This window comes from Taurulus bubalis, assembly GCF_910589615.1.
Source record: "Taurulus bubalis genome assembly, chromosome: 3".
NCBI lineage: Eukaryota > Metazoa > Chordata > Actinopteri > Perciformes > Cottidae > Taurulus > Taurulus bubalis.
In genome coordinates, this window is record NC_136591.1 from 4608309 (window position 1) to 4670509 (window position 62201).

The 62201-nt window shown below is 42.0% G+C and overlaps 1 protein-coding gene across 1 annotated transcript; it reads left to right on the plus strand.

Annotated features, from left to right (window-relative positions):
- Positions 1-13866: 13866 nt before the first annotated feature.
- Positions 13867-60448, plus strand: cep85l (centrosomal protein 85L; the record flags this gene model as incomplete). The annotated part of the gene is made up of 13 exons (XM_079215187.1): positions 13867-13981; positions 45662-45823; positions 47042-47907; positions 49317-49402; positions 50453-50570; positions 50662-50814; positions 51153-51305; positions 51482-51636; positions 53095-53212; positions 53304-53354; positions 55728-55835; positions 57598-57778; positions 59695-60448. 13 exons carry the CDS (start codon positions 13867-13869, stop codon positions 59856-59858), a joined length of 2430 nt encoding a protein of 809 aa, XP_079071313.1. The 3' UTR covers positions 59859-60448.
- Between the last annotated feature and the right edge of the window lie 1753 nt (positions 60449-62201).

Here is a 62201-nt window from a genome sequence, read left to right on the forward strand (position 1 = left end):
ACTGAAAAACAGCTAGTTAATGAAATGAAGACTATGGCGTCACCTTTTTCTTCTTCGTGTATGGACAAACAACAGACCCAGATCATAAAAAAGGCAAATAACTCCAAGTAGCGTCAACAGCCTCTCTTCCCCAGCTCTGCTGTCAACACCCTCAGGATCCGGGTGACACATCAGTTCACTGGAACCACAGACAGGCGCCAAGGGTGAGCCTAATCTGCTCACACATCTCTCTCTCTTTCTCTGCTTTGGTCTATCCCATTCTGTGTGTCTTTCTCCCTGCATCTTTCTGGATGCTCTCACTCACACCAGCTTACACTTGCACCTGCAATGAGGCAAGACTATCCAACCCGGGATCTTTAAAGGGGCAGGAAGATAGATGAGACCTGCTGGGAGAGAGAAGCTTCATCTGTTCCATCTGTAACCAGTTGCTGTGTGATGGTCATTGTTGGTTTCCGGTTCTGCTCTGTTTGGACATGTATGCGACCTGTGTTTGTTTACAATTGTGATTGTGTGTTTGATGTCAGTTGTGTTGGCATCGGGGCATACAAAACTGCACTGAACTGCTAACAACTTACCTCTTTGGCATTATACAGGTTGTATCTTTGGGAAGATGAAGTCACTCTTAGGTCAGGATGTCCTTCTCACATAATGTCCATATGAGAGGCGACAAAAGGAGCAAAGCAAATGAAGTCAAGAATGTTTCTGTCAGGTACCGCTGTATGAAAGTGTTCTCTCTTTATATGTCTGTCTTTCAGCAACCCAGTCTCACTCACAACTTGTTCAATACAGATGCAGGGGCCCCTCAGGGTCTGATATCGTCTGCTATCGACAGGACGGGCGGAGGGGTCAAACACAGGACTTTCTTCCAAAAAGTTTATTTTGAAAAAAATACTACGCATGTAGCCAGTGTACATTGTCTCTGACACGTCCAAAACTGAAGCTGAAGGAGAAGAGTGATAATTTGAAACTTAAGCCCACTGACCAAGTGTTGGTATTTGACGACTTGGAAGCTAGAAACGCGTTGGCTTCAGACACAGAAGCTGCAGTCAGCTGCCTCATGTGAGCGCTCCACATTCCCACGACCAACGCTGCTGGGAAGGACACGGTATTCGGACGCCAATGTAGCATGAGCTCCTCCCCCTTTAAGATCATACTGCTGACACTCGCACATGCATATGTGTGTGTATGTGCGTGTGTGTTCAGGATATCCCCTCCCAGTGCTGCTATTACCCACACCTTTCCATCTGGTTTAGACACATGACCAAATAAACACTACTCACACCCCATCTCAGTCCACACACACACGCACACACGCACACACACACACACACACGCACACACACACACACACACACACACACACACACACACACACACACACACACACACACACACACACACACATACACGCACACACACAAGGCCTTGTGTCTATAATTGAAATAAAATGGGCAGAGGCTACGACCTGGTGTTTCTGGTGATGCTCTATTAACCAGGAGAGTTACGGTGTCTCACTCTCTCATACATTCCCACCATCTTTCATAAATCGTTCCACATGGTTTTACATCTCTGACGTTTCATAAATGTATATTTAGCATCTAATGAAAATATGTCTCTTTCTTTTTGGGGATTGTATCCTGGATTTCTTTTGAACCCTAAAATTCACTCTTTTTCTCTTGCGGTGTTGCACTACAGGGTGCAGTATGATATCAGTGTGTAGGGTTGAAAATAATGAAAACACAATGGGAAAGACTTGCATTTATCTTGCTGCTGTACATAGGAGATGTTAATCTTAATGTTTTGGGCACAATGCAAGATTTAAAGCAATTTTCCTTTGCACAAACATAAAATCACTAAATAAAGATCACTTCAACTAACACAAAGCATCCACTGCTCAGTTCCAGTCCTTGTTGGAGAGTTCCTCGATGATAGTTTCTGAAACAGAACTGATGTTAGCAGGTTGCCCTAAACTCCCACTTGCTCTCCTCTCATGTGTTTTCTCTCAGTGCTAATCTAAATTCCTCGTAAATACCTTCCATCACACACTTGATCTGTGCACATCCCCCTCCCTGAGCGTTTCATCTGTCCACCAACACGCACTATACACACTGTAGTGTGTTCCTGACCTTGACCTTTGACTTCATCTCCCATAATTTCAATGTGTTTGGATCCCACACGCACTGCCCTCTGAGAGCTAACAGATAAAATCCACGACTATGTGTGCTGGTCAACAGTACAATGTATAATTTATGCATTTTTCTGATGAGGTCAGTGCATGTTACCATTAGCGTTCTCCCTTTGAGAGTTGTATTTAATTTAGGAGCTTGGCTATGACTCTCTTGACCGCTGTAGACGTCTCACTCTGTTATACTGCAGGGGCCCACAGAGTAAAAGAAAGGGGAGTAAGTAGATGCTGGTATAGCAACAGGCCAATGAAATGAATAAATTGACATTTCCAGAAATGTCCAGGTCCCACTCTTCTCTAAGGTTGAGGTCCCATTGCAGGTTGGCAAAATACCCAAATGTGCAACTGCTCCCAACTCACTCTCTTCAACAGGGATATGGAGTGGTACAAAGGTGTACAGCAGCTTTCTTGGCCATGGCACATGCAAAGGCATCCACCCCCAGGGTTGGGTTTCCCCGCTGTGCCAGGGAGGACCTGGGAGAACTCTGCCCTACTTGTTGATGTGGGCCACCATGGTGCGGTTGTCGGTCCTCACCAATACATGCCTTCCCCATACCAGGGGCCTGAAGAGTTGGAGAACGAAGAACACCGCCTGTAGTTCAAAGAGATGGATTTGTCAGTCCGCCATCAGGGCCACACATCACCTAGCACTCTACCAGGCAGGTCCCTCCTCACTCCGTCAATGAGGAGTGAATAGTAACTGAGCACCACTTCTGCTACCGAGCATTCAAAAGAAGGCTCGCAGACGAGCCCCAGTGGTATCACCAGATGGGTGATAGTCAATGCCCCACCCGACAACACTTCCCGCAATGTGACCTTTAGCCAAATAAGCAGCCCAGCTGCAACGATAAACTGATGCACAAACAATTTATCCACCATTTATTGCCAGCTTTATGGCCAGTATGCCAGAATGCAAAATAAAAAACAGGCAGTATGTCTTCACCACATCAACTAGTTTAGCTGTGAGATTGTCAGCTGTGTGTCTGCCTGGCAATCTTTCCATCAGAGTATTGCAAAGCGAGGACGAGTGGTCACAATCAGCAGTAACGTCACAGCTGTGAATTTAGCAATGTAGTGTGTGTTCCGTTTTTCTGTCGGGTAATAAATGTGACAGGTCGTCAAGAGCCGTGAGGAGACCAAAGTTGCAGTGTATTGCTTGTCAGATAGCTGATGATTCAAATAAAGGGGGTTTGCCCCGAAGTTAGCAACCGCTCCGGCTCAGGTGGGAGAGCGCTATTCTCCTTTTGAATGAAAAGCTTCTGTCTCCCTCTCACACAGCAGCGGGGGAAGAGCTATCTGACATGCTGGCTAACTGCAGAAGCAGGTGGGCCTTCCGCCGGTATGTCCATCTGGCTAGCTACACTTGGGCAAATGTTCAGTGGTGAAGCATGCTGGTGGTTGGAGGAAAGTATTACCAATAGAGTCCAGTAGAGGGCGGAGCCTTTGTCAGTTAGAACAATGGTGCCCAACCTCTTTTGCGCCAATGACTGGTTTCATCTAAGACAATATGTTCACGGACCGGCCTCGGTGTGGCCGATAAATATGACGTATTAAATATGACGTAATAAATATGACCGGCATAAAGAAAATTATAAAGTGCTTGTTTCTCTGCGAGCCGGACAACGACACCCAGCGTGTGTTCTCTATGTCTAGTCTACTCCGTAGCTTAAACCTTTATGTCCAGTCTACTCCACTTCACAAAGACAGGATGTTGGAAATGCTTTTTTGGCAATTTCAGGATATTCTGCCTTGATTTGATTCCAAAACACCGGCAGAGTTAAAACTTATTTTTAAGTTGCACTTTTTGGGGAAACGTATCACGTAGCCTATTGACATGTGTCAAGAATCCATGATCTCCTAACGCTACAATAGCAAATAAACTCAAAGGACAAGCCACTTTTTTCTCCGCTGACGAGCAGTAGATGATCATGAACGCATATGAGGAAGTCAAGAGCATAATCATGGCAAAGTCTAAAGCTGCGTTCACACCAAAAGTGTTGTGAATATTATTTTATATATATGCTTTTGCAACGCTTTTGGTGTGAAGGCAAAATATGGCAAAATATCAGACAAGTTAAATGCGTTGGGAAAATGTATCGGCTAATTTGTCAGTGCATCATCACCACAATCAATCAGATTTATATGTATTTAAATGTGCCTGCTTTCAGAATAAGTAGATGAAAACAAGCCCAAAAAACACACAACAAAAAACTGAAATATAACCACAATAACTAAAATATTATATATACAGACAGAATAACTATTTTAACTATTATTGCACAGTGTATTTATATTGCACAGGTTTTAAGTGCTTTGTGGTCTACTGGGAGAAGATGTGGTTGTGCAGCCTGACAGCAGCAGGAAGGAAGGTACTTCGGAGTGCTCCCTGCACTCCAAAAAACCTGAGTCTCTTTTTCAGGTGAGAAAGACATCTTTGTAGCAGGTAGATGACAGATGCCAGATTGGTACGTGAACTGAAAATGAGCTGTAGGTTGTTGGAGTGGGGGTGGGGTGCTGGTTATGGAGTGCAGTGTATGAGGAGTGTGGAGGGGAGCCGAGTGTTGTGGAAAAGGGGGTGGAGGAAGAGGGGCAATCAACAGGGGGTGCAGATGATGGGGGTTGCAGCAGGAGTGAGGTCTGGATGGGGGGAGGGGTGGATGGCTGATCAAATCTGTTAAAGAATAAGTTCAGATCATTCACCCACTTTTGGTCTCCCACAGGCTGTTGGTTGTTCTGTTTGAAAAGCAGAAAACTCTACGGTGTTCTCCACTCAGAAGTTTATGTAGTCCGTAATGCAGTCAGGGAGACTTTCAATGTCCTCCCCATGGGCATCAGTGAATACTTCCCACACAGTTGACTAAAAACAGTCCTTCAGAGCCTCCTTCCTTATACTGCTCTCCGTTGTCCTGTTCGCCCGTATGATGTGGAACCCGTCCAGTGTAGCATGCGTGTCCGGGGTTAGCTCCGTTAGCCAAGTCTCCGTAAACACGATGAGGCTACACTCCCGGCATTCCCTCTGATGGCGAGTCAGCGCCGATAGCTTGTCCATCTTGTTGCGGAGAGACCTCACGTTCCCCAAGATGACGGAGGGGAGGACAGGTTTAAAAATAACACAATATAAAAGAAAAAGCTCATTGGTGAGCAGAAGGTGCTGTAAAAGGCTGCCACTCATGCGGCGCCGGAAGTAATTTAAATGTAACAGATACACAATATATCAACGTCTAATTTTTAAGGTCGGTATAAGGTTATTAAAGATTCCACATGAATGTTAGAGTTTTGAACAGGTAATTAATGAAATTAGTTACACACAAATATTGAACACTGAACTTAAGTTGAGCCATAAGAGATTTTCCGATTCGATTACCTTATTCAATGGCGGAATCGGATTAAATGAAATGTTATTCAACCTCAACTTACTCTTCCTTCACATGTTCCAACCTTTTGTCTCTCGCGTCTCCTTGCATGAACTGAGGAGAAGAAGACGAGACAAACAAAACAAACTATGTCTCATCGCGATGACACGGCATCTTGTCAAGATCCAATTATCCTCTTTGTACTGCTTGAACACACATTATTCAAGCTTGTGCCTTTTATGGTCAGAAACCTCAAGTTAGTCTCCAATGTATTCCTAACAGTAAGCGGCCCGCCACAGATGTCTGTGTAAACCTCATGATTCTAAGGACATGCACTCTTTTACCTAAAATCCAATTACAACAACAGAGAAGAGTTGACGTTTACTGTGTGTTGCGTGAATGTGGACTGCACAGATAGATATCTACACAAAAATATGTCTATGCGTGTGTGTATGTGTGTGTGTGAGTGTGCGTGCGTGTGTTTGTGTATGTGTGTATGCACGTGTATATGTGTGCATGCGTGTGCATGCATATGTATGCTTGTACATGTGTGTGTGTATGCATGCATGTGTGTACATGTTTGTGAATGTGTGTGCATGTGTGTGTATGCATGTGCGCTTGTGCATGTGTGTGCATGAGTGTACATGCGTGTGCATGTGTGTGTTGCCATCTGTTGTCGCTCTTCCTATATGAGCATAGCACATCTAAACATAGTTGGCGGTGACCAGCACGTTGCCATGCTGCTAGTGATTAGCAGGTTACGGCAGTCATCAGAGAGTGCCAGGCGAGTGGAAACCAGACAGTGTGTTTTATGTGTACCTTATTTTAGCACATATTTCCAGAATTAGCTCCACTGTGGCAGGACTAATTTCAGATGCAGGGTTGTAAATGCTGAATATAACTTAGCAAACATCCGACAGATGCAAAGAAACTAATAAAATGCCAACGCTTCTTTGCCAAGCAAGCACACAAATAGGCATTGCTGTGGAGCACATACATTTTCACCCAAAAGGCACACACACTGAGCAGATGCTGTGTGGCTAGCATAGCTGTGCTAAATGAGGTCCCTATAAAAGTAAGTTCTAAAAAGATTAACATCACAGGCAATGTGCCTGAAATGCAATCATGTGTGGAAAATGTGGACAGTTCTATTTGTGTTTGTATAACAGCGCAGGTTAAAAATGCATTTAGACCAAAGGTCTAAAGGGTCTCATTATCAAGTTCAGAGAGCAGATGTCTTTATACATAACACTTCCTTGAATACAGAGGTGCTAACTGAGGTGGCGTGGCGGGATCAAAAGGGGTCTAGTCTGAGCAGCCCATTACCGCCATAAACAACCACAGACACACACACGCTCAAGTCCCCTCTTACCCCCAAGTCAGCCCTCTTTGTTGCCCTGATGTCCATGTCTGTCAGCAGCTTCCCCTACACACATACACCAGCACCACCGGCAAAGGGCACATAAGCAGTCAAAATAGAGTTATCTTGAAGTAAACATCTACATAGCATTATCGCAAAGACAGAGGCTGAGGAACGAGGGGTTGAAAGAGAAAGAAGAAGAAATGAGACAGAGGGAGGTGCTATCAGCTAGAGAGAGTGTTGAAAGGAGAAAGCAGTAGACATATGTATCTGAAAGAACAGGAAATGCACATTGACACAGGTGAAAACTAACACTCCGTGACCAACGGGCCACCATCTGTGTATTAGGACTCAAAAACATCACAAGTTGGGGCAGATGCGATGTGCTCAGGACTCAGTGAGGCGGAGAGATGACGCTGAACCATCTTCATCACTCTTCTAAACACTTAACATGCAGTCCTGCACCCTAAGGACAATCAGATGTTACTAAGACTTGTTAATAAGGAACTGTGTGTGTGTGTGCGTGTGCGTGTGCGCGTGCGCGTGTGTGAGTGTGTGTGATGCCTTGTATAAACCATCACAGGTTGTGGCAGGAAAGGCCAAATCACTTACATATTTCAAAGACAGCGAGTGAAAGAAAAAGAGGAAATGAGAGGAAGGGTCCATCAAAAGATCTGTGTCGGTCTCTAAGGGTGTAGCAGGGGTGACGGCATGTTGGCAACACCTCCAGAATTAACACCTTATTATTCACACGTACATTACTGCATCATGTGTGCACGTGTGCACAGGCCTGTGTCTGCTTTCGAGGCAGATTATGAGACCAACAGAAAGGGAAGTGTGGATGTGTGTGAGACAGGTTGGGTTAATGTTATTTAAGCCAAATCTTTGTATGAATCACAACTCATATCTGGCCGATACTATGGTAGCAGTCTTTCTACTTTCAATTTGCCAACCATTTGGAGGGCATACCAATACCAACAGTACTTCAGTGTGAAAACGGACCGCCCTAAATCTTAATACTGCGTATGAATCAAGCATGTATACTTGCGTGAGCTGTATAGATTACTTTCAGACCTTAAGATGGTGTAACAATAATGAGACCTTACCAGCAGTGTCATATTTATCACTGGAACACACACCTGCTATCTACTATTGAGCTTCTGTAAAGGTTTTATTAAATACAAAATATCTCATGTTTTTTTCCTCAAAAAATAACATGTTGTCTTTGTATTTCAGTGTTTTTCGTTTGTATGTAAAACTTTGTTTGTTTCATACCAAACACCTTAAAAATGCAAAACATTCCACATGACAGCCAGCTTTTGATGCCAGATAATAAAAACACAGGATCATCCATAATATAATAAAACCTTTCCTTCATGGTCAATGCATTGTTTCTGGGGCGCCACGACTCACTGCATGGCTAATGACCACACAGGAAACAAGAGATGGACCGTGGGCTCACCTTCCACCCCAAAAACTAGCTCTCGTAGTCAACCTCATCATTACCCTGTCCTTTTTTTTAGATCTTTAACCCACACAGCAAAATACACACACCCACCTGTGTGTGCAGTATATGGCCAACAAACACAACAGGATAGTTTGGTCTGGAAAAGATTTGCTGGACAGATCTGGGTTGATCATTTCATGATTCAACACACTGATGTCAGTGGAGTCTGCTAGTTGGGATCACAGGTTATGATATTGACCTCCTGCCACTTCCTCTTACCCTGTTTGTCATTCGTCAAAAGCCACTCAACAGTTACCTCACTCTAACTCCCAGACTCCCCCTCCCCTCCGCTTCCCTTCCGCCCTCCCTCTATCTATCTCTCCCCTCCTACAAGAATTGTGTGTATCGCTTCAACCTTCCTACACACAGAAGATAAGGGATAAGTATGCACTTGTGTGTCTGTGTTTTTGTGTGTAATTAATGAGCTTGCGGGGTGAGACTTTTCGTCAGACGACTGTCTCCATGCACAATCAATCTCTCCATAGAAACACAGAGAAAAGCAGACAAGCTGGCACTCTCCTTATTCATAAATGTATCCTTTTTCTAATCTTTGAATGATTACTGAGCCAATTACTGAGCCAATTACACACATGTATCTCCTTCATGGCTCTCTTCTGTGTGACGTCAGAAAGCGAGTCCTATCTACACACGTATTGCTTGTGTTACTTCACTCTCTCTTTGTAGTTAGTTGGCTCTGCCCAGTCGCTGTCCGGTTGGTGAGGCCGTGGTTATTTATCACCTGGCGATAATATGGAGGAGGCTTGCCGGGCGCCGGGGCCTTATTAGTGAGATTTACAGTGTGCAGGAAAGGCTCCTAAGGGGGGAACTTTCCCATAAGCATCATCAGCTGTTCACTAGATAACACCCACATGAGTACATGGTCAGTGCATGAGAACTCAAACACAGACACACACAAAGGGAGAGCGGAAGCATTTTCACAATTTCCCATTGGGTTTAAAACATGGACCAGATTGACCTTAAGCTGTTTAAAGTGTGATTTGGTTATTTGGGCCTTTTTCCTACCATTACACTGAAAATGTGATTAAATCTTAGCTGAGGAAGAGCAAACATTCTATTTTAGTTTTTTTTTTTAGACATAGACATACAGAGTGAAAGTCTCCTTGTCGTATTCTTACTCTCTTACACTAACATCACCTCCAGCAACACAAATAGCCCTCATAGTCCCACGCAATGTGCTGGTGTAGCAAAGTTGGCACCATCACACCTGACGTAGCCCTTCTCACTAACCTTACACCGTGTGAGTGTGAATATGTGATTCATGTTGCAAAGTGGGAGGCCTGCACGCTTTTATCGTTGCTCTAAGTGCTGGACTGGCTGAGAAAGGACGAGCGGGGAATCTGTCATGTGTCTCTGTCACAGCCCAGGGTTCAGGATCTGCTCTGATAGAAGCCGACAGCATCATTTGTCACCTACGACATGTGCATGTGTTGTTTGACACACAGATGCAGAGAGTCACACATTTATGAGCTGGAGTTCACAGTTTACCCACACACACTAAAATGTCTCCGCCACTGCCATTTCCTCAAACATTACACTAGCTCCAAAACAGTGTGATCTTAGTTCTTAAACTAAGATCACACTGTGGTTCAGTGGTAGAGCAGGGTCGTCTTTCAATCAAAAGAACGATGGTCCGATCCCCTGATCCTCTGTCCATGTGAATGTGTCATTGGGCAACCCCAAATTGCTCCCGTAGCTGTGCCTACCAACGTGAATGTTGTATGAATGTTAGTTCATCCTGATGGGCAGGTGGCACCTTGCATGGTAGCTCCTCCAGTGAATGCGTTAATTATGACATGTAGTGTTGAAGCGCTTTGAGTGGTCAGAAGACTAGAAAAGAGAAATACAAGTACAGTCATTTACCATTCAAACTGCATGCAGACACACTCTCTAAAATCTTACAGGCAAGAATGCCATGGCCCTGCTGATGCCCCTCCTCTCTACCTCCTTCTGCTTAATGGATTGTGGCTATCTGGATCATGGACCATGCCTACTACTCATTATATGAATAATTTCTGTCACATTCATTGAATGTGCTGTAACTCCGTTACGTTATTCATTCTGGCCAAATGACATCTATTGCTTCTGTCCATCTCGGGAGAGGGATCCTCCTCTGTTGCTCTCCCTCAGGTTTCTTCCCCTTTTTTTCCCTGTGAAAGGGTTTTTACTATCTTTATTGGGGGAGTTTTTCCTGATCCGATGTGAGGTCCCGGGACAGGGATGTCATGTGTACAGATTGTAAAGCCCTCCGAGGCAAACTTGTATTTGTGATGTTGGGCTATATAAAATAAACTGAATTTAATTGAATTGAATGACCCCAACCTGTGCAGATCTGCTCAAGCAGATAACATGTGAAAAAGCAATGTTTTGATTGCTTTTTAATGTTACCCAAAGTCTTGCAATCTCTTTGACAAAATAAGTTTATTGAAAAACTGAAAAATTCTGCAGCAGCAATTGTGGTTTTACTGGCATCGGCCCGACAGCCCGACCAGGCCCAAAGCCTCCCGGCCCGCGGAAAAGATCTTCTGGAGCACTTCCATAAACATATGTAGAACCTTCTTCCTTCCTCCCAGCCAGGGGTGGATGTGGGCTGGACGCTCTTGACGATGAACGCCCTTCCACAGAAGCCAAAGACATTGGAGGGATTTATTACGTTTTTTTCTTAGGCTCTGCAAAATCATACGACAGAAGTGTTTCTGTCAGTTTCTGAGTCAGTGGGTGTTTATGTGTCTTGCTTTGTATTTGCATTTATATGTGGTAATATTATAATGATGAGGATAGTTTTTTTTAGAATCAGTTCCTCTGCTCCTCTGAGACTGTCAAGGAGAGGCACGATATTTTACCATATTTATATGGTAAAATTACATTTCTGCTCTTTGAAGTGGGGAGTATCAGTGTCTTAAGAAAACACACTGAGGAAAGGGCAGTTGACAGTGTGTGTGTGTGTGTGTGTGTGTGTGTGTGTGTGTGTGTGTGTGTGTGTGTGTGTGTGTGTGTGTGTGTGTGTGCGTTTGTGGGAGAGAAAAACCGAGCAAGGGAAAGAGATGAAACCATTAATAATTTCTTTATCACAGAGGTCCCTTTTTGCCTTCATCTCCTTCTCAACCTCCCTTCATCCTTCTTCTGCCTCTCTCAATCTTTCCCACCCGGCTTTCTTTCACTACTTGTCTCATAGCAGCAGAATGATGGGGCTTGGTGGCTCCAGCCCACATAAGTTTGATAAAAAGTCTATTCATTAACATGATACTAACTCCTCCCACCTCCTTGTGTTTCCCTGTCCTCACTCTTATCTCCTTCACAAACAAAAAGGGAAAGTCTCCTCAGAACGGAAAAGATTACATACACAGAAAACGGTAATAGGGGGGAAAAAATGGAAAATAAATGGAAAATTAATAAAACAGAAGTAGATATTAGCTGGAGTAAGAAAGGGAATTCTCCACATTCTAAATAAGACAAGCAAGTATGGAAATGCTTAATAATATTCTCGAGAACAGGGTTCCCAAAGGATTAATCCTACTGACTTTTGTGTTCGCCTATATTTTGTACTTGATATTTGACAGATTCTTTCAATTGGCAGGCTAATAATAAGCAAAAAGGCTAGCACTAAGTTAAGCAGATATCTTCAATAATATTCACAAAGTTCACATTTTAGTGTCCCCTGGAAACCGTTTCTGTTGTCTTCATGTTTATGTATTTTGGTTGGGTTTTTATCTAATTGCTATGTTTCATCAAATTGGTGAAGAGTTTTTCTTAATTTGCAGTATGTTGAGCTCTCAGGGCCACCGTACAAGTCAAATAGTCTGTCACATCCCAAATCCTCCACCCCATGACCTTCACGTCATCCAAAAAGAATGCCTATAAACCTTTTGACAAGCAGCATGTGAGCCCTCATGATGATACCATAAGATCACATTTTATACACAGACTCCTGTGCAACTACACACACAAAATGTGCACACAGGTTTTAATAACTTTAAGATGTCTCATAATATTTTTTACTGAGGTGAGAGAGGGGTAGAGAGTGAGATGGAGTCGGAGCGAGACAGACATATGGAGACAGAGACGTGGAGAGCTCGCTCCATCGCCATCGTGTCTAAAGGAGCTGGTATCTTCAGATAAAATAATCTGGTTATTCTCAACAACACCGGGAGGAGACATGCCTTTTACATGGCGTGGCCCTGTGTGTGTGTGTGTGTGTGTGTGTGTGTGTGTGTGTGTGTGTGTGTGTGTGTGTGTGTGTGTGTGTGTGTGTGTTAATTACATCCACAGGGAAAAGATACAGATGATTATGATACATTAACATTACTACTCTGACTGGAAGCCTTGATGAAAGAAAACAGGAGATTGAGCAAGAGAAGTTTCACCCCAAATGTGTGTTGAACTCCAAAGAGATGCTGCCAAGTGTCGGATGTGTTCTGATTTGAAAGGACTGCAGTGTCTTACTGTCTACTGGAACAGTATTATTTGGTGAACTAACTACCACTTGGATTAACACTTTCTTGGATTGCTGGTTTAAACTCACCAAAAGGGGTTTTGGATAAACATGATTTATGATCTCATCAAATGGAATATATCTGATGCCTTCTAATGTCCTCAGTAATTTATAATCTAGAGCAGCGGTCACCAACCTTTTTAAGCCCAAGATCCCTGACCTCTGCCTCGGTGATAGGCAAGATCTACCTATTGAGGCTTAGAGAGAAAAACTGTCCTGTATTTACAAAGTGAGGCTTTTTATTTGGCTTAATTGTAATTGAATGGAATCAAACACTTTGGTCCAGCTTTCAATTTGATGTGACCGAGAACACACTGAATTACTTAATTTCAGTGCAACCTAAAAAGGAAATTATTTGTTAACCGCACACGATATAAAGAAAAAACACATATGCAATGAGCTAGGGCTGCAACAACAAATCGATAAAGTTTGATTATCAAAAGAGTTGGCAACGAATTTCATTATCGATTTGTTGTGTCGGGCGATTATTACGCCCCTCAATAAATTGCGGAGAAAAAAACAACAACTTGTTTTTAAGATAAAATAAGATAATCCTTTATTAGTCCCGCAGTGGGGAAATTACAGGATTACAGCAGCATTGCTCACAAGTAAATAGAAGATTAATCAAGTAATATAAATAAACAGTAAACCAGTAATACAACAAAATAAAACAGTAAAGAAGAATATTAAATATACAGACTGAATACAAAATAAAATAAAAAAGTATATAAAAAAGTACTTAAACGTATTGTACGTATTGGATATTGCAACAGTTGAATGAATTGGTCAGAAGTGTCCAAGTTCAGAAAGTGTTTGTGGTCTACTGGGAGCCCAGCGTATTGTGCAGCCTGACAGCAGCGGGAAGAAAGGACTTGCGTTCTCTCCCTCAGACACCGGGGATGAATCAGCCGGTGACTGAAGGAGCTGTGCAGCGCTGCCAGAGTGTCCTGCATGGGGTCGGAGGTGTGGTTCACCATGAATGAGAGCTTAGCCATCATCCTCCTGTCTCCCACCACCTCCACAGTATCCAGAGGACACCCCAGCATGCTGCTGGCCTTCCTTACCAGTGTGTCCAGTCTCCTCCTGTCAGCTGCCGTGATGCTGCTGCACCAGAAGACCACTCCATAGTAGATGGCTGATGCCACCACAGAGTCAAAGAAGGTCTTCAGGAGCTCCCTGCACCCCCAAAAGACCTCAGTCTCCTTAGCAGAAAGAGTCTGCTCTGTCCCCTTTTATAAAGTGTGTGTGTGCGGTCAGACCAGTCCAGTTTGTTGTTCAAGTGAACATCCAGGTACTTGTAAGACTTCACAATCTCAATGTCCAGGAAGCTAATGGAAGCTAGTCAGCTTGCTATCACGTTAGCTAACGTGTTTGGGTTGTGTATTGTCATTAAAGTTACTTTATGTTCCATTACAGTTCAGTCTTGCTCGGAAAAAGCATAACGTGATGAAACATGCCGCAAATATTTTCATTTGGATGTGGTCAGAAATGTCCTGAATGCATAATTATCAGTTAGATATAATTACATTAATTATCTTTCCATCAACCCTCAAATCAAATAATGAACACACTTCACGCACACTTGAGTCGCATTTTCTCTTTAACTCACTAGAAGATCACATGTTTTACTTAATGAGAATATAATGAATTGAATTATTAGTATATGATTTGTCGATATCTTATTTTGAAAACCGGATGTTGTTTCAGTGGATCTTTCCACTAACCGCTAACTTCGTAAAAACATTCGCTCGCTGCCGATCTGGCTCGTTTGAATGTGCTTACAGTGAATGTCAGTATATAGGTGCAATGAAATTTCAGTGTCTGCTGATTTAACTACGGAAATCCGCAGTTCGCTTTCCTCTTTTTTTTTACCTCATTGATTCATACTCTTTTTGTACTGTGGTGCAAATCTGCTGAACCTCCTATAGGGCTGACCAGGGACCATCCATCACCTGTAACTTCTTATCCCATTCAGGCTCACATTGGGCCAAGGCAGGGTTCACCTGGGCAGGTCGCCAGACTGCAGAGCTGACACATAAAAACAGACATCCATCTACTGGCAATTTAGAGTCATCACTTAACTCGTTTAGCCCCAGTTGAGCCCCAGTCATTTTTCTCCAAAATTGCAAATGGTTTGCATACCCATACTAAATACCGAATATCTTCTCAACCACAAGAGCTATTTGAATAATTTCATGTGCAATATACAGAAAACACTCATGAGACTAGTTAAAGAGATTAATACAGCAGTATATGTGTTACTGGTTTATTGGTTGATGATAGAACACAGGAAAGAAAAAAAGTTCAGAAAGAAAAAAAGGTTCCAGGATGTATTTCCTCTTTTTAATTATGCGCATCATTGCTTTTTTTTTTACTATAAAATAGCACTATATGTTAACAGTATCTCTGCAAAGTTTGACTTTGATTAAGTGAAGTTAAATATTTTTAGTAATTAATTTAGTGCAGATTTCGTGAACCGTATAGGTTTAGGTCCGCTGAAAGCAAAAAATAAAGTATTGTTGAATCCATAAGTAAGTCATATTTCAGTTTTTTTGGCTGGAAAAAAAATGCAATGTGGTTGATATCTTGCTGAGAGTTTGTCTGACAGTGGTTTTGGCGGAGTTGGCGGATTCCGTAGGTCGTAAGTGCGCCAATTATGTGTGGCATCAAGCTAGGGGTATAACAATTGATATTTTCATAACTTGAGGAGCTCTCTCAAGTCACTTTCAAGTCCTTTGAGTCATATTTATGGTTTATGTTAATATTTATGGTTGAATTATGTAAAATGGATGTATATGCTCTTGTAAGGCCAGGCTGTGCAGTTTTTCCCATCAGTGGCTTTGGTATCGATTCATGGGAGTACAAGGACTTGGAGAGTGAGGAAGAGCTCCTGATGAAGAATTCTGCCCCCATTTTTTGGGGCACCTGGGGTTCATATTGAACTAAGATGAATGTCTTTGGACTGTGAGATTGAGTTCCGTTAAAACCCCCGGTGACCACCACACCACACATACCACCGTGCCACCGTCCTGGGGAGAGACCCCTGTAACTCAAATGTTTATGAAGATAAACAACCCTAACTGGAAAAGATTGATACTGAATAGATTATCCTTATTTCATAAAGTATTTGTCCTGAGTAGTACGAACTTTCCCAAACCTATTGATTTGGGAACAAATAGCTACTTCTGTCTACTCCATGTATACTCAAAGGTGCACGATAAGGGGTGGGAGCATTTAGATTGTTTCTCAATGGCTCTCAACATGGTGACAGCAAGCCTGCGGCCATCAGCTAACTGTGATAACAGCACTAGCAGTGCCAACAACGGCCAAAGACAGGGCTAACAGTGTTTACCTGAGGTTGAACCGCTTCTATTCACTTCTATTGTTTAAGTTTAATTTAATTCCTAAATTAAGACTCTGTTTTTTTGCTGTACATATATTTCATCCCAGCTATTTTTATTATTATTATTATTATTATTATTATTATTATTATTATTATTATTATTGTATATATCTTTCATCACTGTTGTTTTTATATTTTATTTCTTGGCTCTAAATTGCTGCTACTTCGACACCAAATTTCCCCTAATAAAATATGTATTCATTCATTTATTTTACAGAATAGGTTCCTTCGAGTGGACTCGTGTTGACTCTTGACTGCTCACAGAGGGGATTTAAGCAGATGTTTTTGTTTTTTATGGGGATGGACGTCATTGTGTAGCTGTGTGCATGTGGTATTGGGATAATGTATGTTATCTTATTATGGGTTGAGTTGTTCAGTTACTCACTGTTTGTTTAATTTGTGTTTATGTATATTTTTGGTTTGCCATGTAGCATGGTGCCACTTTTGTAAATACAACACCCTTTTGTTATTCCAGACAAAGTATTCATGTCTTCCTCCTAAACATCCGAGCCACTGTGGTCAGACCACCTCACTCTGACAAACTCAATATTTTGCAGGATGTTTCAAAAAATGAGACCCCACCATCTGCAGGCTTTCTATTATCTGTAACCTTTCTTTTGCTCCAAAAAAACGTTTACATTTCTTGGATTGCTGTGCAGTTGAATTCAACTTCAGTTACTCAGATAAAGTTACAATGTGTACTTAAATATTACATTTCTCTACTTTCAGACTCTTCCTTCCTTGAACATTCCAGCTGTGCACGAGCAACATCATCTGCTGGAGAGCAGATCCTCAAACTGCAGTTCCCAATGCCCCCAAAGTCAGAATGCAGAGCTATTCTGACTTTCTGGACAATTTAGGTACATTTGCAATACATTCAGTAAAAACAAACATAAACTTGAGAAAATATAAATATTATAAAGTAGATCATGTAGAATATATACAAAAGAAATACACTTGTAAAACAGTTTTCAGATGTTGTTTTGTCCCATGCATATACAAACGTAAAACAAATGTTTGTATTTGTTACATACTGCACGAGGTATGCTGGCTAGTTGATAAACTTGGCAAAGTCATAATGGACCCGGCACTATACACGGATGAGGTATTGAAGAACCGCATCCCAGAGGACTGTATGCACAGTATGAGTGGCCGGATGAAGAGGAGGCCATAGCCAGCTTTGCATCAATCCAGAGGCAGTCTGAACCCTATGTGTCACCTTCAGGGTCAGGGAACTCCCCTGGAATCCGAAGTACCACACAGGAATGACAACTCTGATCCCCCGACAACACCTACAAGCTAAAATACCTGTAATGATTGAAATAACTGGACAATATATTTTGTCGACAGCTCATGTCATGAAGACATCTATGTGTGTCTTTGCAAAAGTTCACTGAATCCTTTGCTTGTTTCTTGCCATTTAGGATTGATGCGCAAGTTATTATATGTTGGTACAACAGCACAATATTGTGTCGTGCAACACAACAACATTGAATGTGACGACAACAAAGGCTTTACCCTATCGGAAAAATGTGAATTCATGTTTTATATGTATACAGCAAATTAGCTATATACCAAAAAGCAATCATGTTTTTATTATTGTCATCAATATTATGGGTGTATTATTCCTAAATCTCAGGTAAGGTGTTTAAAAACATGATGATTACAAAGGCAGAGGCCTCAGAAAGACAGCAATAACTATATTATTATTTGTATTTTCTGCTCTTTTATTCCTTTAACTTCAATGACTGACAGCATAGTATATCTGTTTATGTTCCAGGTGGTGATGCATGTGGAGGAATGAACCAGAGATTGTTTAATTCTTGGGAAACAAAGTCCACAAAATAAACAGATTTGAAGTTGACACAACTACAAAGTGGAAATCATCACATTGGCTAAACCACATGAAACAATAACTATTATGTCATTCTCCTGCTCTCTTAAAAGCCATAATATGTTGAGTCTGTTTATCATTTCCTCACTGGGTAGGAACACGTTGAAATGTGCTGACAATCAAAATAGTATTTGGTTTATTCTCTCTCCTCATGGTTACATGAATATAAAACTGAAGTGCAACTCATAGCACTCTGCCAAGCAATGGTTGTCTGTGTGTGTGTGTGTGTGTGTGTGTGTGTGTGTGTGTGTGTGTGTGTGTGTGTGTGTGCGTGTGTGTGTGTGTGTGTGTGCCTTTAGCCTGTTGGGTTTCAGATTTATCTTGATTGTTTCCTTCCATGTCTCTTCAAAAATGTTTCTCGAAGGGTGAAACTTTATGTCGATTGTGGTCTCTGGGTTTGGTTATTTTTGAAAGCAAATGCAGAGGAAATATCCCAAACATTTTAACAGCCTTTCTTCAAAGGACCTCGGCTCTGTTGATTCTAATTAACAGACAGAATTGAGATTGGCCTTAAATAGCACGGCTTTTTACTGTGTTTTTCAAAACTAAAACATAAACCACATTTAGCCGTCATCAAGTCTACGAATCACCACCCCAGTACATTTAAGTACAAAATTAGGCTAAAATGGGAGACAGCTTTATAAACTTAGTGGGACATTTCTGGGACAAGCTTGACTTAACTGCAGGCATTCACACCTATGATGCTGCCTGTCGTTTTTAACGGCTTACATTATAAAACACCTTAATATGGAATTCAGACAATTACATACATTTGTCAAATGTAATGTTCTTTAAAGCAAAGTATAAAGTGTTTCAGGGACCCGGCTGGACTCAAACTGGATTTGCAATTCAGCGTCTTAGTCGACCTTAAACGCCCCACAAGCCTAAGCAAGCTAAATAATTAGACAGTTGATCCAGTTGATGACAGCTGAAACACAGCTTACATTGTATACGGTATAAATGTGTGTATGTATGCATCAACATTTATGAAAAACAGCCCCATTTTTAGCTTTGTGACAATACATTGTTCTGATTATCTAGTAAAGGTGAATTGTTATTGAGCTTTTAAGTAAGATCATTCTCTCTAATCAACAAGGGAATTCTATTAGAACAATTCAAAGCACCGCATTTGGATTTGGCTTTTCAGTTAAAACATGTACATCCAAAAGATTAATTCCATAGTTATATTTCATCCATGATAGCCCAAATAGTATATACAAAACTAAGGCCAAGCTTGTGCTGCTGATCACCTCGCCTCAGCTCAACAAGAGGACGAGACCCCCTCCTTAGGCCGGTCTCAGTACTGCATAAATGGACGTGTACTTGTATCTCTCTTTTCTAGTCTTCCGACCACTCAAAGCGCTTTCACATACTTGTCATCATTCACCCATTCACACACTGATGGGAGGGGCTAAGGTGTGTTGTGTGCCCCAAAGAGAAGGGGTGCAAGGGCAAGTAAAGGGACAACACTTGCACATGTGTGTGATGTCTTCATTGGTCCACTGCAGCAAAGCCCAAGCTGGCGTGTGCGCGTGATGTCTTCATGCTGGTCCCAGTGCGTGGTTGATTTTAACAGAGCATGGATCACAATTACTGTTCCTCAGAGGGAGAACAGCAGAAAGAGAACTGAGAGATATGCCCACACACATACATCTGCTTTGTTCCTTAAGTCCAGCAGCTGAAATTCCCATCAGAACTTTAAATCGTAAAGCCCCATCATCATCATCATCATCACTGCTGCCTCTCTTTGGTTTTCTCCTTTGTTCCTCTGTCTTGCTCTCCATTCTTTCATCCATGGGTCACACACTATTCTCTTTCAATATGTATAGAACAGAATAGGAACAAGCCTCAGCAATGAAACCATCAACTAGTTTGAATGTTTCCCCTTCAGTCTGTCCATGAACAATCTTCAACACACACTGAAAAGACTGTGTATGAGTGTAGGTTATTGAGATATACACTTTATGTCTCACAAACTTTTCATGAGGTCAAAAATGTGTTGCACATACTGTTCAGGGTGCAACCGTGTCACATAGCATCAGTCACATCAGTTGGCTACACAGACACACGCTCACTTGAAAGGAGCCACCTCTGAGGCAACATCTTGCCATTCATTTAATACCCAGTACCACCTAGTCAGCTGAAATCATGGGTTCAATCATTTATCATTTGTTTCATGGTACTTGACCTTTTCTAAATATAGTTTGGAACCTCAACCTCAACTTGAAGGACTGCTTATTGCCTCCAACTAAAAAAAGATGAAACTATCTGCATTTGAAGGTCTTGTGTACAACATGGTTATCCCTATAACATACCATTATCCTAAGTCAAAAGGTCAATGGTCAGGGTTAGGGTCAACTGACCTGCTGCTGACTGCTCCTTCAGCCAATCATTAATCAGTTGCTATTGGCAGGCTGCGTAACTGCAGCTATCAACTCTGTCAGCAGCTGGTTGAAGGGCAAAAGGGAGCAGTGTGTGTGTGTGTGTGTGTGTGTGTGTGTGTGTGTGTGTGTGTGTGTGTGTGTGTGTGTGTATGTGTATGTGTGTGCGTGTGTGTGTGTGTGTGTGTGTGTGCACATTCCTAGTACTGACGGTCAGAGGTGAGCCGAATGCAGCCCCTCATCAGCTCTGTCAAGCTGCGGTGGTAAAGGACAGAACATTTTACTGTGGTCTCTGTCACCATCACACTAATCAGCTCCCTAAAGAGTACACTTCATTCAGTGTACAATGTCATGTTGCTCAAAACATGTTTAAAGAAAAATATGTATTTGATATGCTTTGCCGCTGTGAATTTCATTGGTATATAACAGCAAACTTAATTGCAAAATCTGGGACACTAAAATATATTTCAAATATTTTGGGGAATCATTTAACTGTTATAATAAGATAAAACAGAAACATACCAATTTGAATTGGTAATGAAATATAGACCAACATCTTTAATCAATTTAAAGTAAGGCATTCATGCATCTTCATGTAACATACTTGACCAAAAATGTTTTAAATCCTATACATTTCAAAATGAAGTAAATAAACATTTACAATTTCAATATATATTTTCCCAAATAAATATTATATTTGTATAGTGCATTTCAATTAAACATTTATGAAATAATAAACTACAATATTCTAAAACGTGTAAATCCTATTTTGTATTTATATACAACATTTAATAGAAAAATACACTGTGCCCCTAGAAGTAGGGCAACAGCAGTATTTACTGCATGTAATACTCTGCAAACAGGCTCAGGTAAGTATCATATAGACCTATGCTCTTTTTGGTTTCATAATTTAACCTTAAACGCTTACAAAACAAGTACATCCAACTGTGCATGTAAAAAATATTAAATACAAGATGTGCCTTGTGCCTGTAAAGAGAAGGCAGGTAACTTACCCCTACCCCCTAGTGATGCTGTAACTGGCTGTCAGTGTGCGTTGTGTTTCCACAGAAGCTGTGAAGTGGAATTCCCAGCCATGCTTTTTTCACTCTTCTCTTTTATTCAACAGACTTTTACTGACTTTTTCACCTTTCATCGTGTCTGTCTGTCTGTCTGTCTGTCTGTCTGTCTCTCTCTCTCTCTCTCTCTCTCTCTCTCTCTCTCTCTCTCTCTCTCTCTCTCTCTCACACACACACATACACACACACACTCCCTCACAGCACGGCCACATGGAGCTGGCTCCCCTATGCTCTGCTTTAAAGCGTTGCCTATCCAAACAGGAAAGTGGCCTCTGCCCCGGCAGCAGTTGAGGGCACAGCAGTGGAGATTTCATTAGTCACAGCTAACAGGCAATTATCCGCTTCAGCGCACCTGTAAAACTTAACTGTGTGTCAATCTCGCACAATCAATGACACTGCATATATGTGGGTGGGATCGTGGGTCTGTGGCTGTGTGGGCAGGTGTGAAGTGGTGTGTATAAGAAACTTGTCCGTGTGTGTCAATCTGTAAACATGTTGCCTTTTACATGCAACTTGTGCAGTGCTTGAACACATGCCTTAATTTCATTAACCGGTCAGTTTTTGTGAACTTGGACGACATACTTATCTCCTTATGCAACATTAAGGAACACGTTCTGCATGTCGGCCAGGTCCTGCAGAGGTTCCTGGAGAACAAACTGTTTGTTAGAGTTGTGAAATGTGAATTCCATGTCAGCTCTGTGAGCTTTTTGGGGTTCGTCATCAAAGGTGGGCAGGTGAAGACGAATCCTGAGTAGATTCTGTTGGTGACAGAGTGACCGAGAAAGTCCACTGTGAAAAGCTCCAGTGCTTTGTGGGTTGGTCCACGTTTTTCCAGTAGTTCATTCATGATTGTAGTGTTCTAATAGCTCCATTGACCCCTTCTCTTGGACATCTGAGGTGGAGCAGGCTGAAGAGACTCCGCCTCTTTCCTGGTTCATCTTGACCCCTCTCGTCAGTCGTGGAGGTGGATGCTGACTACAATGCAGTTAGAGCTGTGCTCTCTCAACGCTCTCTCTCGGACCAGAAGCTTCATCCATTTGCCTTCTTCTCCCGTCCCTTGCTGAACATAAGTATGACATGTAAAATCCTGAGAGTCCCTGGAGGATTGGAGAGTTGTACATCCATGTATTGTTGGACTGACCATAAAGATCTAACCTACATCCCGAAAAGCAAAACGTCTTAAATCCCGCCAAGCCCGCTGGGCGTTGTTATTTGTGCGCTTACTGTCCTGTTTCCCGTAATATTAAACCTGACTCCAGCACACCTCCTAAGAATCCCCCTCCAGTCCCGACACCATCCTGCCTGCCGCCAGTGTTTTGGCAGCTGTTACCTGGAAGATTGAATCTTTGCCGAAGGAGGCTCAACAGCCTGGGTCCAACTGGCAGTCTCTGTCAGTCCTTTGTGTCCATCTTTGTTTATTGCAATAGCAATACTGCATGAATCTGCCATCTTGATTTTATTTGTATCTAATCAAAACACTCATGGCATCTGTTATTTGATTTTCCTCTGAACTTGAAATGCTTTGCCCAATGCATCACGTGTCTACACTACATGTGGATTAAACACAAAGTAATTACAGCAAGAGAGAGAGAGAGAGAGAGAGAGAGAGAGAGAGAGAGAGAGAGAGAGAGAGAGAGAGAGAAGAGAGAGCAATACAAGTGTCCATGTTTAAAATAGCCTAAAATAGACAGATGAAGGAGAGCGGGGCTACTGATGTGTCTTTGAGGTCGAGGACATTTCTCATCACCTTACTGCAAGCTCCTAAAACCTGCATCCTGCCCTGTGAATAGAGCTGGAGATACACACACACACACACTTAATTTAAACTCAGACACCGGTACCTCCTGCCTAGCAGCCTCTTTGTAGCAATGTTGTGATTGTATCAGATGTGGCGCAAAAGAGGCTAGGAGTATGGGGGATGTGTGAATTTGTAATGTGCTTTTGCTGGAACCGCAAAGACAGGAGATAGGGACACCAAAGCTGTGTTATACTTCCACACACACACACAGACACACACACACACACACACACACACACATACACACACACACACACACACACACACACACACACACACACACACACACACACACACACACACACACTGTAGGGAGTGGAACTCTAGCTCCCTGAACTCCTTTCATCCTTCTGAAGGCGGAAGTGAGTGCAGGGTTTCCTGGAGTCACAGTGAGATTCAGAACTCTGTATCCTCTGCAAACTACTGCCCGCTGACAGCATGTGTGTGTGTTCGTGTGTGTGTGTGTGTGTGTGTGTGTGTGTGTGTGTGTGTGTGTCTTAACATGGTTCAAAGGCTCAGAGTGTAGAGGTGTGCTATAAATGTATATTTTGAGGCTACGTATATGTTTAACTCATCACATTTTGAATTATTGCATTAGCCCAAATATATCCTTTATTAAGGTGGCTCTGCAGAAGTGAGGGAGGAGAACAGTCAGGCAGAGATTTTTAGGATTTACTTTTCTATACTTTTTATCCGTTGCTGATTTTGAGTCTCGATTTGACTAATTCTTGATGTTATTGTTCCTATAAGACTACAACTGCATGGCCTTATAAGATCACATCTAGCCTCTATGTGTGGCGGTGGTTGAGGTCATAGAAGGTCACCAAGACGAGCAGCAATGGTGTCACTTCCCTTATCGCCAAGTAAGAGGGAAGCCACAGCAGAGTGTTGGACTGGACTGAGCCACTACATAAAAGACATGCTCATTTTATTAGGAGATAAATATACCAATTTCATGAGATGGTAAATGGACTTGTATAGCATGTTCCTAGTACTATGCACACTCAAAGTGCTTATACACTACATGTAACATGCACTTTATTATTATTATCTGTAATAATATTTTTTTGTATTATTATCTGTATTCACTTTATGTTGGACAGGAGAGAAACGTTTTTTCAAATCTTCTGTATGTTTGAGCATGTGGAAGAAATTGACAAATAAAGCCGACTTTGACTTTGATGTAGTACCCATTCCCACCCATTACACTGATGGCTACCATGCAAGGTGCCACCTGCACCACCAGCTAGTTGGGGTTGAGTGTCTCGCCCACTAACCAAAGTAGATAGTAGTAGAGCTTTCTGAGACCACTACCTTGGTCTACCTTAGACCAACACAGCCTTAGTTCAGGTCGGTCACTGGCCTCAGTCAAGTTCAATCAAATCCATGCATTACTCATTCAAGTCAAATGAATAACTTCTTTCAGCTATCACAACAGCTCCTCAAAGATGTTCCGCAAATGGTTCTTACGGCTCTTTAGGGAAGTGAATGTGCAAACACATTTTAAACAAAAGCTTGTGACATGCTTGTGACGTCTTTCAGAATGCAGGTAACTTGTGGTTCCTAGTCAAAAGTAGAATGAGAACCAGAGCCTTCAGCTATCAAGCTCCTCTCCTGTAGAACCAGCTAGTGTTCATCTGGGCGGCAGACACCCAAACACCATGTAAGAGTAGGCCGAAGACCTTCCTATTACATAACGCTCATAGTTGGGACTGGCTCAGGCTTGCCCTGGCATTAAGCACCGTTTTTTAAATGGTCTCCGTCCACACGGCAACCTTCTGAAGCTGAAGATCACATGAACGTACACTGGGCATGCGTGTGACAGAATGTAATGGCAGCTGCTAGTACAGACAACAAAGAAAGCTTGAAATGTGTCATCCATGTTGAAATAAATCACATTGTTTGTTTTCTTCCGGAAAAGGGTCACGTGATAGGAGCGTGACGAGGGAAGGCACGTCGTGACTGCTAAGACCCAATCAAGTAGCGAGCGCGGTGTCTACGTCATTGTTTCCAAACTTCTCCATTAACGCCCGTCCACACTAGGACGTAACCCGGAGTATTTCAACTTATCCGTCCTCGGGATTCCAAATGTGCTCAATCTCCGGCGTAGTGTGGACGCTCAGTGTAAACGGAGCCAAAGATGTGCGTTTTAAAATGGAAAGGTAGGAGTGTGGACATGGCCTTAGGGTGGTGTGATGTGGTTCTTGTTTATATGCGTACGTGTGTAAATACAGTCAATGTGCTCTTCAAAGGAGTTCGCTATAAACCTTTAAAGCAACCTTTCAAGTCTGCACTGCGTGAGTGTTCAATACTTGCACGCATGCTTTCTTCTGTCCATACCTGCTGTCTAGACACACACATGGCAACTGCTTGAAACAATATCTATATCAATAAATACATATACATAAGCACAAATATATAGATATAGACAGATACATAGATACAGATAGATTTATAGATATATAGATAGATGTTTAAATATGATATCCGTTGATTGGTGTCACATAATGTCACATGGTTAATTCAATTAATATGATGTTGACAGGCAGACACGCACCAAGATCAGATCATTTCCTGCCACTCACTGGGGTTGTGGTGATGAGCCTTAGCTGGACAGCACTGTGGGGAAGAGGAGTATTTACACACTTGCACCACACACACACACACACACACACACACACACACACACACACACACACACACACACACACACACACACACACACACACACACACCTGTTCCCCTCTGCTTCTCCAGCTAATAAATCAAAGCATCTTCAAAGTTCTCACAAAGTAAAGTCCAGTCATAATGAAGCAGTGGGTTTGTAGATTGTTGTCACAGAAAATTATTTGTTTTTACAAGCTTACATTGACCTTACTTTCACTTGTTTCTGAACATGACTGCTGTGTCTGCCAAATGGCAACCATGAAGCTTTAGAGCGCGAGACTGAGTTGGAGGAAACAAACATTTAAAAAAAAAATTTAAACTAGGGTATAGCAAACAAGAGACATGAGAGAGAAATAGTACATATACTAAATGTACATATACTAAATCTCTTGGTTCGTAAGGACGCCTCTCTATGATGATACACTCTCTCTGGTCACTACGGTCAGGAGGATGAAGAAGAGGACCTGGAGGAATAAAAAGATAAAGAAAACAGGAGAGCCATTCATTCATAGAGCATGTTCCTGAGGGAATGTGGTGCTTTGGAGAGAGTGGACCAGTGTGTGTGTGCGTATGCGTGTGCGTGTGCGTGTGCGTGTGTGTGTGTGTGTGTGTGTGTGTGTGTGTGTGTGTGTGTGTGCGTGTGCGTGCGTGTGCGTGTGTGTGCTTTTGAGTGTGTTCGTGTGCATGTGTGTTTGTGTGTGTGTGTGTGTGTGCATGTGCGTGCGTGTGTGTGTGCTTTTGAGTGTGTTTGTGTGCGTGTGTGTTCGTATGTGTGCGTGTGTGTGTGTGTACATGTGCGTGTGCGTGTTTTTCAGAAAGAAGTAAAAGGATTTTTAGATTCAACCAAAAGTCATAGAACAGGCACAAGAATAAAAACTTTGATCTACACACACACTGCAGTACAGAGTTTGTCATGCGTGTGGTCTCGTTTTCTCATCCTGTTTAGGAAGGAGATAGAGAGACCCTGTTTCCTTTGGCTCTAAACCCTCTGTTTTGACTACATTACAGCCCCACACCCCCAGCTCCATATGGCTCCTCTCCACAGGTCCATATGAAGAAAACGGTCTGACATTTTGGGAAACCTTTTCTCTGAAACCTCGGCTTTCAGGCAAGTCTGTTTAATTAAACTCATAAAGTTTGGGAGAGCAGTGACTTCCTGTAGTCACAGTGCAGTTGCCAGGGAACCAGCGGTATTTGAGAGACTTAGGTACGTTGTCAAACTTCCCCAAAAACTGTACACTTTGTGTACAAAATATAAGAAACAATACATAACATGTTAATTAGCAAGATTTACAAATGCTTAAATCATTTTTTTATTCTGGACAGACCCAGAAAAGCTGTTTCCCTTTGCTTCCCTCTTCATGCCATGCTCAGCTAATCAAGCTAGCTCTGTACGTTATGCACACACGAGTGGTATTGAGCTCCTCGTGGAACGCTTAGAAAGAAAGTGAATGAGGTTATTTCACAAAACAAACACACAAACAACCTATTAATACCAACACAGACATGCTTGCTCCTCACACAACTTGTCCCAGACTCTTCAGATAATCCTGTACACCCAAGTAGACATGTCTCCACTGTCGCACACTGTCCCAGTGAGTGGGACCGGCTCTCGTGCCGTCAGCTGTCAGCACCTGTCACGCTGCATGTCTGGAAGCATGCGCAGGTTCAGCCCCATAACGTCACACCTGATGAGACACGGCACAACGCATGGAGGCTCGTCTAATTGTTTCCATGCGTGCTTGTTAACATGCAGGGTTTTCTTTGCGGCCACCATAAAGCAGAAAGTGCAGGTAACACAATCTCATGAAACTTTGCTCTGTCTGGCAGCTGCTACAGGGATTAGACTTGTAATGTGGTAATGTAAACCCCCAAAATAAGTTTAGAATACATTGCAGTAAAAAGGACAATTTCATCTGTCTTCCTTCCTCTTCCTGTGTGGCCCCGAGGAGACGCCTGGCCGGTAGTGGAGGGTGAGAGGTTGGTGGAAGCAGAGAGTGAATGGAACACTTAATAATCACTCCATCAGTATAAACTAATCATCAGATGGTCTTCAGGTAGACAGCAGTGTTTGGATGAACATGACTAGGTGTGTTTATGAGCCATGTCCTAGAAATGGAACCAGGAGGGAGCAGAGATGAGCAGCCAGAACCCGAACTCAGGACAAATTACACTTAAGAGTAAGGGGCGGGAATATAAGTGAGTCTGCTCCAGTAAGAGAGTTCTGCTATTATTAAACAATGAAGCTGATGCTCACGCAACAAGATTCCACACAATCTGTATGTGTCTGTTCTAGTTTAGCTCAATTAAACTGAAATATCATGGTTTACTCAATCAAACACAACAGAAAGCACATCTGGACTATCTGGTTTCTGCACTTCTATTAACATCATTTGTTTTACACATCATCAGGAGTATACGTAATTTTGGAGAAATAGAGGTGTGCAACTGCTTCACTCTTTTACTCAGCATTTGGTCTTTTTCAGTCAAAAGTTTATGGTTGCAAGCTGAAACATGCTTAAGTGACCTTTTGCTCCTGGCAAAATTATTTCTGAAAGCAGATCTGTTTTGGGATTTCATTTACTATTCTAAGTGAAATTGCATTACTTGAAATTGCTTTTATAGTCTGGAGACTTTCCATGCTGACCATGGTTTACCAAAAGCCTCCAATCACCTCTATTTAAGTAACCTTGCTCATAAAAAGTGGATAAAATAAGTTATTTTCATTGTTTATTTGGGTGTTCCAAAGAGATGCTATAGCTATTTTTTTTGCCCTGAAATGAAACAGAAATCTATAGTTTTGTCTTCTTCTTCTTCTTCTTCTTCTTCTTCTTCTTCTTCTTCTTCTTCTTCTTCTTCTTCTTCTTCTTCTTCTTCTTCTTCTTCTTCTTCTTCTTCTTCTTCTTTGTTGTCCTCACTGGAATTCTACTCTCTCTATATTCTAATAAATCTGAAAGGGCCTTTTCCACTTTTATAGGAACAGCAACTCATTAAATGGTTGATTTCAGATGGCCGAGTGTGAATGTTTTGAGTTAACTTTATTGATCTGTGAGTGGGTCTGCAGGCAAGAGAGAAACTGATGTCCCCTCCTGCACATGGGCAGTAGATTTACACCTCCGCCATTTAAAGACACCTCTAAACCCAGATGGCCATTAGGCAGAGACATGGGGGTTGTCTCTCCTGCGCACATGTTCACATAAACACAGCAAAAATGCCTCGGTAAAAGTTATTTTATTCACTTACCAGCATGAATACACCTCACTTCTCCGAGGACTGTAGTGATGCGTAACGGCCTGCTAGCTCATGCCTGGTTTGCTTCAGCATCCTTGGAGCCTCAACTATGGCTGTCTGTAACACATAAAGAGGTTGTGGGGTGGCCACACAGAAAAAATAAAGAAATACAAAAATTATTAAATCTTTTAATGATTATTTGACAGGGTGTCTGCTTTATTAGACACCATATTTTAGGAAAGACGGAAGTTGCAGAGTCCGGGTTAGCTGTTTGATGACCCTCATCTCACTGAACAAATGTTTCAGTCTTCTATTACTTGTTTTTGAAATAGGGCAGCGCCTTTTCTGAGATCTTTAAGCATGGACTAATGATATAAGCTCAGGATCTGAAAGACGGCACATTAAGGAGTCTCTGGTGTTTCAGATACTGTAACTAGTATTTGCCCTTATTTATCTGTATCAGCCAGGAAGAGCCTGGCCGAGTCTGTCTCCTCGGTATGACATCATTTCCTGGTTGCGGTTGAAAAGTCTTTTTGTCTTTGGAAGGTTCCTCGCTGAGTGAAATGAACCGAAAGTATGTAAATGTCCGCCATGATAGGAGCTGTTTGAATTCTTTAAGGTGCTTCGATGCTTCCTTTCTACTTCCTTTAGTAGTGTGAATTAATCACAAAGTAGATGCACACTTTTTTTTGCCAAAGATTTGCTCACCTCCTCAGTCATTGAGAACCAGAGCTTTCACGCTTTGGAACCAAGATGCCAGAGAGAGTGACAATCAGGGTTGACAATTATTTTCCTACTCATATTGATGAAAGGGAAGAGACAATGACAAACATTACGTTTTATTGTTTACATATTTATTTACTTGACATTACATTTACATGTAACAAAAAAGTAAAAATGACAGTATAGAAAACTGTCAATAAACAAATTCTCACTGTCAAAAACCAGAAGGATCAATCTTTCTTTTTTTTAAAACAGACTAGGCCTATAGAAATGACCAAACTGTTGAATAGCCACATAACCGAAGACTGAATTGACATTATTCACAAAGGTAAGTTGAACAGTTTCATTGATATTGCACATGAATTGTCAGTTTCTGCTGAAGCAGCGTTGAGGAAGAGGAGGTTTCTCTCCTCCACACGACAGAAGCAGCCTGTCACAGAAGGAGCTCTTACGAAGCTGCATTCCAACACTAATCACATTACATAGGGCCATATTTTAGTTGCACTTTTTGTGGTCTTACAACTTCTTTGTAGTTTCACCATGACAGACGTCAGTGGCATCCTCCGTCGCATCATAATTACATAGTTTGGTGAAAGTGGAGTCGGAGTCTCTGAGCACCACAGTTGTCTTTTCACCTGTGTTTATTTCCCATAAACCTCCATGGTCCCATGTTTCTAACCAACAAGATCAGGGAGTAGGCAGGGTGCAAATGAAGAAGCAAGACATATTTTTATCAAGAGTACATTAAATCATCATCTGATTAACCAACTAATAGTTCCCTGTGAAAGTCAAACATGGACGTCATTCATTATTAAATGGTGTAAGTGGTGCTCATTTATTAATTCAAAAGCCATCTTTGTGTAATCTATGAATCTGTTTAGTTTATCTCTTCATTCTCTCTGATCTGTCTCTCTCTCCCCTCAGGGCTGGAAGCTGTGGGGATGTAAGGTCCATCTCTTCCCACAACTGCTCTCAATCGCCCTTGTGACTTCTTGGCTGTCAATCATTTTAACATCAGACCCACACTGAGCAGATCAAGCACACACACACATAAACACAAAACACAGGTTTTGTATTGGGGAGATGAAGGGGTTACTGTGAGCACCTGCTGGGCCTCACTAGGAAATCTAGGGAGACACAGATATACCCAGACACAAATACACACCGCAGGGCATTAGTTGTAAAGGTACCACTTTAATTTTGGTTGTATTTACTCAGCCTCCCCCAAGTTGCCTCCAACCATGCTGTCCCACAGTGTCAGCATGAGCCGCTCTGCCCTTTAACCAAAGAAAGCAATGGGCAGCTACAACCACCATTCAAAACACACATGTACAGAAATGGCAAAGAGACACACACAGGCATGCATGTACAACGTGTCGAGGAAAGTCAGGGATCATACAGTTTATCCCACACCAGGCACACTAACAAATGAACACACACCTAAAGCCACTACTTTCTATAAGCAATGGAATTTTACAGAATAATATAAACTCAATTCTCAAGATATGAACGCAAAACCTCTCAATTAATTTAATCTGTTTCTGTCTAAAACCACATACTCCCTCTCTCGCTTTCTCTCAAATACACACACACACACACACACACACACACACACAGATGTAACACATGCAGACACAACGCCTGCACACAAACATGCACACAGAATCCATTAGGCTCATGTGTTGGACCCAAACCACGGCCCAGAGTGCTCTTTCATGGCTCCATCATTACATCAATAAGTCTTCACATTAATCTCCGCACACAGAGCACACAGCTATTACCAGACCATGCCCTGCACCACAGAGGCTCGCTCTGGAGCAGACATGGGCAAAATACTATTCTGGATACTTGATAACCACACGAGGCATGCTCCCTTCGTCTCGTTTTGTAAAGGATGTGTCCAGTTTTGAGGCTGGTTAAACGGCAGAGGATAAATTACATTTCCTTCAAATAGTTCAAATGCATGAAACCATATCTAGATATTTTTGGCAACGTGTCCACTGAATTTCCCGATTTTTTTTTTTTTTTAAAGAGGTACATTTTCTATGCAGACTATTGAAACCAGCTCCTCAAAAGTAATTTTTGGCTCTGTATTAAATCAGCAGTGACTAACGAGAATCTTTAGCCAAAGTATTTGCAAATATCTGTAACATAACATCATTCCCTCTAATGAAGCTCTGGAGAGTAGTCTGAAGAAAACATCTGAACATTCAGAGATTGGTTTACTCAATCATGTATTATGAAATCATCCTTTGGTCAGCAGTCAAGAGCTCCTGTGAGAAAAAGGCTGCTTTGGTTAACAATCATTAGGATGAGCTCAGACTACTAGCGGAGGCCGCCATCACAAGCACAGCATCAATCATTCAAAACACACACACAGCATATATTGTTGTGCAGTCCAATGAATATTACGCTCAGATAGAGAGAGAAAGCAGCAGAGAAAGGGGGAGAAAGGGAAAACCAGAGAGAGAGAACTTGAGTGGAAGTAGAGGAGGGGTGTTTAGCCCTCGTCTGTCTGGACAGGAAATGGGGTTCTTTAACCCTTGACCCAGGTCCACTATGCATCTGTGAATGCCGATGTGTGTTTATCCTCTTGCGTATGCCTTAGAACAGGTTCTATCAGACACTAGTTTGATGGACAGATGGCCCTTGTTGTCATGGCAGCCATTGCAGGTGCTATGTGTTGGCTTTCCTGCTCTAAGGTGCACAGGGGTGGGGGTGTTTATTATCTACAGTGCCAGCGGGCAGCAGAGAACTGCTGCTCCCAAGAGGTAAGAGGAATGATGGAGTAGGAAAAGAGGGGGAGAATAAGGGAAGGTAGCATGAATGGAGCAAGGGAGAGTGGCAAGCTGTAAAACTTTGGTAGGAGGTTCCACTTTTATCACTCGGGACTGTTCTTGGATGAAAAGAGCTGTGAAGTAGGTTTTTCACTTTTCTCTCATTCTCTGCCATAATAGTAGAATAAAAGAATATTGCCTCAGAAACTTCCCCTGTTCCTGTGACGGCAGCTTCACATCCGATGACCTCAGATATCGTCCCGTTGTATTCTTTTATTCTCCTTTCAGCATTTTGGACTACAAATTTGAAGCGGGAGCAGGAAAGAGGGGGTTTGGCGTGAAGGGGAGTGAGCGGTGGGGCCCAGGGTTAAAGCTGGAAAGTCCACTGCAAACGAGGTCATAATAATTTGATCATTTGGCATTTGGAATTTCTGGACTCCACCACCGCCCCTTGTTCCTGAGTACACCATCTACAGCTCCTGTATCAAACATACTTAAAGAATGTCAAAACTGATCATTCAGATACAATTATGAGAAAATGGCGGAAAGAAGCGGAAATTGAATTAAATCAAAAGTCAGTTATGAAATAACAATTTAAAAAAAACATCAGAACTTTTCTAAAAGCTATCACATCAAATGTCTAACTTACTAATAATTGAAAAAGAAGAAACACTAAATAAACCACTAGATGTCTCTGCACGCATAAACATTTAGCACAGTGAAAGTATGTCTAAACTGCCCATCTAATCCCAGGCGGTTTGGGTTGTTTGTTTTTGTGTTTACTCGGAAATATCCGACATCCAAGGACAGAGCGCAGAGGAAAGTAACAACAGCAGAGCTCTGTCCAAAGACTCAACAAACATGTATAAAATTCAAATTTTTGATAAAAGATTTGTGGAAAGCAGTTTTGTGGAGCCATTACAGATGTATCCATTTTCATGCCCTTAGAGTTCCGTAGGAGCTTGTTCACTGAACATGTAAAGTACACTATGAGATGCAAAGAAGGTCTGCATATAATGCTGGATTTCAAGCAGATCTTGCAAAGTCATTTAATTACAGGAATAGATACAATGCAATACAAAGTTGAAGATGAAACTAAGAAGTATAGGCTGGCTGAGGAAGTGAGGGGCTTAAAGTATATGATGAGTTTTAGTAATACAGCGATCCAATGACAGAATGTGACGGATCCTAAGAAAGAAAAGCAATGCATCATGGAACACATTTAATAATAAGAAGAAACTGAAGCCCTAAAACACTTTTGTCATTTTCTTTTGCATGACTTGCTCACTAATTTCTCAAAGCAAAACGATCATAAATACTCTTTGCCAAGATGTATTGGATTGAGGAGAGAGTGGATGAAGAAACGCAGAGATCTTATAAAATGCACTTTACAGTTCACCAGTCTGAAAAACAGCCTGATCCCTTGTTTGGAAGAGAAGAGTGGGAAAGGAGAAAAGAGCGAACAAACAGCGACAGACGGGTGCTGAAAGGGTTGTTAAGTCTGTAATATTTCTCTGGCTCTCAAAAAGACACAATTCCTGTCGTAACAACAAACTTTGCGGTCAATATTGCTGCAGCCTCCATGAGGGAAACATGTGCGACCTAGTGCTTTCTGTTAGTGTGTTTGTGTGTGTGTGTGTGTGTGTGTGTGTGTGTGTGTGTGTGTGTGTGTGTGCGTGTGTGTGTGTGTGTGTGTGTGTGTGTGTGTGTGTGTGTGTGTGTGTGTGTGTGCTGTGCACTCATTAGGGAAAAGCCTCGGTGCAGACTAGCTCCAGTTACAGTAGTAAACGCTGCCTTTGAACTTTTAATAGAGCCCTGAAACCCAACCAGGCCTTAAAAAACACAGATCTGCAGGAAAAGAAAAAAGAAGAAATATTAAATGGTCAAGAATAAACCACACAGAATGTTTGAACTGAAAAGGTGAGATGAATTAAAAATGCTTGGCTTTTAATCGTGCCATAAGACTGCCACTGTCATACTCTGCCGTATGGATTAATACCAAAGAAGGACAACATATATGAGCACACAGCCATGGAACTGGCTAACAGACACAAAGTGTAGCTCTGAAGTGAGACGTGATCAAACATACTGACCTTACTGTCTGTGTGCTTAAGTGGGTATTTATCTGGGTGGGTGTCTGTGGTTGCAGAATATTTTTGGCATGCATTGCAATAAACAGATGTTGAGTCTTTATGAGGTCTTTACAACAGGTTCAGCGGTGCCCAAGTGTTTCTGTGTGCTCGGTTTGTGCGCTTGTGTGTGTGTAGCTGTAGGCAGACCTCTGATCATTGAAATATAAAACCTATTGAAATTGAAATGAAGATGAAAAGGTTCAGCATTCTTCCTATGTGATAGAATTGTAATTATTTCAATAATGCTGTCATAATGTTGTGAGCTGCCACAGTTATGAACAAGCTTTTCCAATTTGCATATGCAGGAACAACGTTTGCAATCACAGGAAATACATAAAGATCTCGGTTTAATTTAACTGTCCAATTATTTGATGCCAGTGAGCCAGCATGCACAATAGTAGCACTCATCAACGCAACAAGTTCGCTTTATTAATGTAATTAATTACATCTGTGCATTCCCTGTTCAAAATATGTTCTGATAAAAAGGTATATTCAGTTTTGGGAGTGGAGAAGGACTGTGGACAGGACCCATTATCTGACGATATAAACTGTTTACAGCAATGCATGTTGTGGAGCCGGGCGGCAGCATGAGGAAATACCTCTGATAATATGCTGACATGCCTTTAACACGCCTCCTTGGTTGTCTCTCAGGTCCTGCGGCCATCACTCCAGAGCTAGTGAAATATTCCTCTAACTCTAACTCCCGAATCTTTAAACAATTTTATGAAATCCTATCCAAAATATCTAATCTTTTATTTCAGTTATTGTGTTAAATGCCATACTATCCAAGTTTAGGTTATTATCTCTAAAAACCTACTTTAAAAAGTACGCCCTCTTAGTGTGATATTATGTGATTCTCTTGACAAAATATCTGAGAATATATGTTCAGGGTTATGCATGTTCTTTTTTCTTACACAACCCATCTAGGTGCAGTTCATAGTGTAGAAAGACTAACTCATGCAAAAATAACCGACAGTTGAAACTTTCTCCCAGCTCCACAACGTGCATCTTAAAACTTTTAAGTTTGAACTACAAACTGCAAAAAGCGTAATGAGAATGTGTTCATCTTGTACATCTAATGATGAATCATTCACAGATAAAGTTGTGAGTTGACTATTAGTTCAGAGCACCTCCTGCTAGGAAACAATGATTCCCACCTTAACCATTGTTAAACGGTGTTGGACACTGGTTGGTGTTATAACCAATAAAGCTGTTCATCAGAAAAGTCTGGAGATGTAAACAATGAAAACCTCCAGTTATTGTGTTTTCTTATTCCATCAGCATCTGTTTTTTACGGGGAAGGAGCTTTGTCCAGGGAAATAAAAAAAAATGTAACTTTACATTCTTTTCCTTTCACAATAAAGTCCTAGACAGATGACAGCTGTGGACGCACAGAGTGCACGCTGCATGTTTTATCGCCTTCACCCATAAATGAAAAACGCAGAGTGGAAGAAATACAATCAAAATATGTGATTTATGGCAACGGGCACAGGAGGGAGTCTTGAGATTTCTTGGACAATATGAAAATAAAACTGCAATAAAACTGCACGGGCCTTGATTGTGGTCTGTAGAGAGACATGGAGGGCCTCCAACACAGCTAACTTTAATATTTTATCGGAGAGAGTGAGAGAAATTCAGAGACTATTACGGTCAAATCTTTTCCCTAAGTGGCCACAGTCTCCATCTAAAGACCCCCAGACTCGTTTCACCCAAAAACCAGGGACACAGTAGAGGGGAAAAAACTCTTTATCCAGTTTACCCAGTTTTTATTTATGCTTTTATACTTTCTTTTTAATTTACATACATTTTTACAACATAATTTACAAGACAAGGACTGTCAATACAATTCAATGGGTGGTAGTTTTATAAACATTGGAGGAGACAAATAATGAATGGTTGTAAGAGTAAAATCCTGGTTTATGGAAGTAGTTAGTGACTTTGCAACTGAACAAATACTTTACAACCATTTTAATCTACCACAACATCACAGTGCTCAACTATTCTGCTCTAATGCATCTACAATAACTGTGAGAGCAATATCTTTCGAGTCAGAGGACGGGGAGAACGAGAGACAACAGAAAGAAAGTTTCACAGAGCATACCGGGGGAACCGGAGACAATAACAACAAATATGTCCTTGTATTTTTAGGTTGTGATTGTAAAGCCTGTTTCATAATGTAATACTCCAGGGAAACCAAACAAACTTTGTTGTTTAAAAAAGAATTGGCTCAAATCTCTTCTGTTCCCAAATATACTTGAAAAAGAAGAGGGAAAAAGGTAGAATAATAAATCGGTTATAATAATAATAATAGGTTTACTATACATGGAGAAACTGCAGTTTACATGTTAAATTAATAAGATACATTATTGTTTTTCTTTATGCAAAGAAATATTTATTTTGACACAATCCTTTCCTTCTGTATTATGATTCTAGCTATTTCCTTTAATATATTTTACTGTTATCACTATTACTTCATTGCTTAGGCCCCCACTGCTTTAACATATTTAAAGTAAATAATGTTGTATTAATAAACCAATGAATTTACCCATTTACGTATCTGTTAGTATAACTGATTATCTCAATAAAGCAGAGTAAGCCAAATACAATCAGAATTTTTAGTCTCCTCTTCCAACTACCAGAAGACCTTAAATATGCGTTAGTTTGAATCATTCTCAAAAATGGTAGAAAGCCTAAAATGTAAGTTATAAAACAAGTAACTTCAAAAGAGTCACTTTTAGATTGTGAAATGTACTGCAGGTCTGGAGTATCCTACCGCTTCATATGTGCTGTCACATGTTGTACTTTGTTGCCATCTACTGACCAAACACAGATACTGACACACCCTCGTCATACTGCAATGCATTGTGTGCTTCATTTCACGCCACTTGGACTGCTAAAGATAGACAAAAACATAACAAGTCATTTGAGTTTTTTTGAGAAAATTGAGCCTCACTCAAAAAAAAAAACGACTTCAGGTTGGACAGAGTCCAATCAGGTATTCATGAAAATATCATGAAACGTCTAAGTCTGGTGTTCTGAGACACTTTATTAAAAAAATCTAGAAACTACCTACGCGCACAAGTCTCCCTATATGGGAGCCTGTACATGGACAGGAAGGTCTGTCTTTTGACTCAAGAGGCGTCATCTCCGTCTGCTGCGGCTGCTTCTTCTTCTGCTTCTTCTTCTTCTGAAGACGATGGATCGTGCACTGAGCCGTATTCCTCCCCATCGTCTACTTCTTCTTCCTCATCTACATCTCCTCCTGCTTCTTATTTTTCTTGTTCTCCTGACGATGATGCATCGCACACTGGGTTGTTGTCATCATCGCCTTCTTCTTGTTCTTCATCTGATACGTTTTCCACGTCCTCTTCCGAGTCATAGGTTTGTTGCTGAGCATCTGGGGAGAACAGCAGATCAAGAACCTTCTGGTTAAACGACGCGCAGTCCTGATGACTTTAGCAGAGTAGGGGCGAGGACCACCACCAGCACCACAACCAGCAACACAACCAGCAACACAACCAGCATCATCATCAGCAACACAACCAGCACCGCCAACAGCACCACGACCACCACCAGCAACACAACCAGCACCACGACCACCACCAGCCATACAACCAGCACCACGACCACCACCAGCAACACAACCAGCACCACGACCACCACCAGCCGAGTGTGAAGCGGCACGTCGGGCACGTCCAACTGGTAGGAGACCTTGGGGAAGACCCAGGACACGTTGGAGGGATTATATCTCCCAGCTCGCGTCGGGATCCCGCAGAATGAGCTGGAAAATGTTGCGGGTGAGAGGGAGGCCTGGGTCAGCCTGCTGCCAACGCGACCCGACCCTGGATAAGCGGCTGATAATGGATGGATGGATGGAGATATAAAGTCACAATTGGCTATTCGACTCAGGCATGCAATTATTTTAAATGGACAGTCAGACATCTAATCTCATTCACATTGTAAACCTCAACGCAATGTAATCTCCGGTATTTTGTGAGGTGTTTTGAAGCACTGCTCCATTGTCCTGCAACTGAAACGGTCAGTCTTCTCACCCCTGGCTGCCACATTGCTAGCCAGCACGAGCCCACCTGTTTACCCTGCCAAGATCGTTCTGTCCCAGACCTAGGTTGGTCTCCGCTAGCCACCACCGCACCAGGTTGACCTCCATTCTCCGAGCAGGATTGTCGGGCTGATGGGCTAACCACTCTCTCCTCGCCGGACTGCTAGCGTCTTCCCTCTGTTGGGCTGTGGATCATCCCGCTGATACCAACAGTTGGTCACACGCTAACGCTATTCACGCTCCCCAACCGGACCATGCCGCCGCCATATCCATGTCAGATCTTTACAACTTCAACCGCCTGCGTCCGGACTGCATGGACATTCTCAAACAACATGGAATACTTCATCCTATCCCTATGGTCCTAGCACAACCAAACTCCCTTGTTGCGTCGCCACATCTAACACGTGCATCTGTCCAATCTCCGTCCCCATACCCAGTCCTCACAGCCTATCACAAAGCAACGTCTCCTGAAACTGGCTCCCACAGATCTTGTCCTGGGGGGTGGATAGGTGGTGTTACTGCTGTTTACAGGGAGGACATTACTCCAACCACCAATCCCATTCCTGCCATTCATTCTTTTGAACATCTTGCCTTAAAACTCTCTGGTCCCACTCCTCTGTTATTTACCCTTGGTCTACTCCACTGGTCTCACAGTACCTCAGCTCTCCAGCCTCAACTTCAATATCTCTGACCACTGGGTATCACCATAGACATTGACATGCCCATCTCCATCCCAAAAGCCAAGTGCAATATATATCCTTCAGAAATCTCAAAACTATCTCCCCACAAGTCTTTACAGCAACCTGAACACCTCCCTTTCATCTCTTTTTTTATTTTTGTTTATTCTTAGAAAAATTGCTACTCGACACTGGTTGTAAAATCATTAATCAAGACAATTATTCTTTGCAAAGAAGGAACAGAGTCAGAAATGCGACGTAATGCTTAACAAATCGCACATCCTAAACTATTCTCCGATCACTCGGAGAGTTATCTCTTAAATAGATAAAACTCACAATCAACAGAAGCCCTCATGACGTCTTGCACTTATCGTGAACCTTCCCCCAGCTATCCCATAGATAGTTTTGTGTCTGTCATGTCCATAAGAACAACAATGATGTGTATGTTCTTTGTCCAGGAAAATACAGATGTCACACAGAGTTTCATTAAGTAGGGGAGAGTTCACCCATACGTCACAGGCCATGAAACAGCATATATTAGACAGGAAATATTTTTTTCTCCAACATTTATTCATTTTAATATGGATTTATTGGCTGCATTATGTAAATATGTTTAGAATTGTTAATGCCCTTGTGCATTTAACAATTAGGGGCTGGTGTGTTGGAGCCATAATATAGTTTTGTTGTTTTCTTTTATCTTTGAGGGAGACATAGAGTGAATTTAGAAAACGTGCAATTCTGACATTGAAAACAGGGTGGCGTATTAACCGAAAAGTGCATAGGGATACCTGGTGATGAGAATAAGGTGTGTGGACTGGACGCAAATAGTTTTTGTACTGTGTCAATTGGTCGTGTCAAGGTGTTGTCTCAAAGTGTCTTATCCTGTCGTGGGGCATCCTGTGGTGTTCTGTAATTAAGCATTTAAGATTAATTTGCCAATCGTGAACAAGAATGCAGTGAAAGTTTATTAAAACCGTTTAAGTAATTCCTGTAATCAAAGTCCAAATATGAGGAAATTATGATTATTAACACTATTGGAGATGACTTTGCCTATAATTTTCTCAAAAACTGTACAGTAAAATCACATATCATGAACAAAAATCCAGTGATAATCTTAGCTGACTAATGAAGAACATGTTTTTATTATAGGTCAATGATTATTATTAGGTAATATTATAATTTTAGAACCCTTTTCATCAAAAAACACTACAGTAGTATAACTTCAGATGTTGTTATAATGCTATTTTATATAATGTACAAAATAATGTTGTTTTTGACCGATTATATCAAATTGGAAGAATTACAAGTATAAGTCTATCTCCGTACTTTTTGGGCTCTCTGAGCCCCCGTAGCTCAACTGCGGAGGAGGAGTCTGCTGAGAGCGCTTCCTCCTAAAGGACGTGCAGCTCCAGACGTGCGGGCTTAATTTATAGGCATGAAACCGTTATAAGACAATATTTTTGAGACCGAAGACGTATATTCCTGATATGATATTCTGATATTTTCTACGACAATGTAATGAATGATAGAGTAGGCTACCCGTGTTTTCAGATTTTGGCCTTGTTATTTTTAATCGTCCTCTGATCAGACTGTTTTGTCGTTTTTCCTGCTGTTATATAAAGCGCACAATCATACGGAATGTGGCACAGAAGTGATTTAGAAGATGGACACGAATCTAATAAAAAAGGTGAGACGCCCTTAAGATACCGGTTTGGGACGACACGGTGATGCCTGACAAGCTAGATCTGATGATTCTGGTTTAAAGACCAAGAGCAGCTACAAGCAGCAGCTAGCACCTCGGTTAGCATGCTCTGTGATACTGTGGTACTGTAGTACTGTGGTACTGTGATACTCTGGTACTGTGGTACTGTCATACTGTGGTACTGTCATACTGTAGTCCTGTGGTACTGTGATACTCTGGTACTGTGATACTGTGGCTCTGTGATACTGTGGTACTGTCATACTGTGGTACTGTGATACTCTGGTACTGTGGTATTGTAGTCCTGTGGTACCGTGATACTCTGGTACTGTGGTTCTGTGATACTCTGGTACTGTGATACTCTGGTACTGTGGTACTGTAGTACTGTGGTACCATGATACTCTGGTACTGTGGTACTGTGGCTCTGTAGTACTGTGATACTCTGGTACTGTGATACTCTGGTACTGTGGTACTGTAGTACTGTGGTACCGTGCTACTCTGGCACTGTGATACTCTGATACTGTGATACTCTGGTACTGTAGTACTGTGGTACCGTGATACTCTGGCACTGTGATATTCTGGTACTGTGGTACTGTGGCACTGTAGTACTGTGATACTCTGGTACTGTGGTACTGTGGTACCGTGATACTCTGGTACTATGATACTCTGGTACTGTAGCACTGTAGTACTGTGATACTCTGGTACTGTGATACTCTGGTACTGTGGTACGGTAGCACTGTTGTACTGTGATACTCTGGTACTGTGATACTCTGGTACTGGGCTCCAGGCTGCTACACCGTGCTATCAACACACTCTTGTTTATGAGATGTTTTCCTGGCAAAATGAACAGAGTAGCAGCAACTGTGATGAAGGTAGGAAATTCAATCGGACTAAATTAGTTAATGATTAGTCAGGGATATATATATATATATATATATATATATATATATATATATATATATATATATATATATATATTCAGAGGGAGAGAGAGAAGCATCATTGAGTTATTTTATTGAGATAATTAATATTTTTAATTACTACTATTATTCATTTGGAGAACATGCATTTCTAAATTGATCAGTGGTGGCAATAATGTACTACAATATGACAATGACGGTTCTCATTACTTTTACCAGTATAATAACTATTTTATAGTTAGTGCCCTGCTGAATGTTAATATTTCAAAAATAATGACGTTGAATGGAATCGTCAAAGGAAATGGAGCATGGAGGTTCATTTAGCAGAATTCCCCACAGATGTCCCATGATGTAAAACACCACTAGTCTTCCTGGAGGTGGTGAGGTGGTCAGGGGAATCCGGGAATACTGGACATACTGGCCATACCTGGACATGTTAGCCGGGTTTAGGAGTTCCTCAAAGTGCTCTTTCCACCGCCCGACGATGTCCCCAGTCCGGGTCAGCAGTTCCCCCCCCCCTGCTGAGAACAGCCTGGGGTAGGCCCTGCTTTCCCTTCCTGAGCCGTCGGATGGTTTGCCAGAACTTCCTTGAGGCCAACCGAAAGTCCTTCTCCATGGCCTCCCCGAACTCCTCCCATGCCCGAGTTTTAGCATCCGCGACCATCGCAGCTGCAGCCCTTCTGGCCTGCCGGTACCCGTCAGCTGCTTCAGGAGACCCCTGGGCCAGCCAGGCCCGAAAGGCCTCCTTCTTCAGTTTGACGGCTTCCCTCACCCCCGGTGTCCACCACCGGGTTCTCGGGTTGCCGCCACGACAGGCACCGATGACCTTCTGGCCACAGCTCCGAGCAGCCGCGTCCACAATAGAGGCCTTGAACATGGTCCACTCGGGTTCCATGTCCCCAGCCTCCCTCGGGATTTGTGAGAAGTTCTTCCGGAGGTGGGAGTTGAAGACCTCCCGGACAGGGTCCTCCGCCAGACGTTCCCAGTTCACCCTCACTACACGTTTGGGCTTGCCAGGTCTTTCTAGCCGACTCCCCCGCCATCTGATCCAACTCACCACCAGGTGGTGATCAGTTGACAGCTCTGCTCCTCTCTTCACCCGAGTGTCCAAGACATACGGCCGCAGATCAGATGATACGACTACAAAGTCGATCATTGATCTCCGGCCTAAGGTGTTCTGGTACCAGGTACACTTATGAGCCACCTTATGCTCGAACATGGTGTTCGTTATGGACAAACTGTGGCTAGCACAGAAGTCCAACAACAAAACACCATTCGGGTTCAGATCGGGCAAGCCGTTCCTCCCAATCACGCCCCGCCAGGTTTCTCTGTCATTGCCCACGTGAGCGTTGAAGTCTCCCAGGAGAACTATGGAGTCGGCAGGCGGCGCCCTTTCCAGGACCCCTCCCACCGACTCCAAGAAGGCCGGATACTCCGAACTGCTGTTCGGTGCATAAGCACAAACAACAGTCAGAGCTTTACTCCCTGCAACCCGTAGGCGCAGGGAGGCGACCCTCTCGTTCTCTGGGGAAAACTCCAACATAGCGGCGCTCAGCCGGGGGCTCGTGAGTATCCCCACTCCCGCCCGGCGCCTCTCACCCTGGGCAACTCCAGAAAAGGACAAAGTCCAACCCTTCTCCAGGAGCTTGGTTCCAGAGCCCATGCTGTGCGTGGAGGTGAGCCCAACTAAATCTAGCTGGTACCGCTCCACCTCCTGCACCAGCTCCGGCTCTTTCCCCGCTCGGGAGGTGACGTTCCACGTCCCTAGAGCTAGTCTATGCTGCCGGCGATCGGCTCGCCCAGGTCTCCTGCCTGGCCCGCCGCCCGGTCTGCATAGCACCCGACCCCGATAATTCTCCCCGCGGGTGGTGGGTCCACGGGGTGACTGCTGCTCCATGTTGTTTCTTCGGGCTGAGCCCGACCGGGCCCCATGGGCGAAAGCCCGGCCACCAGACGCTCGCCGACGAGCTCCCCTCCTGGGTCTGGCTCCGGGAGGGTGCCCCGGTTTCTCTTGTCCGGGCGAGGTAACTTTAGTCCGTGGGCTGCAATTCATCAGGGTTTTTTGAATCGCTCTTAGTCTGGGCTCTCCCCCGAGACCTGTTTGCCTTGGGAGACCCTACCAGGGGCTGACGCCCCGGACAACATAGCTCCCAGGATCACTGAGCCACTCAAACTCCTCCACCACGTTAAGGTGGCGATTCATTGGAGGAGATTGGATAAACCGTTGGACAAAATAAATTGACAACTATTTTGATAGTTGCAACACACACTGTGCAAACACATGTGTCAACACACAGCATTATAGCATTATGGTCTTCAACTGCCATGCCAATACGATGTTCATGTTCCAGAGGCTGAGAAACCAATGATATTTTGTCAGTGTTGTACTTTGTCTTACGTGCAAATTAGTCTTGCATTAGTCTTGCACAACCATACCTCCAGCATAATGCTGTGCTGGAGAAGTGTGTCTGCTGTTTGGATTTCTTTCAACCAAACCGTTGCACACACAGGATGCAACGACAGTGCCCTTCAAAATAGATGCCGCAGACAAGCGCTAATAACCTAATCCTAATACACCAACATGCTAATTAATATGTTGAACATGGTACATTTAATACCTGCTAGACATCAGATCGCTGTCATTGTCCTTTTTTGCCTGTTTGTATGCTAATGTTAGCTTTTAACTATGTCGACACAAATGCAAGTCTGGACTCCTTTCACGTGTGACCAGCATAGTTTTGCAGTTTTGGTGATCACAAGCGTGCAGGCACTAAACAGGTGCAATGCTCGAAACATTTCTGCTGTCATCTTTATTTACTTTGGTGTTCATACAGTTTGCAGGTCAGATCAGGTAAGGTCAGCTAAGGTCAGCATGAATAAGCAAGCACCCAGGACCGATTTAAGGCACGCTTTAAACCAAACACAGCCCCCTCATTCATTCAAATGAGTCTGTGCAGTGGGGGAGCCAACACAGATGATCCTGTATCAAATAATCTGGTAATAATAATGCTCAAGTAATCTGGCACGTGTTTGTGCCAATCAAATGTCCAAGTGCTGATTCCTGATTACTTTTTAACGAGGACGCAGTATTTCTACTGTTCACAGTTTAAAAAAACACAGTGCTGCCTAAACACCCACAACATTGTTTTAACAGTATTACCAAAATAATACTGGAATAAAAAAAAGTGAGTCCGAATTTCTGCCAGAATAAGTTGTTTCTTGGTCTCTGTTAGTATGATTCATCAAACATTGGCTAGCGGCCCACCTGATACGTTTTTGTAACTGTAGCCTTCACTTTTTTATTTTAGGCTCCAGTGGTGGTTCTCCAGGATGGGTCCCTGGCCACGAATCAGCCTGGCACAGCAACCTCCCCAGCCCTGGGACCAGTATCTGTGGTGGACGCCGACACAGCACAGTGTCTGACAGTGGGGATACTGGCATTGGCACTTACTGCTCCGACAGCCAGGAAGGTATGATGTCCTGTCTATTTTTTCTGCATTGTTTTTCTCTTTCCAAAAGGTTTGAGGTATCCAGATGTATGATGGAGTCTGTTGCTTAGGCATGAGTGTGCAAGTGTGAGCTTGTCCCAATGGGGGTTATGTCTTGGTCTACTGAAGTTTTTGTTATTATTTTTAAAAACACTGGCCTTAATGTGAGCCAAATTGATTTATATTGGACCGATCTACATATTCAAACTAGTATAATACTTCTCAAAGTCAGGCCTATTGGTTTGAAAGCATTGTTGTCGTTGCATTACTTTAATAGTCAGAAATATAGGGCTTACTATTAATATAGGCTACTAATTAAATTCTGTCACAGAGTCATATGTTATTTCCATTATAAAATGCAGAGCACCGACAACGTCGGGCCGCCAAGGCCCTATTGAAACTGTAGGGTTTCTTCTTCTTCTTTCAAATTAATTGGCTTTTGGGGAGCTTTTATCATGCTCAAAAATGTATATTTTAGGGGCCCCTTAGAGTTTTGTTTTACTTTGATAGGCCACACCCCTCACCCCATATGACCAATTCACTAGAAATTCAACACACATGTCAGTTGTCTGCTCTACAAAATGAGACCCCTAAACTCCACTTCCCAACATTTTCCGCCATTTTGAATCTTTTCAAAAACAATTTTTTTTTTTATACTCGTAAAGCAAACGCTATGTTAACGGAAAACGTTAGCGCTATGAGACCAGCCAGAGGAGTTGTCCCCTGATGGCCAGTAGGGAGAATGCAAGTTTAAGGCACTGAAACCAGAGGTTGCTGCCTGGCAGTAGAACCTTTTTTCTTTGAAATATACTGTATACTATGTTGTCTCCAATGGGGAAAATTTGCTTCAGCAATAGTGCTGCACACAATTGCTATCATACATAGCCAGCAAACCGTTATACACCAACAACGAGGTAGAAAAACCTGTCAAATGTTGCCCATGCCCTGCTAGAGTTATCTGGTTGTCTTAACAGCAGCAACCTCAACAATAATACCACTTGGTGACACTAATATACCTTCAGCCAGTTCTGAGTTTCTGCATTTTGGATTGATGGAATTCCTATTTTGTTCAAGGGAGTTTTATGGCCACTAATGAAAGCCTTCAGTATGATGCTGAAATATTAAAGTTTACTTATATGATTGTTTTGATGATGATGATGTAGTATGACATAAGTCTTTAACATTCTGTATTTCTTACAGATGACTCCAGTTCCAGTACCACACATCTGTCCTTCCAGCCGCTGTCCCAGCATCCCGTGGGCCAGGATGATAGTGCCATCCCTATTGTTCATGTCAAGCTGTCCCCATCCTCCTCACCCGACACCAGTTTCAGAATGCCAGCCTGCCCCAGCAGCACTGGTCGCTGGAGCAGGTCTTGCCAACTGCTTACACCAGCCATGTCTCCCCTGGGTGCAACAAGCTGTTTGGACATGAAGGACCATCAGCCCATCCGGAGGTCGTCCTCTCTCACCAAGTTGTCCTCTGGGGCTGATAAGAGCTCCATTTGGACATCAGGCAATCAGTACATCTCAGATTCACAAGGCTCCCTGGACCGAGGTCTGCTATATGGGTACAGAAAGGAAACCCTTGGTTCAAATGTGGACCTTTATTTACCTTTATCTTCCTCCTTGCTCTGCCATAGCTTGCTGCAACGCTCACCTGGTGCTGGGCCCTGCTACCGATGCAATCACAACACTAGATCCAATGGTTTGGAAACAGACCTGTCCCTGTCCTCAGCTCTGTCCTCATCGGTAAAACACAACAGTTTGGACATGAACTATAGTGCCTTACCAGGAGCTAAAGTGGCTCAGGGTGGTGCACATGTTTATGGCCTCGGCATACCCAAACAAGCAGACTCAACACTGGGTCATAAGACTGACAGAGTCTCCCCGATTCAGCCTGCAATTCGGACCCAGATGTGGCTAACTGAGCAGATGGAGTACAGGCCAAAAGTAGAGGTGGGCGGTCAGCTCTGTCAAATCAGTGCAACTGGAACAGATGGGTGTGGTGGAGATGGTCCATTGTCATGTCAACAGGAACATCAGCCGGAACCAGGGCGGAATGAGGTGAGAGGAAAATTTAAGGCCGTAGAACTCCAGTCCATCTTGGTTTTTAGTCCGATCTTGAGACCACTTGGGCCGGGCTATTAAGAATTGGTCAAGCTTTTTCTAGCTTTCTTCTGATTTGTGATCAGTTGTACAGAACGTTGCTAAAAAATATCCCAGAACGCAATGTAGGCCGCCACAGTAAAACTAAAGCTAAAAAATACTAGTCCTACATCTCCAGTCCTATGAGTATGAGTAATGCAACTGTACTGTAATAAAAGGACCTGCCGAAGTGCATTCAACTTGCGCTGGACACGTAACTAAGATTCACCTATGACTGTGTCTGCAAAACCTGAGACTTGAATAGTAATATTGGGCTCCATCGATCGAAAACATTTAATACATAATTTGTAGTAGTAGCAGCCAATATAGTTTGCAGCTATTATTGCACATTGATTTTTCACCACACATATATAATTTCAGTTTCTGAGGATCTCTGTTAAAATCAGGGTATATATTATTTATACGGTATATTATTTATTTTTTCAAAGAAAACCTTACATGTCTCACCAAAAAGTTAGATTCTACCTCCAGCTTTCTTTTAAAATAAAACACGAACACAGCCAGGGCTCCCTGGGCCGTCCGTTCTGCCTGTGAGGGCCTGTTTCTGTGTCCATTCAGTCTGTACAATGTTTTACTTAGACCTGTCATAGGTCAGGGACTGTGCCTCCATGGGTTTAGGGTCAAATAGAATTCCAATTTACTTCATGATTTTGTGGTTTCTATCCAACATTTTATATATTTTTTGTTTTCTTGGACTAGCTGCTCTTATCTGCGTTAAACTCAGCACTACAGGGCCTTGTACTGGTAGGAGTGGGGTTGACTAGATTAGAGGGATTGATCAAATGTGATAGCTTGCTTATACATTTGAATTATTAGAGGGTATTGGCTCTTTTTCTGCTCTGCATGCTTTGAAATATGGATGGTATGATAAATATTTCTTAGTTTTTTGAGTCAGTTCTTGGTGTTCACTCCTCACGCTCAGACTGAGCGATGGCGTTGCTCTGAGCCCAGAAGGCGTTAGATTCTAGTGATGTTCCAACCTGACACCTCCTTCCCCTCTCTTACCACCCAGCAGCCTGCTTCTCATGTTCTGAGAGCTGATGGATTTGAAGTTGATATTGGTATGATTATATGAATACAGAAGTTATAGGGGTTTCAATATGAAAATAGCCCATGATAATTGTTTTTTAAAGTATTATTAAGCAAAAGCACAGATTTAGCATTGTATACAATCAATTACTGAGCATTATTATGACTACTTTCGATACAAAAAACAGCTTTATCCTTACAGGGTGTACATTCTAAGAATTATATACTAATGTCATTACATTATGTCAATACGTATTTGTGCATTGTGTCTGTTCCAGATGCTGATGGGGACCTCCCTTCCTATCAGCTCTCTGGTGAAGGTTAAAGAGGGGCTGCTGAGACATCGAGAGCTGGAGATAGATAGGTACTGCAACACATTCACAAACAGGTCTTCCAACAGTACCGTACTGTTACGCATGTCTCTGTTATGTGTTTCTTATTCTTAAATTACAGGAAATTTGATTTTGAATCCCGCTTGTTCCATGTTGGAATACATGTGATGTTCCGTACTGAAAAAATAACAAACAACTAAAGGTCACTGCATTACGATTTAATGCAAATGAAAACAAATAGAACCACAAAAACAATGAATCCCTGTGGTGTAGGTTGCTACTGTTTTGCTAGGGTAATCAATCTCAGTTGAGTGGCCTGCCTTAAAACCAGACTGGTTGACAGACAGGTTGTTCTGGAAGAAGAGACAGGTCTGTAATTCTTTACATCAGAAGGGTTAAGTATGGGTTTCTTTACAAGAGGGTTCTCTCTAGCTGTTGTTAGGAAAACAACCAGATGTCAAAGATATCAATGAGATGAGTGAAGAAAGGAAGGTCAGGAGTTCTAGACTGGAGAAGGTGAAAGGGGATCAGGTTGTTGGGTTGTGGGAGGTTGCCAGGGTTAGATCCTCATCGGGAAAGAGGAGTAGAAGTATGATATGATGCAGAGTGCGTGCAATCGATTATTGATCTGATGCAAGGGGTCATGCAATACATTCATGTTGCTTATCTGGTTGTGCAAAATGCTCAATATGTGTAACGTGTGATTGTGATGTGCTTTAGTACATCTACTAGTCTGGGTTTGTGGGAGTTGGCTGAAGGGAGGGCTGCAAGGCTGGAAGTGTTTTCTGGGTTGATCCAAGTGTCAGTGAGAGCAAGGAGCTGAACCAGAGATGAATCAGTCCAGCAGGAAGCTGACTGACAGCTCCAGAGGCCCCCTGTCACAAGGTGTTGGCTGTGTGGAGCAGGTGGGGTGGATCAGATTAGAGAGGTTCCAGTAATGTTGTGACCGGGTGTAATGTTGTGCCCCGCTTGGTTTAGCTTGCTCATTCTGTCTTCATTCATATTTCTGCTGTATGATGCTCTCAGATATGTTGCATTTACAGTTAACAATGTAGTAAGCAGGAAGACATTCTGTGTTTCAGACAAAAGCAGCAGATCTGGCAGCTCCATGCCCGGATCAGAGAGAATGAGCTCAGAGCACAGCAGGTCCTGCAGAGCCAAAGAGGGTGGTTTGACGGCCCACACTGTCAAAACACTACGGTAACACTCAGCCACATCTGTGTGATGAATGAATATCCAAATTCAAAATGTGATTTTTTTTTTTTCATAATACATTCTGGTTGTCCAATAGGAATCAGCAATGAGAACTCCATGCAAACAGCCGTCTGATGAAGAACTTAGGAGGAAGCTTGCTGTGGCTGAACTGGACGTTCTTTATTTGAGCGATTTCTTCAAGCAAGTCACACAAAAATATACAGAGGAAATCAGAAAACTAGAGGAAAAGGTATAGCAAAGATTGGTGATTAATTCTCAATCATGTATAGCAAGAGAAAAATGGTGAACAGAGAAACTAGTCCTTCTGATCATACACACAACCACCGGGAAACAAATATATACCACTTTACCATTTAAAGGGCAAATTACAGTGTTTTTGTCATTAACCTCTTTTTTAATAATTTAATTTACTAAATATGACAACTGATTTGAACTAATATGAAATTAACTATTTTGTGTTTAATTTTATAACATTTGCATGTGCTTTTTATAATATGTTGAAATTAGTTAATTACATTCAGCATTACAGCATCAGTGTAATAGTCATATGAGGTGTTTTTTACACAGATAAAGACAAGAGATCGCTACATCAGCAGTCTGAAAAAGAAGTGTCAGCGAGAGAGCGAACAGAACCAAGAAAAACAGCAACGTATAGAGACTCTGGAGAAATACCTTTCTGACCTGCCAACGCTGGACGAGGTGCAGGCGCAGGCCCAGCAGGTACACACACACACACACACACACACACACACACACACACACACACACACACACACACACACACACACACACACACACACACACACAGGCTGTGGCTACATAGTGTCTGCTATGTAACCGGAGGTGCATTTTATACACAAGGATTAAAAAATGTGTGTGTGTGTGTGTGTGCTCAGCAGGAGGAGGTACAGCAGAAAGCCAAGCATCTGAAAAAAACAGCATCTGGATTACAAAAGAGTTTAGAAGAAGGATACGCTCTGATGATGGAGAAAGACATCAGGATGGAGATGCAGGCCATGAGGGAGAAAGAGTTGATTGCCTCGGTACAAAGGTACATCAACCATTTGGTCTTGGCTGATTTAAGGTGGAAAACAGATTTGGACAGACGCAAAACCAGAAAATTATCCAATTTAATGTGTTATCCAATCAAAAGAGCTGCAAACTTTATTCATAAGGAGTCAGTCATCACAGGTATTCGACATCCTGAAACTAAGTAAAGGCAATAACCATTCATCTTAGCTTAACAACTTCTTCCTGTAAACACATTAACACTCTTAACATAACAGATTAACATTACATGTCACCCAGTCCGTTACAATATCATGTATTATAATGGGCCAAAATATTATATATTCTAACTTTTAAACATTTTGAATCATTAAGCTTTACATACAAAAAAATATATTGAAGCTTAATAAAGACAATCTTCAAATCCTCTTAAAGTTCTCCAATTCTGAAAGCCTAAAGGTGCTGTATGCGTTCAGCTACAGACACCATTTAAACTTAAACCTTATTAAATTAAAAACTATATATATTTAATTGAATGTTGAAGTGGCAGTCGACATAGGGGACTATTTTCTGGGCTCAGCTTTTGGGTTTGGAGGGCTTTGGAGTGGAGGGGGGTCTCGTGGATTCAAGGTCAAGCATGTTAAGTATCATTGGGCCTCTGTCTAATTCTGCTCCACGTGCATTTATTTGTGTTTTTGAGTCAAATGTAACTGCAGAATTCTGCATGTAAAGATTATGTTGGATGTTTGTCCCAACAGGTTTAGCTATGACTCCATAGTTCACTACTGTACAGCGCAATGGGCAGGATGACACTATCACATATTTTAAGAGAGATTTTAATTGGAATAATTGCATTTAAAGCTCTTCAAGCTGTATTCACTGTTTCTATGTTCAAACTCCCTGATGCTGTTATGGTTAAACCAAGGTAGGCATAGCTCATACTACATTCAGTGATTTGGTTATTTATGAAACTGGTATTTGTTCTTCTGACATCTGGGGAGCTTTTGAAAGGATGTCAAGGTTTTTTCATATTTACTGCCAGGGCCCAGTTCTGAAATGTTCTACTATGTCCAGCTGTTGTTGTAGTCCGTATTCAGTTGGAGACAGTATAACCAGATCATCAGCATAAAACAGACATCTATATATCTAGGAAGGAGAGGCCAGGATCTGAACATACATAAATTAAGTCTGAGTTCAATTGCATCTATCATCCATCCTCCGAGCAGCACCCATCATGCTTTTGCGTCTTCCTCTTTCTAGTAAATTCTGAATCACTACAGATATGATACCATAGCTGTCTCAAGCAACTTGTTGGATTACCAGAATTTACTCTACCAGTCAATTTAATGTAGGTTTACATACTGTTGGGCCTTAAAATTATTTTGCATACATTTTTAACAAACTCCTTCTCCATTAGATGACAAAACTGCTCTCAACATGTTCTCTTGTACGTGTCTGTCTGTCTGTCTCTCTTTGTAACCAACATCTTGTCTTGGTAAAGCCTGCAGCAGAAGGTGCAGCACTGTTTGGACGATGGGGTGAGGTTGCCCATGCAGGAACAGAAGCTGCTTGAGGTGGAAAACACTCAACTCCTGGAACAACAAGACCACAGCAGCAGGGTAACATCCTAAACACACACATGCACAAATGCATGCACACATACACAAATAAGTCAAAATTCATTAACATGTTATTCCTTCTCCCTACCAGCTAATTGAGAATCAGAATGAACGGATTGATAGACTGACCATGCTGCTAACGGTAGAGTAACAAACAAATGCACACACTTAGAGAGCTTCACAACTTTGGGCTCCACAGAAAAAAAGAAGTGTAGTGTAGACTGTGGTGGCGCAGGATGTTGCCAAGGGGGAGCAAGTAGAGGAGGAAGAGGAGGGGGCCGAGGACTGAACCTTGGGGGACACCTTGAGGGACTGGGTCTGTCAGACTTGGATGTATTGATGATAATGAACTTGGCAGTCGGAGAGGTATGACTTGAACCAGAGCTGTGCCAGTAATGTGGAGGAAGGACTCAAGACGGGAGAGGAGGATGGAGTGGTGATGCTGTCAAATGCTGCACTGAGGTCCAGTAGGATGAGGATGTTGAGGGAGTGGTCATCAGAGAAGAGGAGGAGGTCATTGGGTGACTTTGATAAGGGCTGTTTCTGTGTTCTGATGAGATCTGAATCCGGATTGAAATGGTTCATCCAGTTGGTTGCAGTCCAGGTGGGTTTTGAGTTGGTCGGCAATATTAGGTTCCAGTATTTTAGACAGAAAAGGCAGATTGGAGATGGGTCTGTAGTTGTTGAGGATGTCAGGATCCAGGCCAGGCTTTTTGAGGATGGGTGTGACTGAGGCGAGTTTGAGAGTGAGGGGGGCGGAGCGAGTAGACAGGAAAGAGTTGATGACAGAGAGGAGGAGCGGGTGGAGGTCCATGACTAAAGTGGAAGGGATCGGGTCCAGATCCCAGGTTGGAGGTGTGAACCAGGGGCCATTATGGTTGAAAGAAACAGTTCTGGTTTTGAGAGGGACAGTGCTATTGTAGAGGTGGACCAGGTCTGTAGGGGAGGGGCTAAACAAGGGCTGGAGGGAGGAGAGTTTTTCAGCGAGACAAGCTGACAGGGATGAGGGGTAGAGATGGACTTGATATTACGGAGGGTCATGGTGCGCGTCTGTTTGGGCTCTGGGAGGTCAATGTCCATGATCATGCTAGGTCAGGGGTCAGCAACCTTTCCTATCCAAAGAGCCATTTTGCCCCTTTTCCCCACCCAAGAAAATGTGTCTGGAGCCGCAAAAGCTATTTGATATCACAGCTTATAAAGTTTTATATATAGTCATATTATATTACAAAAACTATAGTTTGTTGTGTTTATGAAATTATAGAACAAGAATAAAGACATGTTATTGCTATTTAACCTGTTATAACTATCAAACTATCAAATGAAGAGGAGAACAAAATAGTCATGTGTCGGCTACATTGAGGTCAATTAAAAACACAACTATGCAGATCATGAGTCCGATCTATATTTGTGGCTCATGTGGCAGAGTGTTCGTCCTGTAACCGCAAGGCATCAGGTTCGATCCCTGTCCTCCTCACGTGAGGTTCCCATTTTAAAACGCATATATTTTGCTACGCTTACATTACACTACACCGGAGTTTAGGGTTAAGTGTCTTGCTCAAGGACACATCGACATGGGCTAGTGGAGCCGGGGATCGAACCGCCGATCCTTAAAGGACGACCCTGCTTACCACTGGGCAACAGTCGCCCACAAGTTTGGAGACGTGATCCACTTTGTGAAAGTATTTCTACTTTGCTTAGTTTGCTGCAGCAGTTGAGAAATCGCTCTTCTTCGATCATCTGCAGCTTGATTCTTTTCAGCAGATGCTGTGTGCTTGTTCTGGAAGAGTCTTTCAACATTTAGTGATTTCTCGCCACATATCAAGCACACAGGTCAGCCAGCATCGTTGGCAATGAAAGCAAATTAATACGTCCACGAAGAATCTATTTTTCTCCGTGACTTTTTCTAATTTGTATTTATTCGTTGATAGTTTAGTTTTGCCCTGCAAATCACGATTAGCCACCTGCAGGGGAAGGTCTGTTTTTTTCAGAGAGGAAGGTAGGGTAAGGTTTGGGGGGGCTGTAGATAATTGAGATGACCAGAGGTTTAGGACCAGAGAGTTTGAAAGTCAGGTGTTCAAATGAGGATGGGGCTTGGATGGTTGTCAGGCTGGTTTTTATGTGTTGGCGGTAGACAGATTCCTCCTCTGCGGCCATCAGGGCGTGGTTTGTCCAGGTAACGCTATCCAGTGGGGATGGTTTGGTTTAGTGCATTGTAGTCCAGATGTTTTTGCCAAGTTTCAGTGATACAGAACGGATATCAAGGTTGTTGTCGGTAATGAATTCTTGATGATTAGGCTTTTGTTGCTTCGTGACCGGGTGTTGAACAGAGCAATTTTCAAGCAGTGTTTTGTGATTGGTTGAGAGGATTTGGGTAGGGTCCTGAGGATACCCCCTCTCAACCTGAAATGTCCTTTTTAGGTTAGGGTTAAGCCATCATCTCTCACCTCATACACATGCTGTATACTTCCTGTAAAAAATAAGCCTGGCTTACCTGTCACATTCTGTGCTTTCTTAGGCCACCAGTACAAGACTGCAAAAGAGAGGAGGCCTTTCTCATCGACAACAGGCTTATCCGCTAGAAGAGGACGACAGCCTGGGCTCCCCATCTAGAGCCGTCCCTCAGGTATCAGTGCTGGAAGTGTTAACTTCCGTTTTTTCTATCAATCTTGCTGTAAAAGATATTATGAGCTGAGGGTGGACATGGTTACTGACAGTGCTAGTGACTAAGCTTAGGTTGTTCAGATGTCTTCTAGAATTGACGCACAATTGAATTGAAGCACAATCCAAACTGATCTGAACTGAACTTTGTGTATTAAACCACACCAACTCTTAAAGAGTCATGTGTCACATATAAAAACACCTATGCCTATAAGCAGTGAAATCTCCTACTTTCTATATGCTGTGAAGTAGTGAACTAGACCCATGGCCAGTGTGCTTCAGGTATTCTTAACCAGGCAGTGTGTAGAGAAGGACACAGCTGGCCCAAAAGATCAGAAGGGATAGAAACAGTTACCTTAGTGAAGATGTGTGGCTCACCCATCTTTAGGTATGACCCATCTAGGTGTAATTGGTTCATCCAAAACCAAGGAAAATACACTTGTGAAAATGGGCATAGGCCTAATCATAATAATAATATTAACAGAAACCTTTAATAAGTCTTAACAAAAACAAAGTGCTTCACAGACATAAAGTACACAGGGCAATTACAAATTAGAAAGTTCAATGCGGACAAGAAATAGAGACATGGGTAATGAATGAAAATCTTAAAAATAAATCAATGAATTTCAACGAAGAAAAACAAATTAAAAACCATTTTATAAAAATGAGTTAATGATAATGTTAATGATATTAACAGCTTTCATCAGTCCTGTGACTATTGTAGCGTGTAGCGTTGGTTGTAAATCTATAAACCAGCGAACACTGTTGCAATTTTTCCAGTGTTTTTTTTTATTTCTGGCATTACAGCAGGATTGTATCTTACTGTAGGGAGGTCAAAAATACAGCTCATGTCATTCTACTATGGCCTAGCACTTGATGTTTGGGTTACACCACCAGTTTGCCATTTACTAAGCAAAAATAATTATCAAAATTAGTTTTTCCTGCTTTCCTTCTTCAAGATGGATATATTCCCTCTTTCTCTCCATTGTTTTCCAGTCATATGGGCTTCAAAAGGTTTGCCCCATTTGTATTTCTTTGGACAAAGATGATCCAGCACATTTCATCCATCCAATCAAAACCAACTTTGCCACGTTTAAAAGACTTACAAGCGTGGCCTATTTTAAATAAATGTAAACGCTTTGTGCTAATTGTCATTTTCACAGTTTTCCCACTGTATATGAAATTAGTAGTAGTAGCTTTAGTGGTCTCTTCACAACAATCAACATTTGGGAGGATGCGTCATGCTATAATGAAACTAGTTAGCCTAGCTTCCTAACATCATCAGTGATTCCTACCTTTTTTGTTTTGTTTTTTTCAACATTATTTTAATATATTATTATTTTTCCTGCACGCTCAAAGGCAAATTCACAAAGAATGGGTTGGGGACACCCCAACTAATTTGCATAGAAAGGGGTACATTTTTTGCCAAATATCAGCATGTACCTAATTTATATACGTGCAAATATCACAGGAGCACCTAGAGTCATTGTGTCATAAGTCTTTTTCATAGGTCCACTGATGATGATGTGTAGTTACACAAAGCGTGTTACTTACAGAGGGATGATTGCATACAGAGATAGAGATATGGAGACTATAACAAAGGTAGCACTTACATATGATCAATACAATATATCTGGAGAAGGAACGTTGGACTGGTGTATCCCTGAGGGTCGGGTTTCCTGCTGCATGCATCTAAAATATGTGCCTTTTTGTTTCCCCCTGAAAAGCAGCAGCAGGTGTATGAAGGACTGTTGGTGCTTCCCCGGTCCGATGCCGGAATGCCTGAAGTAGGCCGGCTGCTGAAAGAGATGTCCCTGTGTCTACTGGACCTCCAGGCGCTCTGCAGCATATTGGCTCAGAGAGCACAAGGGAAAGAGCCCAGCTTGTCACTGCTACTGGGCATGAAATGTATGTGGTAATACACGCATACACACACATACATCTTTATGCAGAGCTTTGAGTAACGGTAAATAGGGACAAAGGCTGTCTCTTCATTTCGATGATCTGAGTTATGTTATGTCTGAGTGAAGGGCAACTGTGGAGCATCAAAGCCTATGAATCATGTCCAATTAAACGTTGACTCAATGCCGAAAGAACTGAACACTCATGGATGTCTTTCTGATTTTCATTATTAAATCATTTCCTCACATATTTAGATTCCCTGTGCACTTAAAGGTAAAAGGTATCACTGTATCAATTTCTAAACAAATTAATTGAAGAGAAAAATGGAGAGGAAATGTTAATGAATAGGTTCATTAGTTAAGTAAATTAGTTAAGAGATGTAACATGTTAAGAGCTAAGCACATCCTGACCATCACCGCACTGAACACACAAAGAGGGCTATCGGTTATCCCATCTCACAAGAAAGCAAAAAAGCACATTTCTCCAAATGTCAGACTATTTCTTTAATGAGAAAGCACTTCAAAGTCTGCATATGTGCATACAAAGAGATTTGTCACCAATCTGGTCCATTCCAGCAATCTATGATCTCTCAACGTTGTCTTCTGTTAAAGTAACTAGTGCCACGTCGTAGCAAAATATTGTACTGCTTGGTTATAAGCTGTAAGAGTACAAGTCTTTAAACTACATCCCAGTTGTTACCTCTCTTCCTCATTCCTGAATCGACCTTTCGCTAAGCTTTCATGTCAAATCAGTGAGAGATATTCCAAAGGAGATAATAGCAGACTTCTGGAATAACTGTTCTGAAATATCAGAGAGAAGTAGACAAGAAGTGCTACGATACATATTGGAGAGCTAACGTTACATTGACAACATAATTTGTCGGTGGATTATTGAGAATAAAGAAGCCATTCAAATTGAGGAAAATCCTCACTCAAATGCAAACGTCTACACTCCATGTCTTGACTACTAAACTAAAGTACAAACATATACAGGAACAACAATGTTTCTGTTTTTTTTTTTTAAAGCTAAATTAGAGAAGCTAAGAACTTTTTAACGTAAATTATGAATCCCTACAGCTTTCATTATCTAATACAAAACCACACTTTTCCATTTGTTTAAGAGGGCCAGGATATTGCTTGCACACCCTGAGCTTGCTCCATACTCTGAATATCATATTAATACATTAATGAATAAATGAATGATCATTAATGATCATTCACTTAAACATGTTAGCTACAAAGTTGGTTGAAGAACCAACTTTGTAGCTAACATGTTTAGCATCTTACCTTGGACCAAACAAAAACGTTTTTGTTGATCTCCATACTGATACAATCATATCAACATCTCTCCTCTTGCGTTTTTGGCTCCGGTATACACACTGTTTGGCACACTGTATATTATCTGCTACCTTTTGGTAACTGTTAGAAGAAAAACGTATTTACTCTTGATTAAGTACTGTTTTTGATGTTACCTTCAGAATCATTAGCCAGGTTCATTAGTTAGTTGTATTATTAATAAAGCCAGTGACTTTTGATTGAACTCTCACATTCATGTTAAATGCTTACACATCCTTGGCTGGTCATCTGATAGAGTCAGGAGACTGATTTATCAGTATGTCTCTGTTTAGGAACAGTATGGTTGGCAGCCTTGTGACTTTGGCCCTGACCAGCCAATCTATCGAAAGACAGGCGGTGGCTCATGATGGAGCCATGAAGACGTCATGCGGCCCTCTGTCTATTGATAACATATGTATTTACTTCTCTCATTCTTTGAGCAGTCCAGGATACGCAATTGACATATCATGTTGTGATTCTGACTCTGCTTCTTCTTCGAAGAATAAATGTTCCTGATCAATGATTTTACCACCAAGTGTCGAGTAAATGTTTCTATCAGTAACGCTTTGCACTGTATTGCCTCTACAGCATTGAGTGTTTCGGCGGAGGACAGTGACTGCAGAGTTGTGGAGGAAGAAGTGCGGTTCAAGCTGCACGAGGTCGGCCAGCTCAGGAAAGACATTGATGACCTGAGGAAAAGCATCTCAGACCGCTACGCTCAGTGTAAGGCTGACAGCTGTGTCTCACAGTGACACCCGGCGTTTCTTTCAAATTCACAAACTTTCAAGGATTTTAAGGACTAATGGGAATAATGTGCAGTACTAAATATTTTTATATTGACAATGGAGCAAATCCTATGTAATGCGAAACTGACAAAGAAACTGCAGTTCTCCTCTGCTTTTTGAAGCTTTTTATTCGTATCTGCCAGATTTGTAAATGTGCAACTGTTTGCTCGCACATTCACCATAACAATTTTCTAACGTGCTATATCAATGATGTATTTTCAGCTTTTTATGTTTTAAATAAGTACTACAAGCTTCAGGCATTTGTGATGTGACTGATACAATAAATATGAATGTTCAAACTGGATATGTATATTGACCAGCTTCAGCTCCTGTGCTGCATATCAGACTTCTAGACGTTAATAACCGTATTGTCTGAAAAAGCAATACGAACTGTGCAGATGTGCTGATAAACACGGGATGAAAGTCAACTAGGACTCTTTTGTAATCAATAGGCAGACAATACATAATGCACTAATGACTCATCAGCTGATTACTTAGCTGTTTGTCAAACCAAAAGAAAACTAAACTGTTTCAGTGATTATGTGTCAACACATTTATTTGGCTTCATGTTCTGTCTAATTTTCCATTTATCGTTTCCAGTTAGCATCGGGGGAATCTTCCAGCCAAAGGAGCTAAAAGAGCTAACTGCATTTAGTCTACTGAGCACCCAAACAAGTTAGAGAATGAATTAGTTCCACTATCAAGCCCGATCTGTCAAACAAATAAACTGTCAGATATGTTTTGTTCATATCATTTCATTAGTTTGTACCATTTAAGGATGATGTGAAAACATGGATCAAAACAGGGACTGCTTATTAATTAATTATATATAATGTATCATATTTTTTTAGATGTACCTGTTATTATACCTACTACTACTATACAGAGTGGAAAGAAATGTCAGAATGTGTCTTTTAAGAAGTCCCAAACATCTCTATAGAAATTGATTGTAAGAGTTGAAGATTTGTCTAAAGATGAACTCTTTCCAGCTAATCACGCGTAACATCAGCATCACACAACTCTGTAAACTCACCGTCTTTGCAAGGCATCTTTGATATACTTGAAAAAGTATAATTTACTATAAAAATAACCATTTATTTGGCAATCAAGGCTGACTGTAATAACAGTTACCCTGCCTTCTCTTTTCTAATCAACATACATGGACCTGTATGTTGGGCTTCTTTCCCATTCCTATGGATCTTAGCATTTCTAAGTTAACTTTGCAGAATTTGTCATCTTTATATATCATTGTTTATTGGTGATGTCTTATTGCAACAGATGTCTATTTCTTTCATGATGTTAACTTCTGATTTGTTTCTTATGAGTAATTTTCCAAAAATGAAAAGAATATTCACACATTTAAATTATATATAGGATGTCACAGATTCAATGTATAACATTATAGATGGTTTTAACACCATCACATTAGAACTTACATTTCCTTTCTTCCTACTGCAAAACTCCAGCGGGTTTGCCAGTCAACTTAATACGATGGATAGATATATTTATTCATGACGTGAGTGAGAGAAGCTGCTGAGTAGTCAGAGACGAAAGTCATCACAGAGCAGTAAATGAACCAGAAACCAATTGTTGACTTTGCCTTATTATTTGATTCCAACCAGGAATATTGCTCGGTGTGTAAATGTTTATGGCGCCAAGGATCCAGCAAGTTATGAGTGCTACGAAAATCAGTTTCTTACAACAGAATACAATTTGCTTTTTCCCCTAATAAAATACAAAATATAGCGTTTCTTTTAGTGTTGTCTTCAGCCTTTATCATTTCAATCAGGAGAGACCAGTCGAATAAAGAAAGGATAGTTTATTGTTAACAGATATGTGATGATAAAGTCTCAGAGTCTTTGGTGCGGACTCTACAGGGAGATCTGTATTTGAGGACCGTCTGACCCGATCAGCAACAAGATGAATCCCCGTGGAGTCCAGACCTGGTGGTGGTGATGAAGATGATGATGAAGCTGATGGACCTGATGAAGACTGGGTGGAGGAGTGCATAACAGCAACATGAATGAACTGAAGTAGAGAGACATGTCTAAAGAGACAGCAGCCAGATGACAGGCTGACAATGTCATGGTTTCATTGTGCTTATTGGTCAGAGGAGACCAGCTGATCTACAGCTGGTGTCATGATTGACAGCCCAAACAATGACAGCATGTAAACACGTAGTGCGCATGCGTGAGACGTGATGGCAGACGTGAGGAATAAATGACGGGCTTGCAAGAGTTTGGTCTCCCGACTGAAGTCGCGATAGAGCTTCATTAGGTGACACGGTCACCTCAATATCGACTATAAAAA